The 62,702-nt window shown below is 43.9% G+C and overlaps 1 protein-coding gene across 2 annotated transcripts; it reads left to right on the plus strand.

Annotated features, from left to right (window-relative positions):
* The first annotated feature begins 440 nt into the window (after positions 1 to 440).
* TRAF3IP2 (TRAF3 interacting protein 2) lies at positions 441 to 41,652 on the plus strand. Of its 2 annotated transcripts, none has more exons than XM_068551237.1 (9): positions 441 to 918; positions 12,891 to 13,727; positions 23,647 to 23,833; positions 27,488 to 27,666; positions 29,717 to 29,805; positions 33,507 to 33,575; positions 34,659 to 34,775; positions 38,541 to 38,615; positions 41,052 to 41,652. In XM_068551237.1, exons 2-9 carry the CDS (start codon positions 12,899 to 12,901, stop codon positions 41,196 to 41,198), a joined length of 1,692 nt encoding a protein of 563 aa, XP_068407338.1. In that variant the 5' UTR covers positions 441 to 918; positions 12,891 to 12,898; the 3' UTR covers positions 41,199 to 41,652. The 2 variants fall into 2 exon arrangements, with proteins under 2 accessions (XP_068407338.1, XP_068407337.1); XM_068551236.1 differs by having other exon boundaries at positions 443 to 918; positions 23,647 to 23,839.
* Positions 41,653 to 62,702: the final 21,050 nt, after the last annotated feature.

The following is a 62,702-nucleotide window of genomic DNA, read 5'->3' on the forward strand; positions in this document are numbered from 1 at the left end:
AGGAGCACGGTGCACCTGCCCAGCACCCAGCTGGCCAGTGGGTAACTGAGTTCACACCCGGGTCCCTCTGACTCCAGAGCTGCGGCCAACACAGCTCCCATTACAATCTGCCGTCCTGGTCGTCCTGTTTCTAGCATCTCCTTTGGCCATAAACTCCGTAGGCACTGATTAAGCAAGGAGAAGGAAAGGCGAGGAAATAAACTTGAGGACATGAAAAATGCAGCCAGAGGAGGACTGTGTGTGTGTGTGCGGGGGGTGGGGTGGTTCTCAAAACTAGCCACTTTTTCATGCCTGTGGATGGGGCAGGGGGTGTGTGTGTGTGCGTGTGTGTGTGCGCGCGCGCGTGTGTGTAGGGGGATGGGCAGTGAGTCCTCCCTTTGTGATTAAGAGCAGCAAATGCAGTTAGAGACGGTAAGAAGTTTTTGCTTCATACTCCTCCCCATGATCTGCCCCCAGTTTCCTCCTCTGGAGCTGCTAATGAATAACCGATCTTAACACCCAGGTTCAATCCGGTCCCCAGGCACCATCTCAGGCCAGGGTACTACGACGACAACGCTGAGGTCCGGGGCAGTGGGAACATTCCTCAGCAGTTACTTAGCTGGGTGGTGAAAAAAAAAAATGCAGCCTAATTGGCCAGTGGCCTTTTCTAGTGAATGAAGGAGGTTTCTGTTTTAAGAAATAAAGTGACTTCTCCGCGGCTGTTGATTCACTGCCCACAGGGAGATTTTTGAGCCGAGGCTTCCTAGGCTCGGTAGAAATTTGCATACAACTTCCACTTCCTGCTTCGGAGCCTGTTCCTGCTTACCTGGGCTGGGAGAGGGTGGAGGGAGGCCCGGAGCGACCCAAGGTGGAGTGACCCAAGAAGGAGAGAGCGTGATCACCCCGTGGCCCGGTCTGTCTGTCCGTGGTGTCTCTAAGGTAAGTTGTTCAGAGTTGTCACCTGCCTCGCCTTACTTCTTAACTTTTGACCCGTTTCCCAAAACAGTTTTCTCCTTTACTGAAATGTGCTGCCTTACTTTCCTCCACCCGCCTCTCCCCACCTTTCGTTTGTTTGTGTACAGAGAGGCCAGCTTGGGCTGAGAAAATGACAGCTACATTTCTGCTGTGAGAAAATGCTGGTGGTTTAGTATTTCAGACGGGCGAGCGAAGATTAACTCTTTGAGGAGTGGAGACACACACACGCCTGTGTTTGAGTACTTAGTGTCCCCACAAGTTTCGATTAAGAAGACAAGCGCCATTCTCCGGGGAGGGAGCCGGGGATGGCACAGATTAAGGAATTGGCTTCCAGCCTCAGACACATCAGTGGCAGAGATGGAAGGAGAACTCCCAAGTTTTCTTGATCCCTGTTACACTCGGGGGGAAAAAAAATCAACACCACGTTCTTGGGCCAGTAAGTTCATCTCCGCTCTGTGCTGGCTGTGGTGACTTCTCAGCTCCTCTCCCACAGCCCTCCACCCTCCCAAATGACCCAGACATTGCTGGCACGGACAGTAGGCCTGAGCCTTTAGGGAAAACCCGGGGAGAAGTGCTATTATTTGATCTTAGAAGCTAATCGAGCTTCCTGTGACTTTCAAGTTCAAGATGATTTCTTAGCATAGGGGGATATTTTTCAATGAACGGGGAGAAAAAGAGACCAAATAAATAATAAAAGCAGAGGACAAGAAACTTGGTTTCAAGTTCTCACTCCACTCCTTGCTGGCCCTGTGACTTATGCAATATTACTTTGGTTTCCCTAGGCCTGGATTTCTTCATCAATAAAATATGTGTGGGGTGGTGAACTAACAAGATTATGTCGAAATTCCCTTCTAACGAAATAAGGCTGGGGTGATGGGAATCCCAGAGGGGTAGCCATAATGGGTGGTCTTAGAAGAGTGCGTTTTGTTTACTGATTACTCAAATACATTCATCTTACCTCTCGCTACTAAGAGATAGTTAGTCCCTGGAGGAAAAGGACTCCTTTCTTAATCCTTCTCTACCCTCGAGCACTCAGTATACTATCAAACACCTTGTAGGCACTCAAGTTTCTTCCATATAAGCTGCTCTGATTTGTTTCACTCATCTGCTCTGGAGGCAAAAGGTGAAGCCGTAGTCTGGGTAAAAGGCTGAGAGTGGCGGCGTGGTGTGCTGGGCTGCCTCGTGGCTCTGCAGGAGACTGCCTGGAATTTAGGTGGTATTATTGGCTCTAGTTAAATAGGAGAAAGCAGGGGGTTTCTTGAATTAGTTTATGTCCCATTTGGGTTACCCAGGAAAAACCAGTCCGTGCACTTGCCCACAAAGTCAAGGCAGGCCCGAGAGCTGGCAGACGAGCCTGGCTCCAGAAGGCTACGTTACTGACTTAGCAGGAGCTGGAAACCACTCCTTGGCTAGACCAGTCACTGTGTGGGGGGCCTTTAATGGGGGGTGAAGGGAAGCTGTGAAGCACATCCTGATACCATGTAAGGGTGATGACTAGGATCAGACGCATTATTAGATGACCGACACACAGAATCCTTAACCTTTTCCAAACCACTACTTTTTAAAAGATCCTGATTGTTTCTTTTGAGCTGTTACTCTCCCTCCATACAGTTCAAACAGGCCCTGACTGTGTGGGATGGACTGACTCACGGCTTTTGGTATTGCTCAGCTGTTTCTGTGGAATATCAAGGCCCTGGTATGGTCCTTGTCATGTTTTTAGATGGCCCTCTCTATCACCCTGGGATGGGAGGACAGGAATTTCAAGATGTTTCACCTGTGATGAGTTACTGATTTTTTTTTTTTTATTTTCAAATAACATGCACCACTATCTGAAATCAGGCTGTTATTTGCTGCCAGCCTAGCTTTGATCTAGAAAGGCCACCCACAGTCATTCTTCATCTGGTGTCATTTGTGATGGGGTGGCACTAGACAGAAGCCCCCTGCTCTGCTTCGTGCCTGGGGTGGGCTGACTAGGAGTGAAAGCGTGTTGGGGAGAAGACTTTTAACTTGGGGGTACTCACTTTGGGAGGGTGCAAAGATGGAAAATATTTAAGACTGCTTCTCTCAAGATTAAGGTGTTAGTGATTTTCAAATGCTCTGAGAATAAGAAGAGAAGAAGGCAGACATAGTTGCACGAATTCAGAATCATAGTTGCAGGCACTCAGAAAGATCGATTATGCGGGTAGTTTGTCTAAATGAAATCTATGTTTCGAAGAATCGAAATCTCGGAAATATCCTGAATTCTAATCATTTTTCTGCTACAGGAAAATTTAGATTAGCCTTTCAAAACACATATGAATAGCAGGCAACTGCTGCAGGGAAAACAAAAAAGAGCACACAGATGAGCCAAATTAAACTTTAAATTCCTTTCAGATCCAACGAAATGACCCCTAATGTTTGATCACAGTTCCTTATCAAAACAACCCTGCAGGCCTTCCGTGAGAAAGCATCTGAGGATTAGAATCAAGAAGCTCTCCCCCTGGGCCTCTCCTGTTTCTTCCTAGTGCATTGTCACCGAGATATTTTTAGTTCCTGAAGCCCAGGCTGTTCTTCTCCCTCCGACATTTGACATTCTTTGCCATTCTTTGCGTCTCTTGCCCAGCAGGCCTCCTACTCGCCCACATGTGCTTCGATGCCTGAGTGTTAAGCTCGCTCTGTGCCTCTGTGTGTGTGTGTGTGTGTGCATGTGTATAGATGTGTACACAGACCTTCCTGGGGACCAGAAGTTGTAAATTGGCTGAGGGAGGGAGGTGGGCTTTCATCCCCTCGTGATTCGCAGAGCTGAGCCAGTTTGGCGTGGTTCCCTGATAAAGCAGCTGAGATCAAGCTATTCAGGACTGACTGGAGCCCCCAGCCTGCTTGACCCCCTTCCTTCATCCTGAAGACGCAGGCTGGCTGGGGTCTGGGCAGCTCCCTGAGTGATGATGGAAACTTGGCTCTTCCCCACCTCACTGTTTTCCTGCACTCATGGTTCCAGTGTTTTTCCTTCTTCCTCTCCCAGGCGGGATCCCCAGGTCTCCCTCCCAGCTCCGATTTCCCTTCCTCCTCCTCTGTGCTGTCTGCCCAGACTCCTCCCAGCTCAGCAGCTTACCTCTAACACTCTTGCCTTTTGCCTGCATTCATTCTTTCCCTTCCCTTCCAACTGTAATACGTAAAAATCACAGTTTAAGCAATATGTAAAAATCACAGTTTAAGCAAGCCTCTCTCCTCCACCAATAAAGGACAAGTTTTTTAAACTTTTCCTTCAAGGTTTCCCACACTCCTTGCTTCTCTTCCATTTTCCTTTCTTCCTTTCTATCCCTTCTCCTCCCTCTGCCGATTTTTTCCTTTCTGCCCCTTCTTTTCCTCACTCGGGGGTCTGGACTGAATTAAGAATCACGAACGTGTGTTTAGAGAAACCTTATCTGAAACAAAACAAACAAACAAGAGAACCCATGGGCTGGTTTGAGGTTGTTCTCTAAACGGTTTTTACCAGCTTCCAGCGTGGTGGAGTCCGTCCTTTCCCATTAGCCCCGTCACTGAGTTCAGCAGCTCAGAGGAGTTGCAGAGCGAACTTCTGCACATCAGGTCGGGTCACGCTGCACCGCCTTCAGCCTGCTGTGAGCTGTACTGTGCAGGGTATGAACAAGGGCCAGTAAATGTTCCCTTGTTTCCAGGGCTCACCACTGCTTCCAATCCTCTGGCAAACCAAATGGAAGAACTTCTCTGTCTGGGAAATTCTGCAAGTAAACTTGGAAATATTTCTTCACTGGAATTTGAACCTGAGCCACACGGTTCACTCAAAACCACTTCCACTAAGCAAACCGATGTTGGGAGAGTTTGCATGCGTTGGGGCAGTAAACAAAGAACATTAATGAGTTTAAAGATCTTTTTAAAATCCGAAATTTTTGGACAGTTCTGAAAAAAAATTACTCTCTGGAGAATGAAGTGAGACCTTGAGAATCTGTGGCTGCAAGGATCTGGTCCAAATTGCATCTGAGGATCTTCCTAGCTGTAAATTTATATATTTATTAATATGTCCACCTGAAATATTCATGCTGTGTGTCTCTAGTACCCTTCAACCCTATTGTTGACCCAAAGAATGCTTTTTAAAAAAAATCCAAGCAGTTGGTAACAGCAAGCTTTGATCATTTAGGAGCTGGTAATGTGGTTTATTAATTACTCAGGCTGCTCACTCCTGCCCTTCCTCTTCTGTTTCTTGCTCTGCTATTTGTCTTCTTCCAGGGACATAACACCTTCATTAAATCCCATCCATCCTTGCCTCCGAGGCGTCCCCTGGAAGATATCCCCTCTCTAGATGCATCGCCATTTATCGTCACCCTTTGTTTGTGCTCTGTCAACAAGTTTTCAATTTACTTTGAATTCAGTTTATGATTAAAATTTAATGAGATCCAATCAAGTGCTTTTCTCAAATCAAGATGCCTCTGCAGTCTCATCCATATCCTCTATTGTAGTGGCATGAAGGAGAGCCATCACAGGTTTCCAGCCTGGCCATTCTTCATAAAACACAGGTGGCATGTATCCACGCCTCCTTAGCTTCAGGGTGAATGGTTCTGAAACCTATCTATTCCAGGAGCTTCTAGGGTTTACTCAGCTCCTGCCACTCCCTTTCTCCCCTCGCCCTACATTGCTGTACAAGTCAGTGCTCCCAGCCGAGAATCAAGTGGGTTCAGTGCCCAGGCTCTGGTGCTGAGCTGCTTGGATTTGAACCCTAGCTCGGCTACTTACTAGCCCTGTGATGTTGCAAAAGTTACTTACCCTCACTGTGTTCAGTTTCCCCATTCCTAAAATGGGGCTGACAACAGTACCTACAAATAGGGTGGCTGAGAGGATAAGTTAATACATGTAAAACACTTGGAACAGTATTTGACACATAGTAAACATTTAACAAATATTAACAATTATTGTTAACAAAGGGTAAGGTTTCTTAAGTATATCCATTTCATTAGGTTTATATTGACTTATCAGCATAATCTATATCAGAGCTTGATAAACTACAACTCGAGCCAAAGGTGGCCTATGGTCTGTTTCTGTACCTGCCTATTGCTAAGAATTTATATTTTTAAAGGGTTGTTTAAGAACAAACAAACTAACTGAAAAGCAGAGTATGAGACAGAGACGGTATGTGGTCCACAAATGTGAACTATTTACTACTATCTGGTTCTTTACAGAAAAGTTTTGCCAGTGCCTGATCTATGTGGTTTAATGGAAAGAGGTAGGAGATCTATAGGCTAGAATTGGCGGTGACTTTGGAAAAGCTACTTAATGTGCCCAAGGCTCTGTGCAATAGGAATGGTGAAGTGAAACCACATACCCCGCCTGTGACCCAGCTGTTTTAAGGACCAGATGAGATGATGTATATCAAATCTGCCAGAAATACACATGTTGGTTAAAAAGATATGGTCTCCATACATTAGGTTCATATAATAGGTTTAGCGTCCAGGTATAAAACAAGTGAACATTGTCTAGAAAACAGTTCTAAAGCCAAATCACTTGTTGTTGTAAAAATAACAAAATAGCCATTGTTTTTGGAGAGCTTAATATGGGCCAGGCCCTACAGCCAGCACTTTATTTACACCTTCTTCTTTTACTCTCACAGTACCCTCCTATGGGGCAAATGCTGTTATTTTCCCCACTTTACAGATGAGAAAAATGAGGCCCAGAGAAGTTAAGTAGTTTTCTCAAGGTCACACATCTAATCGTGCAGCTAGCAGAGAAAGAATTTAATCATGGGGAGCTTGAATCTAGAGCCTGTGCATTTAAGTCCTGCATATTTTCCACATCCTAGAAATATGTATTGATTCAGGGTAAGCCCGTCTGGATGGCAGAAGCCACAGTTAACTGTGAACGTGGACATCATATCTGTGAATATGTGCCCTAAGAGAGACTTGTGTCCTATGCACACCAGGCTGGGGTCTAAGAGACCTGCAGAAAGCGAGGCGGGCATGATGGGAGGAAAAGAAGCTTTTGGATGAACCATGAGATAAGAAAGGTAGTGCTGCGAAGACTGATAGGCTCTGTTTCGAGAAACTAATAATTGAAGGCAGAATGTGCTGGAGGAGAGAAAGGTTGCTGGGAACAGACATGAGCAAAGACTTGGAGGCAGCAAAAGAGAGAGAAAGAATGAATGGGAAATTCTGTGAATGGGACACCAGGGAGCATTGTCACAGGGGATGTCAAAACTGCTGATGTCTGGATAAGGTCTTATCTGCAAAACCAGGCTACGCAGGAAGGGTAGGGGGCAGAAAGGAAGCAAGAGCGGCTGGGACAGAAAAACTAACAGAGGGATTTGAAGAAAGATGCTGGTCAGAATCTAAGAGCTGGAACCACAGCTCACCGTCCAAAGGGCAGTGAGATTCCAGAGAAGGAAAACTGCTGTCTCTTGGGTCAGATCAGAGTAAGAACCAGGCTCACATACACCATGGTTTCACCTGGTTGTGTGGCCCTGGGACTAGCCCTCCATTCCTAGCTTGTGCCACCCCAGTCCCACCCCGGTCCCACCCACTCCCACCATGGACAAATGTCCCCACCCTCTGCTGAACGGTCTTTTGTATTTTTTTTTTTTTTTTGAGATCAACTGAGTTGTTGGTTTTTTTTTTAAATTATTTATTTATTTATTTATTTATGGCTGTGTTGGCTCTTCGTTTCTGTGCGAGGGCTTTCTCTTTTGTATTTTATTTTATTTGTATTTTATGGGTTCACTCTCTCCTGGGTGGTCTCAGCAGTGCCTCTCTCACATTGGTTCTTTTTTTTTTTTTTTTTTTTTAATTTTTTATTTATTACTTATTTATTATTTTTATTTTTGGCTGTGTTGGGTCTTCGTTTCTGTGTGAGGGCTTTCTCCAGTTGCGGCGAGTGGGGGCCACTCTTCATCGCGGTGCGTGGGCCTCTCACTATCGCGGCCTCTCTTGTTGTGGAGCACAGGCTCCAGACGCTCAGGCTCAGTAGTTGTGGCTCACGGGCCCAGTTGCTCCGCGGCATGTGGGATCTTCCCAGACCAGGGCTCGAACCCGTGTCCCCTGCATTGGCAGGCAGATTCTCAACCACTGCGCCACCAGGGAAGCCCCCTCACATTTGTTCTTAATCTTTGTGAACATCAGAATCACTGGTGGAGTTTCTCCTTTTCCTTTTTTTGTCTTTTAAGTAGATATACAGGCACTTGGTACAAAACTTAAAAGGTAAAAAATGCTCTGAAAAGCAAGTCCCTCTCCTGCCCCTGTTCCCAGTCACCCAGTTCCCTTCCCAGAGGCATCCTGTGTTGCAGCTTTCGGACGTGATGGTGTGGGCATATACAATCTCAGATCGTACAAAGGGTAGTGTACTCTACACACTGTTCTGCTCTTTCCTTTTTTAACTTCACAGTAAATCTTGGAGATGGTTCCACATCAGTTCACACAGCACTTCCTCAGTCTTTTCAAAAAGATGCAGAGTGTTCATTGTAAGGCTGGACTATAGTTTTAAAAAGCAGAACCTTTCTGGACGCGTGGGTTGTTTGTAGTCTTTGCTGTTACAAACATTGCTGCATTGCCTATCCTCATAGCCTCTTCGTTTTACATGATACTTGCATATCTCTGTAGAGGAAATTCTTGGAAATGAAATTACTAAGTCAAAGGACATAAGATTTTAAAATTCTGATAGTTATGGCCAAATTGTACAGATTACACTCCCCTTGGCAAAATATGAGAGAACCTATTTACCTGTGGGACTTAAACAGAAGAAAAAGGGAACCCTGGCCCCGCCTCAGAATCTCTAGGTGTGAGGCCTGGACATCTGTATTGTGAGCCTCAGAAAGCGCTTCTGAAACAGAAACTCTCCTGGGGTCCCTGGCCAGCCAGCCTCTCCCTTCCCCCAGGGGCTTGAAGCAATGAGCTAGACATGGCTGTCTGCTCCAGCCTCTCCCTGGCTTCCGGCTTCCAAGTTCAGCATCATGCTGATAAGCTGAGACTGTCTAGAGCACCGCCAGCCCTGGGGCTCACCAGGGCCTGGCTGGCAGGTCTTCTGTCCCCCTCAGGGGTCATAGACTTCTCCTCTAGGTCATGGCTAGAAAACAGGGCTTTTCCACTTAAAACCAATTGCCACCCGCTGTTAAGGATGGGAGCACAGGCTGTGCCAGGGTTACAACTGCCTGGACATCATATAGAGAAGGGTCTGGAATAAAACAGGGAAATTAGAAATGGTTAGGAGCGATGAGACACTGAGTTAATTTTTTTCAATGTGCATTATTTATTTATTTTTTTTTTTACAATATTGACATTAAAGACCAAAAAGTAAAACTGTCATTTCCGACCCAACCCACTGATCTGCCCAAGGCCTTCTGATGTGGTGTCGGCGTGTAGTTTTTCTCTGTGACACCCTCAGGAGGGTGGCAGGGTTTTTCTGTCAGTTCTGGCCGGGGTCTAGGGCTGGAGGGGCCCTCGTGGTGACTGCAGGCCTGCCCCACCCTCTGCTGTTCTTCGAGAGGCTCTGAGGATGCAAGAGGAGACCAGCTGCCTTCCTGTCTGGAGCAGAAGAGCAGATGTCCCAGCACGCTGGGTGGTGGACTCACTGTTATTCTGCCAGCGAGGGTTCAGGTCAACCCTGCTGTGGGTGGGTGGGACCTCTTCAGGCACGGCCCAGGCCCGCCTCGGGGCCTGACACTTAGGGGAACTTAATACATAGTTGAGAGAAAGAGAGGAAGAGGGAAGGGTATAATTTCAAGAACTCTGAAATCCTCCCTGCCACCTTTCATGAGCCTGACATCCTCACTGTCCGGGATCCTTCCAGCTACATGGATCTGTCTCCTCTCTGAAACAGGCATCAATCATTCATTCATTCAACAAATATTTATTGAGCACCTACTATGTACCAGGTATAGTTCTAGATGCTGGGAATACAGCTGTGAACAGAAGAGTCAAAAATCACGCCCTCATGAAATTTACATTCTGGGGAAGGGGGGAGACAATAAACAAGGAATGTACTAGGTATTTGTATTTATAACATATGTTTTATAGTATATACAGTGGTGATAACTGCTAGAGAGAATGATAAAGCAGGGAAGGGAGACAGAGAGTGCAAGGAGCATGTAAAAATTTTAGAGGGTGACCAGGGAGCCCTCACTGAGAAAGCGAGAGCTGAGTAAACACCTAAAAGAGAAAGGGATCAAGCCATGCAGATATGTAGGGGAAGAGTGTTCCAAGAAGAAGGCACAAGTGCAAAGGCCCTGAGGTAGGACCTTTGATTTCCTCTATTGTCTTCCTTTAGCTGGATCGCAAGCAACTTGAAGGTAGGAATAATGTTTTATGACTTCAGAAATAATTTTGTTTACCTTTCACAATATACCCTCTTGTACCTTTTGAGTTTTGTGTCACTTGTAGGTATTACCATTTGTAAAAAAATTTTAACTGAGCTTATGCCTCAGAAGAGGGGGTACACAGCACAGAGCTGGACACATAGTAAGGTTCAGTAATCATTTGCTGTTTGAATATTTGTAATGACAAATTTAAAACATCAGAGTTCATTTTGTTTTTTAAAGATTACTAATCCCATAGCTTTCCTGAAAGGTTGTTTATTGCCATACCAGGTTTATTCACTATCATCCGAGGAACCATCTGTTCATTTTCAGACCAGTTTCAACTCTAGAATTCCCACCCTAGGATGGACCTCAGATTCCCAGGCAGTGACCGCACTCCAGAGATGACCCCATTTGTCACCCTTTTTATTAGCTTCCTCCAAGTCCTTGAAGGTTCCTCAGCTAGAAGAGAATTTGCAACTTTTTAAATTTAATTTAATTTTTTTAGGGAAGCACTTCTAAGGTATTCACATTTGAAGACCCAGGGAGAATATAAACAATTGTACCTGAAGTGTAGAAAATGAAAATGAATTGCATACCAAGAAATAGCTGACAGCATTTAGTTCTCTTGCGGGCTGGCTTGCTGGCTGCCTCTCTTACCCCGACATCCCCCCCCGACACCCCCCCCCCTTTCAGCTGTGGGCCCACAGATGCTTGCAGGAGATTACGCAACACTCAGCCAGCCCTTCGGAAAATACTTCTGTTTCCTGACCAGCTGAAGAGCATGTTGTATGGCATATCCAATTTCATAGCTGTAGAAAAATTGTAAGAAAGAAAGGAAAACGATGGTGAACATTTTAAAATACTCAGTAGTTGAAATATGTGTGTTTTGGGTAGGTCTCATCAACTGAAATCAGTTGAAATTTGTGTGTTTTTACAGGGTCTAAGCAATTTAGGTGATGAGGTCTATCCTCTGCAGAGTCAAGGGGCAGGAAGTACACCCAGCCTAGACAGCAGCCTAGAAAAGAGCCAGCCCGGGGCAGGGGACACCAAGGCAAGGAGGGAGGGCTGGCAGGGACTTGGAGCCTGAGGGAATTCTCTGTTGTGCCAGAAAATGGTACAAAGGTTGTTTGCAGCAGATGGGTAAGTCTGATACCAAGTGAGAGTCAGAGAAGTGTTAGAGGGCATTCATTTGGCAGGGAGTGCAGGGCAGATTGAGGTCTCTTTCTACAGGCCAGGAAGATACATTTGGTGGGAAACTACTGATCCCACTTCTCCTCTTTGGGGCAGCATTTTAAAATGCGTGCTGTCTTGTTGCCATTGGGTTGGGTACCGGGCACAAGAGAAGGGGAATTCATAATTTTCCAACTTGTCTTAGCACAATAACTGATGGGCATTGTGCCTTTGGGCTCAGTAAGCCCTCAGTGAGTGTTTGTGTTTGAAATTCTACATGGATAAAATAGGAATTTAAAAATCCACCACCTCCGGCACCACCCCTTCTCCCTGCATGGCACTTGAGGTATGCTATGTACGAGGCCTGCACGGAACAGACGGCCAGGATTTTTTCTTTTCACTTCCTCGCTCCCACTATCCCTGCTCCGGAGACTTCTGCAGGCCTCCCGTCATCACCCTGTGACATCTTTTTCCGTGACCTGCCTCCTTCCTTCCCCTGGAGCCTAAGCATCCTGGGACATCATCTCAACCAATCTTCTGATAAGGGGAGGCGAATTTTCTTTCTCATTCTGTTATGTTGATTGAGAGTTCTATTTTTATAGGTAAAGCCAATATTACCTGGACTGTGGGCTAACTGCTCTGTGGGCTAAAGGCTAGTTTAGCGAGTTTTGTCCGTGCAGCTACTACATCACAGACCAGATGGTCATGCAGGCATCGTGCAAGAGGGAATTAAGCCCTCCAAATAACCTATAGTTGTAAGTGGAAAATGTCACTATGACCTTTTTTCCAGTGCTTTTTAAACTCAGGCTTTAAAAATCTTTTTTTTTTAATTGGGCAATAGTCACAGGGGGCAAAAGTTTAAAACTTCAGAAGGTAAAAACTCTCCCCCTCCCCCGTCTCCCTCAGCTTAGCTACCTTCTCAAAGGCACCCAATGCACCAATGTCTTGTGTGTCCTCCATACACGTTTTATACGTGTGCAAGCAGTTGTGCTCACACACACACACACATTCCCCTCTCTCTATTTTTTCACACAAAATAGTAGCATCATATACACATTGGTCTGCACCTTGCTTTTTTTTAATCACTTAACAGTATATTTTAGAGATCATTACACATTCGTTACTGAGATTTCTTTCATCATGGATTCCAAATACACATGAAACAACCAACATGCTGATTACTTCTCCTTCCTCAAAACTTGGCTGTTGATTTTCATCCATGTCTTTCCCTTGCTGGTGTATGACTTCTACCACATAATGGTCCAGTCACATTCTTTGAATCGCCTTCCAGATAAAAATATCTTAATAAGCCTTAGTGCCTTTGCCTGGAGGATAAGTGAACAATTTTACGTGATCAGGGTTCTGCCAGTGCATTGGTGTCACTCTACTGTTAATTTAAACCACATCTTGAATGAGGTCCCTTAAGGTCATAAGGCGGGGGACTCCAAGAAATGATCTGACTTCTGAGGCTGTGGCATGTTTTCTCTTGTTCCAGAAACTAGGATGAGCCGAAGCATTCCTGTGGAGGTTGATGAATCAGAACCATACCCAAGTCAGTTGCTGAAACCTCTCTCAGAATATTCCCTGGAAGAAGAATCCGAACTACCTGCTCTAGATACAAGGAACATGGCACCCAACAGCTTATCTGCACCTCAAACCCCTCACTCTTCCTCAGGAGACTTTTCTCACGCTCACCCAACCCTGAAGCTTTCAAATCACCAGCAGCCTGTGTCCCAGCAGGTCACCTGCCTGCGCACTAAAGTCCTGGCAGAGAGTGAAGACAGCTTCTGGAGGAGACACCCAGACCTGGGCAAAGATTTTCCCTTGGGCTGCTCTGCAGCCAGCGAGCCTGAGGCTGAGTCTGTGGCTGGAGCCCTCCCCGCAGAGCATCAGTTTTCACTTATGGAAAAACGTAATCAATGGCTGGGATCTCAGCTTTCAGCAGCTTCTCCTGACCCTGGCCATGACTCAGACAAATCAGACCAAAGTTTACCTAATGCCTCAGCAGACCCCCTGGGCAGTAGCCAAGAGATGGTGCCACGGGCCCGGACCCACAGGAACCGAGCAGCCCCAGACCTGCGTACGATAGACACGGGATATGATTCACAGCCCCAGGACGTCCTGGGCATCAGGCAACTGGAAAGGCCCCTGCCCCTCACCTCCGTGTGTTACCCCCAGGACCTCCCCAGGCCTCTCAGATCCAGGGAGTTCCATCAGTTTGAACCTCAGAGATATCCAGCATGTGCACAGATGCTGCCTCCCAGCTCTTCCCCACAGGCTCAGTGGAACTATCACTACTATTGTCCTGGAGGCCCCGATCACCTGGTGCCATGTAAGTGAGTTTTACTTCCTCTGGACATTCTGGGCTGGGTAACTGAGTAAACGGGAATCTCACGTCAATGTCTTGCATGGTTAGACCAGCACAGACAGGTCAGAAGGCAGGGAGGACATTTTGCTTCCTATGGGGCCTTCCGCACGTGATTGGATTTGCAAGGGGCTTTAGAATAACGCTTTATCTTGGCCCAAAGCCCGTTTGTTCCGCTTGGAACCTGCTTCTCTAGGAAACTGTAAGTCTAAAACAGATTCCTCTCCAGGGTAGTGTTAAGTGAAACTTGCCGAGAGGCAGGGAGACGACGCAAATAACTTCTAGAAAACTTGTTTGTTATCCAAATTCTTGGGCATCTGGGGTTTTCCTTCTTTACATGCTTCTTCTCCACCTTAGAGTTTTCAGAGAAAGGGGCCTTCTGTCAAAAAAATCAGAAGGTGCCCAGAATGTCATGGAGACTCTGAATTCATGCATTACATGAAGATCCAGTTGCTCCTGTGATTATATTGCTTAAAGGCCTTTGGAGATGGAACCACCAACATCTACCCTACCATCTAGCCACACTTGAGGAGTGGCAGTCCCCCTAACTTGTCGAGCTGTTTCACATCCCCCTGCATGTGCCCACACTCTTCTCTCTACCCAGGATGTTTTTCCCCTTCTTGTACATTTGAACCAGTTCTATACCTTTTTTTCTTTAACTGCTTTTTTGAGATCTAATTTATATACTATGAAGTTCACCCTGCCCCCATTTAGGTGTACAATGCAATTTAGAGCTATACAACCATCACTATATACCTCTTTTAAGACTTAGCTCAAGTGTCCCTCTGGCAGTCTCCCCAGATCAGTCCCTCCTTTGGGCTCTCTGTTTCCTTATACTCTGCCTGTTGGGGCACCTAATGCCAATGGCATTTACTTACGGAATTGTTTACTTCTCCTTCCAGACTGTAAGTTTTTGCACATTCAGCAAAGGTGTATTTTCAATCCATAATTCCCCAGCATTTAGCACAGTGACCAGCATATACTAGATTCTCAATAAATTATTTCTGAATGAATGAATGAATGAATGAATGAATAATATGCATCAGTGCAGTAAGCATCTCTGAAAGTGATAAAGTCTTAGACTGAGATAAAAGGTTCATCACAATTCTTGATGGCAGCTCTCTAAGAGGCTGCTGGAAAATAACAATAGGGCTTTACAGATGAAACATGGGGCTGGGAGATGCAATATTTTTCTTAGCAAAAAAACACCGTATCGAAAGCAGTTCAAGTGATCTGACCAAAGAGTCTGACCAAATCTGGTGCCTAGCTTTAAAATAAATTATAGAAATAATTACACATCCTATAATCAATCACAATTTATGTATTTATACATGTGCATTTAATATAAAGCTTCCTAAAGCGAATGGAGCAACAGAGTAATTCATAATATTAAAAAAAAAAAAAAGTGAGGTAAAGGAATTTAACTTAGAAGATGCTTGGAAGAAAACAGGCAAGAATGAATGTGAGTTAAGAGTGAGGCTAAGAGATAAGGAAGCAGCGGAGCTTCGGGAGAAAGAGCCCCTGAGGTCTACAAGTGGGACTCTGGTGTTGGTGTGGGATGTTGGGAAGTTAGCTGATTGGGAAGCAAGGACGTCCCTTGTACTTTGAGCACCCAGGGATAGGATGGGTGTGGTGGCAGAGTTCCTTGAGCATGAATCACTTACTGAAAACTGAACCTTGGCAGGGTCAGGATTTGCATTTTTTTCTCAAAGATTTCTAGGTTAAAAAGGAATAATTTTGTGGAAATAATACCACAAAATACTTTTTTTTAACATTCTACTATCTGCATTTAAAGATAATTTTTCTGATCATAATACTAATGTTTGTTCACTCTCAAAGTTGAAATATGCCCAAAAGTCATGTTTCCATCACCCAAAAATAATTCCTTATTGGGGTTTGACATATTTACTGGGTTTTTGCATATATATTTAATATAAAACTAAAATAATTTCAGTGTAATTCTTCCAACATCACCTACAAATGCTGCATATTATTTCATCAGATGGATCTATCAAGTTGTTTTTAAGCTATTCTCTGTTGTTGGACATTTTAAATAGTTTCCAATTTCTGATCCAATAAGCAATGATATGATACATCATGTACATAAGTTTTTACCTGCATTTCTGATTAGTTTCTTAGATTAATATGTAGAAGTGTGAATACTTCATCAAGGGCTGTGTGATACTAAGTCCCAAGCAGTTGCCTTTAACCACTAACAGGAGAAAGGCCCATTGTGATAGACAGAGAAAGCATGGACTCATAATTTGAGGGTTCCAGGAAGATCTTCTCACTTGAAAATATTTTTCCTGTTGAACCCTGAAATGGCATCGTTAGCAATCTAGTCTTTGGAGGTAAGCATTGCCCTCTTTGGGCAGGCTCTGTTAAAATGCAAACACTCCCACTGGGAATACTTTTAGTCTCTAACACTTGCTTTCTCTCATCAGATCCCCTCCCCTTGCTCTCTATATTATTTCCTTCTATTGAAGTTGGGGAGGAAGGGGAGGCCTAGGATCCTGGGAGTGAAGATAAGTGGTGAAAGGCAGAGAGGAGAGAACTTGGACAGGAGAAGGGAATAATTCAGAGAAGACTTATAAGCAGCCAATAAGCATATGAAACCAAGCTTACTATTACTGAATTTGAGAAATGCAAAATTTTTAAAGATGTATTTTTCCCAATCAGGTGCACAAAAAGAAAAAAACCCTGGGACAACATCTAGTGTTAGTGGGTTTATGGGGAAATGAACTTTCCCATCTACCCTTGATAGGAATATAAACTGGTACAGTCTTCCAAGAGACAATTTCACTATCAAAATTTTAAATGTGTCCTCTTTGGTCCAGCAGTCTCACTTGTAGGAATCTGTCCTATAGACACATTAAATGAACATATAGAAATACCTGAATGAGGATGCTTGTATCAGAGTAAGAATAAAAACACTAAAATGCCTATCAATAAGGGGACAGATTATCGTAAATAATTATAAATTAGTAAATTATAAATAATTATCAAATTATGTTATAAAGAATATACATTATTGTAAATAAGTTGTGATTTACTTATACCATAGACTACTAGGCCCCTGTTACGTAGACTAAAATACACACTCTGACATAAAAAAGATTAAGGGAGAAGCATGAAGTGTTGATCCCATACATGTTATTTTTTTTTATTATATATGTTAAAAACTCCATTAAAAAGTGTGTAAGATGGCCCCAACTGTTAACTGCGATCATGGGGGAAGGGGAACAAGGAATTAGGAAGAGACAGGGAGATTTTTCTTCTAACTCTACATAATTTTGTTGAATTTGTTAGAGCAAACAGGCATTACTTTTATAATTTAAAAAATAAGTAAAGGGACTTCCCTGGTGGTGCAGTGGTTAAGAATCTGCCTGCCTAGGCAGGGGACACGGGTTTGAGCCCTGGTCTGGGAAGATCCCACATGCCACGGAGCAGCTAAGCCCATGTGCCACAACTACTGAACCTGCGCTCTAGAGCCCGCGAGCCACAACTACTGAAGCCTGCATGCCTAGAGCCCGTGCTCTGCAACAAGAGAAGCCACAGCAATGAGAAGCCCACACACCGCAACGAAGAGTAGCCCCGCTAGCTGCAACTAGAGAAAGCCAGTGCGTGGCAATGAAGACCCAACACAGCCAAAAATAAATAAATAAATAATTTTTAAAAATAAATAAAAGTTAAAAAGGAAAAAGAAAAGTAAGGGGACATGAGAGTGTACAGGTGGGCTCAGCCTAATCCACCTTGCATGTGCCTTGGTCCTGGTTCCCAGGGGCATCTAATCACAGGGAAGAGGGTCAGGGTCGGGCTGGGTTTGTCAGGGAAATTCAGTGCTTACAGTTTTTCTTCAGGGCACTGCAAGCCCAAAATATTTATGAAGCCTCCGATAGCAATGCCTCCCAGGAAGGTTGCTCTGAGGATTAAATGAGATAATGTATTAAAGACACTAGGAAAGTGGCTGGCTTGTAGTAAGCTCTCAATAACTAGCAGCTCTTAGTTATTATTGCTATTATCTAAATGGATCCTGTAGCCAGCCCTGTAAAGTACCCCTCTACTTCTAGATCCCCCTCGCTGGCACAGATTTTAAGCATTCAAAGCAGGTGTATAAATCCTTAGTTTCATGTCAGGGCTGTAACTGCATTTAATTGCCAACAAAACCACTTCAAAAGAGCTGTTCACCTAAGTGATGCTTGTGCACTTGGAAACCATGGCTACGTGGTTCTACTCGGCTTTAGAAGAGTATTACTTCCTCATCCATTAATGAAAATATAAATAAATAATGATCACCATGCAAATGGCATACCTTAGCCTTTGCAAGTTAAAGCAAAAATGGTTACAGGTCACCCCTTTCATGTCAAAAAAAAAAAAAAGTTATCAAAGCAGGTGAAAACAAGAAGTGGGAAAAGACTGTTTCTTTCCTCCCCCCCACCCCCGGGAGAAGTCAACCTCTTACTGCCTCAAAATCCTTCCACTGAAGGTCACCAGACTGGAGATCATAGCTATGCAATCAAATAAAACCCATGACGCAAATAAATTGGGAGAAAAGAATGTATTAAGTCTAAAAGACTCTTATTTTACTGTAAAATTCTTGCTTTCTCTACCAAGGAGACTGAATAAAATAAACCTGTGGACACATGCCTACTATTGCTCATATGGACCCCAAAGAGTGATTATTTGTATGCTAGAATGCATGCAGAATTAAAAGTAAGGAAAAAACAAACCAGATGGAAGAGATGATAAAGAAAGGCGTTGCCTTTCAGGAACTACAGCTGTTTACAGCTGTGGGAGTTCCTGTAATAGTTTATGCTGGCCATTTTGTTTTCCTGGCTAAAGTGATTGCGTTATATCATCATGTCTTTTGACAACTTGAAAATCAGATTTTATTTTCTCTCTCATAAATTCTTTTAATACCATTCTTAATAAGGAAGAAAAATGTTGAATGTTTTGACTGATAAGTGGAAAACCTCGTTTAGGATTTGGTTTACAAATTCCAAGTGGTCAAAGCCCAGTAACACGAAGACCGTGTGTACCCAGGCCAAGAGGATCATAAGATTGACAAGTAACATACAGTTCTGGGCACCTATTCATGATTGTGCAAGATTTGTATTTTTATTTTGTGATTAACACTGCATCAGAATCTAGGAGTTACTGTGCTAACAAATCACTTGTCTATCACATTCTACAGAATGCACTCTCTTTATGGAATTTTAAGCATGAGGACAAGTCATTGGGGGAGATATTTTAGGCAGTGATTCTTAAGTCTACCATGTAGGTGGCTGCTGGCTTGCACACCTCTCTTACGCACTGAGTGTGGGTTTGTGTTTCCAAACACATCCATAGACACACAGATTTCCTCTTTCTCTCTCCATTTGTTTTGAGCTACTCAGGAGAACTATAACCTATTTATTTCTATTCACCGCCTGCCTAGCCATAGAGGTTCAATAATAGTTGTTGAATGAACAAAAAGAAATCTGTTCCCTACTTCCTGGGAAAAGGAGTGATTCCCTAATCGTGAGTAGAGACTTTGTGATATCAAGCCTTGGAAAGGCCACCTTTACTTGTCAAATGGGAGAGCAGAGGAAAGAAAGGAGGTCAATGGGATTTGGAAACAGACCTTGTTCATTCATTTATCAACTTATTCAACAAATATTTGCCCAGTTCTCTGCTAGGCACTGGGTGTGCAGGGGTGAATACAACACACATGGTCCTGTCTTTGCGGAGTTCACAGTCTACTGGAGATAAGTCTATAGATAAGAAGAAATCGGCAAACAAAATAACAAAGTGTACATGTTATAAAGGAAATAGCCAGGTGTTAGAACAGACATTAATAGACAGGATGGTGAGAGGAGACCTCTTTGAGTAGGACACGTGTGAGCTGAAATCTAAAGGAAAAGAAGGTCCGGGAAGCAAGGAGTTTGGTGTAGTTAATGTACCAAAAGCAAGCGAGTGGGGCTGGAGCAGGGTGAGCAGGGAGAGAATGATATGCTAGAAAATGAAGGAGGCAAGGACTGTAGTAAGGAATTTGGATTTTTTTTCTAAGTTAAACTTCTTCTTTAGGAAAACAAAAAATTGAACTCTATAATCCTGAATAAGGAACTTAGTACTTGGCATGTAACAAGTACTCGATAAATGTTAGCCATTATATATATAGTACCCAGCTAAACTAGCAAGCCTTGGTCAAAATAGTGGAACAAAACTATCAAAATTTGAGCGATGAAAAGACATTCATTTACCCGACAAATACAGATTTTATTTCACAACTTTTCCACACAACAAACCAAATTCCAGACAAAACCAGTCAAGTTCCACTTACAAAAAGGAAATCTTGGGCTTCCCTGGTGGCACAGTGGTTAAGAATCTGCCTGCCAATGCAGGGGACACGGGTTCAAGCCCTGGTCCAGGAAGATCCCACATCCCGCGGAGCAACTAAGCCCATGCACCACAACTACTGAGCCCACGTGCCACAACCAGAGAAGCCCGCAAGCCTAGAGCCCGTGCTCCACAATAAGAGAAGCCACCGCAATGAGAAGCCCACACACCACATTGAAGAGTAGTCCCACTCGCTGCAACTAGAGAAAGCCCGCGCGCAGCAACGAAGATCCAATGCAGCCAAAAATAAATAAATAAAATAAATGTATTTTTTAAAAAAGGAGATCTTATTTTTGATTGACTCTCTGATATTCAATATTTCTTTGCTTTAACAATCAAAGGATAGCATAGAGAACTATATTGTCAGTACCCTAATTTCAAAAATAGATGAGGTGGATCATTTTCATCTGCTCACACAAACCAGTGTAAGTTTTTATCACAGGTGGCCATTTCAGAAATGAGAGTTACAGCTAATCAAACACTTAGCTCACATGCCTTAGTGATTTTAATGATATGATTGGTTGCTATGAGACAAAAACCTGTTGTGTGAGGAATAATCTGTTAGAAGTCATATGTCCTTGATTCAAAGGCTTTTGATTAACAGCACTAACATCCGCCTTCTGGAAAAGAAACAAACCCTATGATTAGAGCTTGGTAGTCCTTTTAAAGCAAATAAAACCTTATTAGCCACTTTTTAATAGATATGGGAAACAAGAATGGCTCTAAGCATTAAAAACTTTCAAGGCCACTGGCAACGTTGCTCCTCTTCTCCTTGTCTTCCTTCTTCCTACTTCCAGAGGAGTAGGAAGAGGAGGAACACTGAAAATACCGCAAATGGATAGCAGATGAGATATAGACAGTCTAGAAGACCCAAGACCTACCAGGCAGATTGTGCAGTGCTCCATGGCTTCGCTTGTGTGCGTGTGTGAAGTTGGCTTTGTAACTCTTCAGTCTTCATTCATTCATTTATTGAGCATCCCCTGGGTGTCGGCACTGTGCCTGGAGATGTGGTGGCAAACAGACACAGTTCATGCTTTCACAGAGCTTAGAGTCTCGTACGGAAGGCAGGTAAGAAGGTGACAAGTAAGAGTCATGCTTACTTACACAAACATGATAAGCGTTAGGAAGAAAATAAAATAGGGAGATGGGATTTGAACAGGTGAATCCACTGGTGAACAGGTGGTATCTGAGCTGAGCCCTGAATGTCGAGATGTTGATCTGTAAAGACACAGGGCAAAACATTCTGAGCAGAGGGGGTGGCAGACTCAGGGTCCCAGAGGTGGGGACTAGCTTGGGGCGTTCAAGAAGAAGAAAGACAGCCAGGATAGCTGGGGCTTGATGAGCAGAGTATAGTAGGAGATAAAATCAAGAAGGGCAGAGACCCGATCATGCAAGGTGGATTTTAAATGCAATGGGAAATCTCTGGAGGGTTGTATCTATAGCTGGTTTTGTAAATGGTCCACTCATACAAGACACCTAAAAACATGGCTGGCCTAGTGACCTGATAGCAGTGGCACTTTGTACCCTGTTCTAGCTGCGGAAAAGAGCAGCAGGAGAGACCAACCCTGTAGCCCTGAAACTCCAACTGGTGAGCTGGACCCCTTGGAATGTGTCTGACCTGCCCCAGGAAGGCTGTAAAAACAAAACCTCGGTGGTCTATCTTGTTCTAGACCATAGGGGGCTCTGTGGTCCTGTCTCCCCATTCTTAGAGATGCCTTCCATGTCCTGGTCTTTATCAGCCAAGGGGCTGGGATAGACCCAGTCAGATCCTTTTATCCTCCTCCCTTTCCTTAAGCCCCTAATATCATGACCAGGCTTAAGCAATAGCAGGGCTAGGGTCACGGTCAGGGCCAGGAGACAACCTGGGTTAAGAGGGGTGTGGTCAGTTTTGCCCAAGGAAGCAGGACAGGAAGGACCTAGCTGGTGTCACAGGTCAGAGCAGACAATAGACTAAATCCAGGGATTCTGACCATGCTTGAGAGACTGGCTTGTGCACATTTCCAGGGTCACCCAGCCAAGTTTCCTGAGTCCAGACAGTGGGGCCACACTAGTGAATACACATATTATTTGTCTTCTGTACTTGAGGCCATAGTCCCCTAGATATTCCTATGAAAACTTCAGTGGTTGCTGACTACTTACCAAACTAGAATAAAGTTCTTAACCACATTCTCACTCTCCGCATTCTGGTTCGAACCTTCTCTATCTGTTACTTTCTTGCTCACTTCCTAGTTTTATTTTACTTTACATCCCGGCATGTATCCTACCTACACAGCAGGCAAATTGGTTATTATTTATATAATCAGAAAAAGAATAAAGACCAATAAATATCTTTTGAAAACCAAGGTTCTTTCTTGCCCTAACTAGCTATGCCTCCTCGATCATCCAAGTTCTTACTTGGGCAGAGGTGGCAATGCTTGGATTACCAGGACGTGCTCATGGTTCATTTTGCGGGGTTATCCACTTGGCTCTCTCCAGTCCCTCTCCAAGCTAGGCCTACCCCTAAGATATATCCAAGCTCTCAGATTTCCCACACCTGAGCCCCTTTGGGCCTGGACAGTTCCCCCAGAGCCTTCCTCTCCCACCCTTCCTGGGTTCCCTTGAATGCCTCCTCTGACCTTCACTTCTCTTCTCTCACCTGGTCAGGCAGGTTGCCCTTCTTCCTTTGGGACTCTGCTACTCCTGGGCCTGGCTGGCACCAACTTTCTCCTAGGTTACATATTCATATAAATCACTGCCAGGCCTGGCTTTGCTCTGAGACTGCCCTCTTCTAACTGCCCTGGCCCCAGGTGCACATAGCCTTTAGCAACAGAGGACTGAGAAAGTTGGGAGGTGTTGCCAACTGGTTGGCTACTTCCCAGGGGTATGAGCCAAGTTTTCATTCATTGACTTCTTCTTGAGGGATTGGTGTGTGTGTGTGTGTGTCCAGGGAAGGAAAAGAGCAAGTAGTGATTCTGTGTCTACCCTTAGGATAATTTCTCCTAGCCTTGGGTTCTAAAAACTTCAGGAATTATGGTAGGAATAGTGGTGATCTGGACCCCTTGGGATGTATCTCACCTGCCCCAGGAAGGCTGTAACAGCAAAACCTGGGCAGTATATCTTGTCCTAGACCAAAGGGGTCTCTGTGGTCCTACCTCCCCATTCTTAGAGATGCCCTCCAAGTCCTGGTCTTTATCAGCCAGGCAGCTGGAATAGGCTCAGTTTGGATTATTTTAAGCATCTTATTTAAATAGGGGCCTATGTGGAGCTTTGTGCTTTCCAATTAGAACACCAAACTCATGATTTCACAGACGTTTTTATTTAGGAAAAAAATAAAAACAATGACTCAATTTCATGAAAGCAATCAAGTAAATAATAGTACAGAAATATGGCAAACATCTTAGAGGTGGTAAACGTTATCTGGAACCCTCAGTTGGTATCAAGACAAAAATTTGCACTGAGCTTACCTCTCCTTTCACACAAAGGAGCTAGGGTCAGCCTTTCCTGTTTTCTTTGCTGTCTTTACCTGCAGATGGCCACGACTACCCTCGAGCAGCCTACCAGCAAGTGATCCAGCCGGCTCTACCTGGGCAGTCCCCACCTGGAGCCAGTGTGAGAGGCCTGCACCCTGTGCAGAAGGTCGTCCTGAACTATCCCAGCCCCTGGGACCAAGAGGAGAGGCCTCCACAAAGAGACTACTCCTCCCTAGGGCTCCTGAGGTATCAGTAAGTACGATGGGGCCAAATTTCAAACAGTTCTAACATGAAAAAGAATGATGCCAATGCAATCAAAATGTATCTAAGCTCTCTGTTGGTTTGCTACCCAGGCTGCTGACCAAGTCACACACTGGAACGCCCCACATAGACTTTTCAGGTCAGGAGGAAAGGGAAGCTGGTTGATAAGAATCTCTTTACCAGACACATAAAGCCACTGGTGACTAGTCAAAATGCTCTTGAAGGAAAGGCTCTTAAGATGCTAAGTCATACCTGCTTCTTTTACTTTCAGATCCCCTGGCCTTTTAGCCCACGAAATAGGTTTTTAGTTTTACTATGACTGACTTCCAAAGCTATGAAGTTCTTTTTTATATCCCTAGTTTCTACACCTGTTTAAGCCCATTTCTTACTTTGAAATTTTAAATCAATTCGCTCTTAATAGAAATTTAAAATAACCTCTTATTTTCTTTTGTAATAAAAGAATTCACACATGTTGAACACCATTATTAGGTCTTTCCGATACTTCTTCCAGAAAAACAATTTTGGTTTTTCTTGACTTTAATTGTTTAATTGTCTAATTTAATTGTCTAATCCTTTAATCATATTTCTCTTCATGGTTCTCTCCTTTTTTAAAAATTTATTTATTTATTTTTGGTTGTGTTGGGTCTTCGTTGCTGCATGCGGGCTTTCTCTAGTTGCGGCGAGCGGGGGCTACTCTTCCTTGCGGTGTGTGGGCTTCTCATTGCGGTGGCTTCTCTTGTTGCGGAGCACGGGCTCTAGGCACGCGGGCTTCAGTAGTTGTGACTCGCGGGCTCTAGAGCGCAGGCTCAGTAGTTGTGGCACATGGACCCAGCTGCTCCGCAGCATGTGGGATCTTCCCAACCAGGGCTCGAACCCGTGTCCCCTGCATAGGCAGGCAGATTCTTAACCACTGTACCACCAGGGAAGCCCCATTGTTTTCTTTTGACTTTTCAAGTTTTCTTTTTCTCTTAATTTATAGATCTAAAATATACAGGAACAACTCATGTAAATGGAGCTTCCTAATTTATGACAAAATTGGAAAGAGAGTAGATAAAATGTTTGCTCTTGCTCAAGCACGACTTTTATATACCACTCAGAGTAAATCTATATTCTGTTTTGAGAACGAAATGAGATATGAAGGTCCTATTAAAGCAGTTTTTTTCAGAAATAGAGAAATCGGTAATCAGCTCAAAAAGTTTATTGAAAGAAAAAAGCCCACTCTATTTACAATGGCAGATAAGGCACATCCGCCTTTCCTCTTCACTCAAAAGCCGACAAGCCCTCAGATTTTCTTTGCAGACAGATGCCTTATTTTTTTAAAAACAAAATTGCATGGAATTTATATAATGGAATTAAGTAATGATTCACAGCCAGATAAGCACTCTTGCAGAAAAAATATCTAAAATTCCAAGAAAACAAACAAAATTTAAGCATCTTTATGTTTAGTGTTGAATAGGAGAGGCAATAGTAATTTTTAAAATAAATTTTTATTTTGAAATAATTTTAGATATACAGAAGAATAGCAAATGTAGTACAGAGTAATTGCTTTTGTAACATCAATTTAAGCCTGCTATGGTCTCCTTGGATTTATTTTATCATTTTAAGATAATGAAAAATAAGTACAGGTAATGAAGCTAATTCTCCTCTTACTGGTCTTTTGAAAGAGAACCTTAATACAGAAAATTTACTCTGTCATTACTCTCCATGATATTGTTTTATATGAAAGTTTTTGAATATTATCAAGGCCTTAACATTGCTTTGTCAAATAAGCAACCGTCTTTTATAACAACTAAGCAACTTTGGGTACAAAGGCATTTAATCCAAAAAGATTATGGAACTGGATCCCCATTAGATGAAGGCATATGTCGTAAAATTTTTTTTCTATATTAATATAAAATAAAAATAACTTCCTCAAGCATTCACAATTAGAAATATAATACAGTTGATGGGCTTCCCTGGTGGCACAGTGGTTGAGAATCTGCCTGCCAATGCAGGGGACACGGGTTCGAGCCCTGGTCTGGGAAGATCCCACATGCCGCGGAGCAACTAGGCCCGTGAGCCACAACTACTGAGCCTGCGCGTCTGGAGCCTGTGCTCCGCAACAAGAGAGGCCGCGATAGTGAGAGGCCCGCGCACCGCGATGAAGAGTGGCCCCTGCTCACTGCAACTAGAGAAAGCCCTCGCACAGAAAGCGAAGACCCAACACAGCCAAAAATAAATAAACTAATTAATTAATTTAAAAAAAAAAGAAATATAATATAGTTAAGATTCTGTATAATTTTATTTTAAATCTTTTTACATAGGACTTTCAGAATTTTTTTTATACTCTTTTGGGTAAAAATATGAAATCATAAGCAACAATCTAGGCATATACACACAGATTTTTATATTCAAAACTTTTGTAAAATTTAGAATATAAAACAATTTCAAACATAACAAATAACAAACATTCCTGTTCCCACTACCTAGGTTTTTTAAAATGTTAACAATGCCACATTTACTTTGTATTTTTTTGAAGAAATAAAACATTACAGACACAGCTTTAGTCTCCGTATCAGTTAGAATTCAGTTACAGAAAACAGAAACAACTCTAGCTATTGTAAACAGAAGGGATTTAATATAGGGAATTGGGTACTTACGACATTGTTGGAAGTTGGAGGAACGAGTTTTAGGCTGGGCTTCCAGGAATGATCCCAGAGCAACGTCACAGAACAGGAGACCAAAGAGGCTGCTTCCTCTGGCATGGTCAGAGAGGCGGAGGGTCAGAAAGCCACCACGGAGCTCTCCATTCTAGGCCATGCTGCCACAGCACAATCCAGAGTCTGGAAGCTGCCACCACCTCAGCTACTGGAAACATTTTGTTCCTGCTAGGTCTGCACTGGCAAAAAACGGATGCCCATGCCCTGCCCTTGACACTGTGAAGCTGTAACGGGACACTGGGATGCCTCCTGATGAACTCGGCACCTCATGACAGACGGCCCTTAACAACAGAAACCACAGAAGTGGCAGAAGCATGGCCTCCATTTCCGTCTACCTTCCAAATCTCACACGAGTGCATCTGGTTGTTCCTCTCAGCAGACTGTTCATGGGAATATTTTGATGACCAAAATAATAATAAAGATGCCATATAATAATATGGTACAAACCTCTTTAAAGGGTCTTCAAAATCAGATTTTCATTCGTATATTAACATAGATACTTTTAAACCTACATGGTCTTTTCTATCTTTTGAGATATAGTTAAATGTTATGTATCGTGAGCTAAAAGTTGTCTTTTTATCAGAATGCCTAAACGCCAAACCTTGTATGTCACCCATTGTATTACTTTGTTTTGTTGGTGATCTTGTCTGATCTGTACGAGAGACTTATCTTCCCCATTAGACAGTCCTTAAATCGAGAAGTCAAATCCTTCTTCCGTCTTTGACCCCTAGCACAGGCCCTTACAAATGGCAGCCAGCCAAATTGCTCATTGACCAAAATCTCTGCAGAAAAAAACCTTGTCCTTCTGGGTCAGGAAAGAAATGGAGGCAGAGGAGAGAGATAGCTCACTGGTATTTCCCATAGTCATTAAAGGCTTTCTGTCCCCCTAGGTTTGTGTTTATAAAACATGAACATTTACTGTGAATGTATTCCTTTCCAGGGACCGGCTTTATAACCAGCCACCTCACAGAGCTGGTGTTCCTGAGGAGTCCTTGGAGTGTCCTGCAGAGTTGAGACCGCAGGGTCCCCAGACTCCATCCCCAGCTGCTATCCCTAGACCCCCAAGTAACCCTCCAGCCAGAGGAACTCTGAAAACAAGCAATTTGCCAGAAGAACTGCGTAAGTTGTTTGCGATGTTGTTTTTTCCTTCTTCTTGTCAGGTCTTATACTTTAAGAGTACTTGATGATTATTCATCCATAATCTTGGATATCTCTCACATACTACACAGTGAAATGAAATTTCCTTTTTTGCTTTTTGTTAGAAAAGTAACCAGCATTTTGTAGGACTGTTTGTAGTGATTCTGACACTACCTGCAATACTCACAAAGTGCTTAACAACTAGATTTTCTTCAACATGTACTCCAACAACAAATGACCCCCACGCTTTTTCCTTCTTCTAAATGATGCTCTTGAGTGGATTTGTCCCTGGATAGATTGATTAGATGTCCATGTGGTATTGGCCAGGGATCTAGCATCTCACCATAAATTAGCAGCAGCCTTCAAGAACGAGGTCATTTCCTGTAGGAATAAGCAATCTTGTTTGGAAAAAGCAGTCTCACATTCTCCATACTGTTTTACAACCAAATGCAAACTAAGCCTTTTATTTAAAGAAACATTCGACTAAGTGTCAGGTGATGATGCTTTTTCCACGTTTTGCAGCCAGAACCAGAAATGTTGAAATATCACCAAAATGTTCTCATATTAAGGTCTGTCAGGACAGTAAGTTCCAGAAATCTTAAGAAAACAGTCACTACTTGTGAAATTGTTACATTCTGCTGTGCTTGCTGGAATTCTAATAAGCCCTTTCCAAATCTAGGCACTGCTTTGAACCAAACTTAAAATTAAGCCCTTTGCATTTGTTAATTCCAACTGGGGGAATCCATGCTCTTTGGTCGTTTAAGGCTCTGAAAGATTTCTATGACAATGATCCATTGTTGTTTTTTATTAAAAATTTTTGTTTTAATCTTCTTAAAATCTTAGACATTTAAATTTCAAGCATTTCTGGAGAATGGAAGATGTTAGGATATAGTCTGGGTGTCAGTTTATAGACCATATTTATCCTACCATAACCTATAAAGGGAGTCCTAAAATTCTTGCAGAGGAATTGGTTGAATACTAGGTGTCGAGAAGAAAATAGAGTGCCATCAATATGCCTGGCTGCTTAAATGAGTCAATATGACCATTGAACATACTTCCATTTGAGAGGTGTGCTTCAAAAAACAAGAGCCTAAGCGTAGATAAGTAGGTTATCTCCAGCCCCTGCTTTCTTCCCCACCCTCTGCCCCAGGGCTTCCTGAGATGTAGCCAGTTGATTCCAGACTAAAAGCCAACACAGAGAGATTATTCATCTACCACATTAACACCCTAGCCAGATAATTTACCCAAGACTTTAGCCTGGGAAAACACTGGTTCCCACCCTGACTGGGTTAGGCTCATGGGCACAATCCCATCTGCTGCTCTAGGCTGACTCAGGGAGAAACAAGGGAGTTAATGATGCTGGACCTGCCAGAGGCGGGCTCTCTCCTTCAAGCTGCTGAAGTTCTTAGTAACGTTTCTGAGCTGCGCTTTAGTCTACTCCACCTTCCTGGCCTTTCCCCCACCAGTGAGGGGATGGGGGGAGGAGGGGGAGGAGGGGGAGGAGAACCACTTTCTCCCTCTCCTCACTTGCTCTTGTCAAGTTCAGGGCAGTGGAGAGCATCATGAGATCAAAGGAGGACGCTGCTGGGTGGCCCCTTAGCAGGGCTCAACTTCCTGGCCTGCTGTGAGAGTATTTTGTGGGCACAGAGCCAAGTGTCTCTAATATACCCGGGGTGGCCTGATCTTAAGGCCCTGCAGGTTCTGGGTGATGGATTTTTTTGTTAACGCATCATGTGGTTTTTCAGAAGACCTCCTCTGCTTGTCTCAGCCTGCCAGAACTCTCTCTCCTTTCCATGCACCCTGAGCAGTCTGCATTCCCTTGGACAGACCCCCCTGCCCCTTTGGGCCTGCAGATCTATGTCCTGAGGACAGCAATTCACCCTGCTGTAGCCATAAGCCCTTAGACCACTCCCATCCTGAGGCTTCCCTTCATTATTCTAGAAGGACAAAAGACATTGCATACACTTTTCAAGTGTGGTTTAGAATAGAATAATTTGACTAGTTTCTAATAAATGTGAAAAATCTCTCTTAGGGAAAGTCTTTATCACTTATTCTATGGACACGGCCATGGAGGTGGTGAAATTTGTGAACTTTTTGTTGGTAAATGGCTTCCAAACTGCAGTAAGTATTTTATCCAAAGAGAAGACTGAACAGTTAAAGTGAGTATAATGAAAAGAAAAACAAGAAAAATTGTAAAGAGCTGTTGATGTTTTAAGCTATGTTATTTGATTTACGTGATTATGAACTAAATGCTTATGGATTTAGGTAATTATTTTCTAGAGTTTAAACTACCCAAAGTCTCCAGCATGTTTTTCCTGCATGCCTTTTGAGCGACCCCAAGTGCCTCCGAACAGCCAGAATGGCGTAAATGCTGAGCATGTATGCAGCTGGTGCCCGGCCTGAAGAAAACGCCAGGCTCTCGCTGCACTTGACATCTTTGCCCATGCTCACCAATCATGCCCGCTTTGGTTATGCTTCCTGTGGTACAGGAGGCTGCAGGCTTCACCAGGTCACCTACTCATCTTACAAGGTCCTTTCGTCCTGCACTGGGTTGTGAGGTTTGCAGTGGAGGCCCCTGCAGCCTGGGGCCCCGCTGTGCAAAGCTGCTGGACCACACTTTGCTGCAGCAGCAATGCTTCTGGACAGGGAGGCACCTGGCCAGGTTCTCGGCTGGTCTAGGCTAGTTCAGGAAGGTAGACACCCCAGCCCTGCAGTTCACTGTGATCTTAGCCTAAGAAATCTCAGGAAGCACATGCTCCTCAAGTCCCCTGCAGTGCTTTGAAAAAGCTCAGCTTAAACCCATGTAAGTTTTCCTTAGGATAAATAGAGAACCACAGGAGGTTGCTTGGAGGACTGGCTTTCCTCGAACGCTGAGATCGCTTCTCTTCCTTCCCGGAGACCTCCTCTGGGTATTTAGGGACAGTCAATTCTAAAGAGTGGTGAAAAATTAAGGGAAATATCTACAAATAGGAATGTTGAAGGATAAAGGATAAATGTTGACATTTAGTAGCTAAATGTCAATTTTAAAGATTATTTAGCATTTCTAACAAGAGTTTTATTCAAATTTTTTCTTCAGTCTATAATTCTTCTTAAATGGAAGTACATGAAAGTTGTTAAAAGTATACACTTTATACACTTCATGACTTTATACACTTCATGACTTCATGACTATATAACTATATGACTACATAGAGACCAACATTTCAATTTCTCATTTCTGGGATAAGAAACACTGTGGCAACCATGATATAAAATCAAATTACAAGACGTAAGGTCAACATTTCAGAAAAGATCTTACTTTTGGTCCTTTCCAAATAAGCATACTGCTTGTCTCTGGAGAAGAGGACAGGTTTTTGTGACCTTAACAATCAGGGGCTGCTTAGGCCGAGTTTAAATTTGTCCTTGATCCTCATCACTATGAAGCCTATGGTAGAATCCCATAGCCCCATCCTGCACAGCTAAGTTACTATATTGATACATCAAGATCCCCTTAGTGGAGAAAAATAAACTTAATGGGTAATTTAATAAAGGGACAATTTTCCAAAGTTCTAGGTGAGTTTTAGGGAATCCACAGGGAATAAATAGTTCAATATCCCAGGACTAGCAAAAGCAGGAGTTCCTACCACCCTGAGGTCTAAAGAGGCAAGGGAACAGTGACGCCTGCAACCTAAAGGGGGTGCTGTATTGGCTTGCCAGGGCCGCCACAGAGTACCACAGGTGGGGGAGCTTAAACAACAGACATTTATTTCCTCACAGTTGTGGAGGCTAGTAGTGTAAGATCAAGGTGTCAGCAGGGTTGCTTTCATTCTGAGGTGTTTTCCTTGGCTTGTAGATGGCCATCTTCTCCCTGTGTCTTCACCTGGTCTTTCCTCTGGTCTTTCTTTATAATCTCCTCTTATAAGGACACCAGTCATATTGGATCAGGGCCCACCCATAAGACCCCATTTTACTTTAATCACCTTTTTAAAGGCCCTATCTCCAAATACAGTCACAGTCTGAGGCACTGGGCGTTAAGACATATGTTGAGACATACGAATTTGGAGGGAGGCGATTCAGCTCATAATAGTGGCTGGGTGGAAAAGTTGGCCTGACAGGAGCTGTGGATTTTAGTAGAGATCTGGAGAGACTCATGGAAGATCTCCAGCACATTGTGCCGCCCAGAATGTCCACCTCCATAGCAAGGAAGGAATTAGGTGCTGGGGTAATAATGAGAATGACCATTTATTGAGTACTTACTTCATGTCTGGCATTTTGATGCGCCTTTTCCACGCTAACTCATTTTAATCCTCACAACCACCCTAGGAAGTAGGTTTATTAACCACATATTACAAATGAAAATATTAAGACTTAGAGAGTTTCGGGAACGTTTCCAAAGTCATGCAAGTGGGAAGGGCAGGAGCCAAGAGGAAAGCCAAGCTGCCTGTCTCTTCTCAGCCCTGACATCACATTGCTTCTCTCTCGTAGAACAGAAATGGATAATTGGCACAACCTCGGAGAGCTGCAGAAGCTCTCTCCAAATTACCTAATGTAGCCACTGGCCATCGGACATTTTAAAGCAGGAATCATCCAAACCAAAAGGAAAGCCATTCCATTTTTGATGTTCCATCAGTTAAAAAGAAAAACATTCTGAACTCATATTTGTACTATATGTATCTGAGTTTGGTGTACACAAGGCAGGATCTTGTTCCATAGGAAGCTTAGAACTAGGTTGAAGAGATAAGACAGACATCAATGAGACATTCAGTAAATGAAAGAATGCTATAATAATGTGTTCAGTGTCCAGTACCACCAGTGGTCACAAAGGGGTAGAGTTCATTAAGGTGAGGAGAAGGAAGTCAGTGTGTGAGAAGGATTCACAGAGCAGGGGGGCTTGCACTGTGCTTTTAGGGTGCAGGGGACACCAATGTGGGGAGTAAAGTAGACAGGACATGTGTGGAAAAGAGAGGTAAGCCTGGATCACGGGTGGCACAGAAGCTTGCTGCATGGCTGAGACTTGACTTGATTGGCCCTAAATGGCGGCATAACATTTAGGACAATTGATCTGGGAGCAGTGTGGCTGAATCAAATAACCCCTCTTCAAGGACACTCTCCTTGTATTACCCATTCCCGTATATAATCCCTCTTCCAATCAAGAGCGCCTTGTGCACAAACACACTGCTCTCTGGCTGCAGAACAAGGCTGAGCTCAAGAAAGGCCTTCTTATTTGGTCTTCTGTAAAACAGAAAGTAACTGGTTTTTCTCCCCTTCGAAGGCTTCATATTTAATACCAGTCTTTTCAAGGCCCAGGAGTTCTACTTCTTGACTTTCATCATAAACCTTTTCCCCGCCATCTCAGTAATTGTTTCTGTGACTGTTTCTTGGACTTGTTTCAAGTTTCATGCAATCCTTTCTAAATATATAGATCGAAACTGGACATAATACCATAATAATGACCTGGCTAATGCAAGCAAAGTACCATGTCGTATCTCAGTACGCACATACTACACATCCATTAAAATGCTCCAGAATCATGTTTGCCTTCCAAATTACAGACATATATATATGCATATGTTGCTGGCTTACATGCAACTGGTGGTCTACTATGTCTCTCAGATTTTTAAAACATAATTACAAATACTAAATACTCAAATGCCTACTAATCTTGAAATAGGAAACATTTTAAGAAAATTGTATCTTGATTTTTAAATTTACAGGCTCCTCCTTGCAAAAAGCATTAGTGACTTTTTCAGTCTTAAATGTATATAGCCTCCTGTGCTTTCTCTTGCTTTGCATCTAGACAGAGCTTCTCATTAAGAGTCACTTTCCACATCTTTTTCTTGTAGATTGACATATTTGAGGATAGAATCCGAGGCATTGATATCATTAAGTGGATGGAACGCTACCTTAGGGATGTAAGTACTTTCCAAAATTCTGAACTTGTTTTCTGGTGAGAAAGACAATTAGCTTGTGGAGTTATTTTATGAAAGAAGCACTGGCATACCCACCAAGGCCAAAGCTGACAAAGTCCCAACAAAGCTTCCCTTGTTGGCAGCCGTGCAAAGACTTGGAAAGGAAGGATGGGGTCACCCTCCTGAACATGCACAGGCAGGAAATAACTGTCGAACCAGACACAGGTGGTTGATAACAATCACAGCAAACAATTTTTTGACCAGAATAGGAAAGGAGGAAATGAAGGCAGGGAGTGGGGTGGGAGTGGCAGAATTCAATTGAATCTGAGGCCACCCCAAATGTTTTGTGGGATCAGGCTGAAGAGGTTTCCAGGGCAGCCTCACAGGCCGCGCAGCACATTGCCCACACACCGCCAGCCCCCGACGCCCTCTCACAGCCCTGTGATTTGTTTTCCACTGACAGAATCTATACCGACCACTGGGACACTTTGTGCTTTAACAAGATAGAAATTGATTGCTGCCAGCCTGTCTGTGTCGGCCGCCTCTTTCGGAGGGAGCGGTGGGGGACAGAGTCTCGGCAGGCTGGGGTTTTGAGGCTTTTCCTTTTGTCTGCAGCCTGATGTTTGCTTTGTGCTGCAGGGTCTGCTCCTCGGCAAGCAGGGCAGTCAAGGGTGCAGTAACTGACAGCTTAGATCCTGCTGCCCGAGGGAGGGGGTTTACATCGTTGCCATTGCAGAGCCATTTTGCCACAATGCAGAGTCACTTAGTGATTCTGGTTTTCATTAGACATTTACTAGCGATGGTTGTAGAAATCGGTGTGCAGAACCGCATCCATTTAGGAGAGCCTGAGCCATTCGCTCTTGGTGTTTGAAGGGAGCTGGGGAGGGAGACAGAGGGGAGGAGGGGAGGCGGGAGTCTGCCTGGGCTGGGGCCGTGCCTTTCACTTTCTGCGGATGGAGGCCGGCCCCCCATCCCGCAGTGTATCAGAGAATGCTCACAATCCTGCTGGCCGGTCTCCAGCCTGCCGTCACCGAATGGACCACACTCCACACTTCCATAAACATGCTTTCTCCCTCTCATTAACAGAAGACAGTGATGATAATTGTAGCAATCAGCCCCAAATACAAACAGGATGTGGAAGGTGCTGAGTCGCAGCTGGACGAGGATGAGCATGGCTTACATACTAAGTACATTCATCGAATGGTGAGTGAGGAAACCACAGCACCTCGGCGGCCCTGGGCCCTCGGAGTCGGGCTCTTTCTTCTGTGAAGGCCTGTCCTTCACCAGAGGCCAACTGAGGAAGGCCGGCTGATGGGTGAAGAACCCCCGCAGGAGAGGCGGGTGTTGGTTCTCGCTCCGCTTACCTTCGGGACCTGGGACAAGTCCCCACATCTCTGGGACTCAGTGTACGTCTCAGTAACAGGGAGATTAATCTGTGATCTCTAAGTTCCAAGATTCTGGAAAGCAGTGCTTCGCTGGCTTGGTTGTTTATCAACAAATGTGAAGTCTGGGGGGTGTGGTGGGGTGGCGGGAGACAGGGCTGTGAGGGGAGTGGGCTCCTGCATCTGTGTCCTGCTCTGTCTCCTGCCTTTTCAGAGAGCCAGAGTAGCACAGCCAAAAGGACACCGCCTGTTGTGTCAAAGAGACTGTTCAAATCCAGCTTCCTCCTGTACAGGCTGTGTGACCACCGGCCAAAGGCTTAAACCTCTTTGTGCCTCCATGTCCCTATTCAAAAAATGGGTCACTAACACTGCGTTGTTGTGAAGATTGGATGAACTAATGTCTGTGGAGCGTATGGCACAGATCAGATGCTCGGTCAAGGGAAGGGATGGTTCTAGCTCATGATATATGAGCAACACCTGAACTATGGGGGCCTGGTCAAACTAAAACCAGGGGGAGACATTTATAGGAAGTTTGACTTACGCAGCATCTGACAGAACATTCTGGCTGAAGGTATCACCAGCTTTGGAACTGGCTGTGTTATGGGCAAGCAACCTCCCTGCTCTCCGTGACCGTATAGACCCTGTGGAGACGGTGCCTGCTTGACTAGGACGCTGGACTAGACTTGTGACTGTCACACTCTCCTGTAGAGTCCCTCCAGGTGCCCATATGTGCCGGGGGCTCTGGGCCTCCCACCCCACCCAGAGCTGTCTGCCTTTCTCAGGCTGGTTTACCAAGGATTCTGAGACTTAAAAAGGCTTGAAACTCACTGGACTAGAACTTGTAAGCTCCATTTCAGCTCGAACATTCCACAAGGGGGGAAGGCACCTGGAATGGGCATAAAAGGTCACTGATTAAGACAGGAAGATGGGGCAGGAAGCAGACATGACCCAGACGGAATAAGTAAGCAGCACCAGGCAGGAGGCAGTCAGGCGGTCAAGGACATGCAGCTTCACCTCAGGGGAGGCGGACTGAAATCCAGGTCTGTCCTGTGGGTCGGGAGCACCGGAAAAAGGCAGGCTGGCTGGGTGGGTATTCCCCATCTGGGTCTTCAGGGTCTCTGGCTCCTCTTCTACCAAGTGCCGACCACTTACTTGAGCTCAGAACCAACCCAAAGCAAAAGCCGAGGCAAGGTAGGGAGGTCAGAGAGTGAGGCCAGGGAGTCAGGAGATAAGCATCCCTCCTATTCCATTCTTACCCAGCCTGACAGACCCCGGTGGGGCCCAGATGAGCCACCCTTTCTGCCCTAAAAGGTCATGGCTGGCTCTGGGTGCTGCTACCCCTTGGCTGTCTGCGTGGCCCCGAAGCTCTCATCTCTAGGAACTGCCCGTCCCGGGGCCGACAGCTCTTGTGTGTGAAGGGCTCCAGGTCCTGTCAAGCTCTGCTGGTGTGTGGTGACGCCAGGCAGTAATAGGCAGCTGAACCTCAGGGCTTTTCTGACGGTGCCCAGCCATGAACCAGATTGTCCCAAAACTTGGTCTCTTTGGGCAACGATGTCTCGGGCCCTTCCTCATCACTGGAGGGGTCGAAGAGGCCAGCTGCCGAAGTGCCTTCCTGCCCACCTGGCTGACTTCCTGGTCCCCTCCAGGCAGCAGGAAACTCCAGGACAGAGGGAGCGAAGAGGTACCCATAAGTAACTGCATCATAGAGCCAACGGCTCCCAGAAGGCCCATCTCTGGAAACATAAGAGATAATAAAAACGCACCGCGCCAGGGTAGCCTAATGGACAAGCAAAATTGTACAGTATGCAGTGTCCTGGAAGTCAGGGACTAAATCCAGTTCTTCACTTTTAACTTACAAGCCCTACACCCTTCCTCTCACTTGTTTGTACTCATGTGGTTGGTGCTTTTAGTTGCACCTCACTCGGGCCATTTTAAAATATGCCTTTGGTGTCGTCTTCTGATTTTTAATGTGAGATGGCTCTGAGAAAACACCTCATGGATGGTTTGTGTGTGTTGTGACTCTGTGTGTGTGTGTGTGTGTGTGTGTGAGAGTGTAAGAGTGAGTGTTTATGAGGCTGTTTCTATGGTGATTTCAGTCATCACCACTGTCACTTTCTTCTCTGTTCTGTCTTTATTCCCATGCATGGTGAAGACTTCTCAGTTATAAAAATCAGTTGGAAGATGAGATAGTTGGGAACACATAATTCCTCATCTCCTTTGTCATCAGATGACTGAAAGCTTTGTTCTGGTTACAGGATTTGGAAGACTCTTAACTCCTCTCACATTGAAAATTCTGGTTTTGATAGAGTTCTTGGCAGCTAAATCTTGTGGGGCCACCACTGTGTCAGAGCAAATTGGAAGTAGTGTGGGAAACCTAAAGTTTGGCAGATGGAGCTTTTCTCATTGACCTCCTAGCCTTGCCTCCCTCGGCCTCCCTCGGCCTCCCTCGGCCTCCCTTGCCCTCCTGTGCTCCAGCCTCAACGCATTACTAGCTGGTCCCAACCCCACAAACATTCCTTCACACCTCCAGACATTTGCTCATGCTGTTTCCTCTGCTGAGAATGTTCTTCCCCTCCCCCCATTTTCCCTGCCTGACCAAATTCTTATTTTCTTTTAGTATCCAAATGACAACTCCCTTGTAACTCCTTCAAGCCACTGGTGTAGAAAAGGATGGCCCCCACTGGGCTTCCACAGCGATTTGTTCATACCTTTCACACTGCACTGTGGTCGGTAGTTTTCCTTTCTGCCTGCTTATTAAACTGCTGGCTTTGTGAGGATAGGAATTATATCCATGGTGTCTGGTAAACTGGTTCTCAAAAAAAAAAAAGGATCCTGATTTGTAGCGTTTGCCCATTTCCGTGGTACAAATACTCTCACATGGCCGATTTCAAGCTACCAATGTGAAGTCACTGAACACAGAATTGGGAAGAGATGCACGTGAGTGGCTTCTGTGAACTGCTATGAGGCAGCTCAGCACACCCCGTAAAGTATCCTAGTCCTTGAAACCCCAAGTCCAGCACAGAGCATGACTTTTTTTTTTTTAATCTCAAATAGGTTTTTTACATATTTTAAAAATATTTGACAAGTGGTTTTCAATAACAGTAACAGTATTTCCTTTATTTTCTTAGATATTCTATTCTTTCTTGTTCTCTTAGGTGTTTTATTTTCTTACGTATTTTATTTGGAGAAGGGGTCCTTACCAGACTATCAAAGGGACCCATGGCATGAGAAGATAAAGAGAGAGTCTTTAGAAGATTGGGGAGAGACAGAAGCTGTTGTTAAAGATATGCACAAGATGGAGAGTCCAGTGAGAGCACGACCAGGGCACTGGGGTGCGGGGCCTGCCTTCACAGCATGGCGGGGAAGGTGGTGGTGCCGGCCGGGACCCCTGACCACAGAGCATGACTTTCAATAGGCCTTCGATACATGACGGATGAATGTGCAAATGGCATACACGTGAGATTATGAGTGTGCGGCACTGAAGGAAATCAGAATAAAAATCCTGTGTGGGCTTGCATGATCGTAGGTACCATTAACTCCTCATCCTCATTCCTGAAATTAATCCTTCAGGTGTGTTCTCTTCCAGATGCAGATTGAGTTCATAAAACAAGGAAGTATGAACTTCAGATTCATCCCTGTGCTCTTCCCAAATGCTAAGAAGGTAAACAAACAAAGGGTTTGTTTGTTATCTGGGATTTTAAGTGGAAAAGCTTGTCAGCTCTTTATCCATCCTTCGAGATAGCAGTGTTGCCAGAAAGATCAACAGGTTGTAGCACTCAGTTGACCAGCATGAGTCAGGAAGGTTTCAGAGCTTTACCTGATAGACCCTCCTAATTGTTCAAGCAGCCATCACACACAAAGAAGTAGTTTGTGTTTTAACTCATGAGACGAAAAGAGACTGTTCATCTGATACTTCTTATCTCTTGCACATAAAAGTCAAGATGTGTGCATTTTTTGCAGGCTGTTCCAAGGAAATGTTTTGTTGCACATAGTTCAGCTCTCAAAGCTGTAGAATGCGGGAATTAAACCCATACAGTTACCGAAGGGAACTTTGCTGTGGGTCATATGAGGGTTTTTTCACTGGAAGGGCAGGCCAGCAGATTTGGAGAACGGGGGCAAAACCATCTGAGGCCCCAAGCCAGGCTTGGAGAAGCAAAGGCAGCAGTGTAGTAAACATCTTGGGAGCCAGACCACAGCACCCTGAGCTCAGGCCCAGCCCCACCCTGGAGGATCCCTAGATGTCAGGACTGCACTGAGACTTCTGCCCTGGGTGAGGGAGGGTTCCATTTATGCGAACGGGACCCCTGGGGTTGCGCAGTTCACAGCCTGCCAACAGTGTGCTTTCCATCCCTCGCCCAGGCGGCTCTGACTGCTTTCACTGCAACATGTCCTTCCTGGTCTCCCTGTGTCCGCTTTGACCCGGTACAAGCCATCCTCTGTCCTGCCATCAAACAAGAACATCCGAAATGTAGATCTGATCTGTCTCTGTCCAGCTTAGAAATTTTGTGGTGGTTTCCTACTGACTACAAGATCACATCGGTCTTCCTTAGTATGGCGTGCTTGGCCCTTCAGAAGAGGGCTGTGCCGCTTGCCTGGCCTTCCCTCGTGCCACCGTGTGCACAGATGACACTACGCTCTGGGCACAGTGGCCTGTGTCAGCTTGCCCTCACACACGCCCCACTCTTTCATGTTTCTGTGCCTTTGTACTTGTGCTCTCACTGCTCTGCAGTGCCCTTCCTTGGTTGTCTGTCCGGGGAACTCTCGCTTATCCCCATAGCACCCAATCCCTCTAGCCTCTCCTGACGGCTCCTCCCCCGTGCGGAGGTACTGAATAGTCCCTCTCTTGAGAGCTCTTAATTATAGTACCTTGAGTCAGTGGTGCGTGGCTGGGGCTGGGGCTGTGGCTGTTGGGAGTAATTGTTTAGAATTACTGGAGCGTTATGGTGATAGAAAAAAGCAGACCAGCTTTTAGTTGGGTTTGTTAATGTTTTTTAAACTTCTTCAAACAGTCCCCTTGTTACTGGCTCTCAGGGCAGACTGCTCCACTTGGCATGCTATGGCCTAGAAAATAGTTACATTTTGACTCCATCATAAGACTATGAACTCCTCAAGGCGGTAATTGTGTCTTTTTCATTTGGGCATCGTCAATACCCAGCACGGTGCCTGACCTACAGCAGGTGCTGTGTGTAAGCTCATCCTGCAATCCCCAAAGGAGTCCTATCTACTCAGTGAAAAATCTATGAGGCCCTATCTGATACAGCCCCCTCTACTTCCAAAACCCCTCCCCTACTCTCTTTCATTCACTCTTCTCTGGCCGCACTGGCAAGCATGCTTCCACCACAGGGCCTTTGCACTGGCTCTCCTATCCGCCTGGAACCAGACATCCACAAAGCTTGCTCCCTCTACTCTGTCATGTCTTTGCTTGTTTTCTCAGTGAGACCTCTCCCTCACACCCTATTTAAAACTGCAGATCTTTCATCCATGCCCAGCACTCCCTACCCCTTCTCTCTGTTTTATTTTTCTCCACAGCCTGTATTACCATTGAACCCACTATATATTTTACCTATTCATTGTCTTTCTTTCCCCAACAGAATGTCCACTCCCCGAGGGCACTCTGAAACTGCACCCTCACGATCCCTGGCTTACAGGTTCTGCTTTTGCCTGATAACTGGGATCTGGTGGGCTTCTTCTGTGAGCCAGCCCTGTCGCTGGAGTGAAAGGATAATGAATTAGATTAAGCCCAAAGCCTTGGCACCCTTCTGCAGAAGCCACAGGGGAATTCACATCCCTCTGCATGACTTCTGTCCTACCCCTTTTATGGGAGAGTGGTGAAAAGCACACTGAGATGCAAAGGGCAGGTAGCCTGGGAGACTGAAGGAAGATGCTGGACACCTGTGCTTTCCATAACAAGCTACACAGCTTGTACCCGGAGCCAGGAACATTTCACACTCGAACCCCTTCCGAAAGCAAAACAGTACAACTCCCGGAAGAATTTAGTAGGAGACGCCCATGAAGGAAAAATTGGGAACTGAATCTGGGATCTAGAGTCCAGGTTTTTCTCTAATGGCTTTTGCTTCTGTCACTCTCTCTCCCCAAGGAGCATGTGCCCACCTGGCTTCAGAACACTCACATCTACAGCTGGCCGAAGAATAAAAAAAATATCCTGCTGCGGCTGCTCAGAGAGGAAGAGTATGTGGCTCCCCCCCGAGGGCCTCTGCCCACACTTCAGGTGGTTCCCTTGTGACTCCCTCCATCCCCAGATCTCGGGGCCGTGCCACGTTTGGGCCCCTGTTCTGAGGGGCACTCTTCTGGCTGAGGCTGTGTGGCAGCGTTCAGGGCTGTTGTTTTCAGTCCCTCCCTGAGGGGCCCTCCCACCCCAGAAAACCTGTTCTGCAGGGTCCTCTTCCTCCCGGCCACCCCAGACCTCAAAGGACCTTGTCTTTGAAACAGAGGCCATGGATGCTCTGCATTCCCTGCTTCTTAAGCCCACTGCAGGTTCCTCCTAAGAGTCTGACGTGTCCAGAATGGGCTCTCAGCACTTAGCAAGTAGACAATACAAGTGACGTTGCAATAAATGTCAACGACCACAAACACTCTCCCATCGCTTTGGGCTACTTTTCTGAGTTAGCCAGATGCTGTGTGTCTTCAGACCAAACTGATTCATGTACAAATAATAAAATATTTACTCTTTTGTAAAATTGTGTTTCACTTATCTCAAAGGACATAGATAGATATTAATTTATCTGGGCAGGTGCTTCCAAGGACATCAATAAAGCTGCTTAAATAGAATATTAGACAAATGTAACAGACTACTTTGTATTAAAGGATTGAGGCCAGAGAGTTAAACAATCCCTTTTAACTTAATCTTGAAAGCTTTACTCCTGCAGTAGAATTTTTTGAACAAAACAACTTTGTACCACACACAACCATGATTCTAAATAAAATCATAGTTCTTAGGAAGACGAGTACTTATCAACTATAAATAAGAAACTTTGCTGATGAATTGCAAAGAACACTAGTTTTCTTTACATTATAACCTAGATATCTACTGGGTACAGTGAATGTCTTTGTTTTTAAAACTAGGAAAAGAAAAGAAAAGCTAGTATACCCGAAGTCCTCATTTGTAAGACTCTATGACGAGTACCTTTAGTGTCATAGCATTTGGGACCTGGTAAAACCGATGTGCTTGTTCAGTTAACTCAAAGCGCCTGGAAAACACCCCAGACACAAACATCAAGGCTTCCTCCTCTCTTTTTATTGTTTTTTTTTGGAGGTGACACCATCATTAAAGATTCTACACACAGTTGTACAAAAATGGCATCAGCAATGATTACTCTGAAATGTTTCTAGTGTGTGGAGGTTTAATAATGTGATGTTATTACCCCTTCCTCACTTCGGAGGCCTGTCCTGAGCCCTCAGCCACTATTCCTCCCAGAGGTGAACGATGAGGGAAGTTACCCTGGTCCTCTTGCATTCATCTGCAGGTATGCAGGGGATGGAAGTGGGCTAGGGCTGACTCAGTAAAAATAACCTCTTAGCCTCAAAGCTTTATTCAGACCTAAACTGATGTTAAGGGTGACGTGTGCGGAGTGCAAGGCTAGAGTCTTGTCTGACATTTAGTGACTAACTGAAAACTTAAAATGTGATTTTTAATTTCAGTGACTGGTTTCAGAATATCTGCCTGGTTAGTTCAATTTCTGTATTCAAAGGCATCTCAGTTCATGGCTACAATCAAAGTATTAGACTAGCTCTTTCTCGGCTCAGTGACCCCCAGAATTGTTGTTGATACCCTTTTTCTTTGCTTCCTATTAAACAAATCACCTGTTTAAAGACTGAGCTCTTCTCGGAGCCATGTCTGCGAGGGAGGCAGGTCCTCCGTTTAGAACGTTCCGGACCTTGTTTCACAGGAGCCTTCTTAACCTCAGTCACTTCATCTGCCACCTCAGCCACTTTGCCAAATGCCCCATTGTCACCATCACCTTTGCCAAATGAATTGCAAAGTCCTGTGACCACTGGGAAATGATCCAGAAAGAGTCTCTCAAAACACACGATCTTTCTGTTTCTTCTTAATGAACCAAGAAGAATCAGTGAGTCCCACCTCCTAGTGGCAAATGAAAGAGAAGGAAGGTTAGACTGTGGGAAAATGCCACAAAGAAGAAATGCCTCTCCCCCTGAAGAATTATGCAATATTTTTCAAGCTACATCGTTCTATAAGGGCCCACCAACCAAATAAACCACCACCAGAACGAGAAAGGATGAATGAAATCACCAACAAAAATTTAATTCCCATATCATTTATTTCTGCCGGGGAATCTTCAGTCTGGAAAGGACCCTAGAAATCATGCACCTCTCCAGTTTTGCTTTAGGCATGAGAAAAGTGAGGTGCAGAGGCACCGTGGCTCTGCTAAGCTCACCCTTGGGCTAGAACACCCTGGCTTCCAGTCTACAGACATTTATTCGGTGAACCTAGAAAACTTTCTAGGTTTTGATGGTAGATTTATTCAAAAAATGACCCAGTGTCTCCTGGAGGTAAACTGAGCCTCATGAACATAGGAGAAGGCTGAGGGAAGATGCACCTCTGTCCTCTGGCGACTGGAGGATTAAACGATCACGTTGCAACTTGTTCTGTGGGAAATTCTTTGGGGGGTTAATTATTGCTGTACAGAGGGTGACTTTTCTTGAAGTAGTTTGGCATGTTTATTTTATCCTGCTATTCTATGAAACCAAGGCACAATTGAAAAGATCTTGACACCTTCCAGAAGCTTACAGACAAAACCCGCCAGTAGATTGATTTCTTTTCGTTGTATCTGGCCAATCTCCAAAACAACAACAATGAAAAAGCTTTTATTTTTTAACACTGTGATAGTCATCTTTCCCTCTCTCTTCTTCTTTTCTGTTTTTTCTCCCCCCCCCCCCTCCTAATTCTACACGAGTGGTACTCCTTGGAGTAATACTTAGCTGTTTGGAACACCTGCATTACCCTTCATGAGAAATGTGTGGGTCTGGCTAACTCTCCTTTGGGTGGAGGGAGGCTGCAAGAAGGGAGACACATCAACAATACAAAGGAGCCTCGCTCATTCAATACAGCTGGCACTGGGGAGGCCTGGTGCCCAGGCAGGACAGCATGTTCCTAACTTCATACTGATTTGTTCCATTTTCTATTGCAAAAGGCTTTTCAGATAGAATCGCTGGTGGGAGGCTTTCGCAGACCCTGGGCAGTCACGTGCTGCCCACCCACCCACGTGAGCCACAGCCCCACCATCTGTGATGGTGCATTTGCTCCCAAATCTTTAGCCTCAAGCCAAGCAGGTGGGACCTGTGAGAGGAACGCTATAGTGTAGTTCAGTTCTCTATTTAACTGCCCAAGTAACTTCTGAGTTTGGGGCTAGGTCACACTTACTGCAGTGTGTAGGAAGTGATAGTTGAGCCTTTGCTAAACAATGAAAGTCTTGGAGGAGCGAAGTGTACCTGGGCAAAGGTGACCATGTTCTGGACCTGCCTGCTCTTTTCTAGAAACGCTTGTACGGAAGGAGTAATTGCAGCCCCCAGATCTCCCAGGACTCGTAAACTAAGACCAGGAGGGCACACGCTTCTTGTCCCTGGCCTGACCTCCTTTGCTCCCTTCACCAGGAAAGTGCTGACGATGGTAGATGGCAGGTGGGGGGGGGGAGGGAGAGGGAGTGGGAGAGGGAGGGCGGCGAGAGTGAGAGAACTCATGCCTGATGGATCCCATTAGGCTTAGTGTGCAAAGCAAGTTGAGATGAAGTAGCTGCTCTGGTATGCGTCCAAAACTGCTGTTCTATTTTTAGTCTTTCCCGCGTGCTTCTTAGCCCCGCATTGTGCGCCTGGGCACCTGGATCTGCAGCGAAACATGGAACTGAGCCACTCATTTGTAAAGCTGGAAGGAAGGAGGCCGTTGATGCGGGGCTTGTTTATCGCTGACAGGGAAGGGAGACCTGGAATGTTAATGAGGACGGCTCTCTGAAGCATGCCTTCATGGTTAGCCAGGAGTTCAAAGGAAGAGGCAGGCTCAGTCCTGTGCCGAACAAATGTGAACCGTTGATAGAGGGAAGGAGAAATCAATTATGCTGTCGCAGGCCTCCATGTCATTGTGTTGCAGTTGTTAGAAAAGGTAGGACAAGGACCAGCTCTCAAAAGGAAACAAAGCCACATGGCCTTGAAGTATAACGAGTTTGCCATGGCAACTGATGGAAATGAGGCTCCCGGGCACTGAGCAGGTGTGTTATCTTACAGAATAAATATACTTCTCTCACTCCCAGGTTTTTATAATAAAACCTGTGTTTGGATTACTTTCCCCTCCTCTGTTACCCAGAGAAGCTGGCTGTTGCTCAATCAGCCCAAGGCTCTAGTGAGGGAAATGGAATCGGTGTTATCAAAAGGGCTGCTTTCGAAAAGCTGGCGCTCGGCTTGGCTGCCAGCCTTGTAGCTGAGCAGCAGCTGGGCCACAGGTACCTGTCTGGCTTTTGCCACCTTCCAGGCGACGCCCGGCACAGAAGTCCACCTGGTCACGCATTCATTGAGGCGTGACAGGGAGGCCCAGCTCTCATGCTGGCACGGTGGTCAAAAGCTGCATTCTTCCAGGGGGAGGAGAAATGTGAGAAGGTGAGTCAGGGACCCGACCAATTTTCAGCATCCTGTGTTATCCGGGATAGGGGTCAAGGGTTCCTTGAGTTTAGAGATTAACAGATTCTATCTTCCAATCTGTTGTTATAACAAAGTTCAGTTACTCAGAAACTTGCAGAGAGCTGCTGTTTCCCTGAGCTTTAAATCATCCCTCTCAAATGGGGTCTGGGGTGGCAGATTCTCGTGTCTGAAATGTACACAAAATGTGGAGATTTTATAAAACGCTCCTGAGTCAGAAAAGTTGACTTTGTACTGTTACAAGGCCAAAAATAATACAGCAGGATAGTCCTATTTTCATTGCTCTCACTTTGTGACTAAAAGAAAACTTCCACTCTGGCTTCAAATTGATTTTCAAAGCAAGATACTCATTCATAAGAGGTTCCTAGAACACGGACAATTCTAAACTAGGTTTGGGCAAAACAGCCAGCCGGAGGAGAACTGTGCAGTCAGGGCCAGCCGGCTGAGTGCAGAACTCTCAGGCAGCAGTTAATGCTCCACAGCACCTGAACCCCATCCCCTGCTTCTGTATGGGCTCCTTCTTTCCTCCAACGAGATGCCCAGCATCAGCTCCTGCCCCTCTTGTAGAGTCCTGTCCCCCCAGACTGCCCCGGCTGCCCTTCCACACATCACCTTATCTTTGACCCTAATAAGAAAAAATAATGGCTGCCTGAAGAATGAATTTAAGCTGTGGTGTCAGTGTGGAAAGGGTCTCATGCACTAGCCCTCCCAGGCAAAGTGGTGTCACCAAGTCCAGGCACTAACCCATGCTGTGTAGTATGCTTAAGGCGGGGGGGGGCATTCCAAAGTGAGTGGGCAGGGCCTTCCCACAGTCAACTTTTTAAAATTCAAGATTCTAAGCTAGGTCTTTGGATACCAGCCTATACTTATTCTTTGAAAAGACACGTGAAGCAGAAGTCTCTGATACCCCAGTGTGAGCATGAAAGTTCTGGTTCCATCCTGCTACCATTTCTTTTTTTTTTTTTAACTTATTTATTTATTTATTTATTTATGGCTGTGTTGGGTCTTCGTTTCTGTGCGAGGGCTTTCTCTAGTTGTGGCAAGCGGGGGCCACTGTTCATCGCGGTGCGCGGGCCTCTCACTGTCGCAGCCTGTTGCGGAGCACAGGCTCCAGACGCGCAGGCTCAGTAGTTGTGGCTCACAGGCCCAGTTGCTCCGCGGCATGTGGGATCTTCCCAGACCAGGGCTCGAACCCGTGTCCCCTGCATCGGCAGGCAGATTCTCAACCACTGCGCCACCAGGGAAGCTCCTGCTACCATTTCTAATGAAACTGTCATGTAAAAGCTAAACCAGAAAGGTCAGGGGTGTGGTGGGGAATGGGGAGGTTTAAGCAGCAGTGAGTCACAGATCAGCAACCAACATCCAGTTATTTACTAAATGCCTACTATGTGCAAGGGGCTTATGCTTGGCACAACGATCAGTGATACATGCTCTTGCCCTCCAATTATTTAAAATCTAACTGGGGAGTGAGGCCATCATGTGAAAAGAGATTACCCAAGGCAGCGTACAGTAGATGCTAAGCAAATGGGCCAGCTGGTCCCTTTTCCCTGCTCCTCACTATGATCGGGGACTGAGCTCTCATTTATGCAGTTTCAAGGTCAGATTTTCAAAGAAGCAGATGATTGGAGACTTTTCCTAATAAATAGAAGATGTGCTCACTCCTCTCCACATACACCTTTTAGATTATAATATTCAGGCCCTATAAATCACCATGTAAATGAGATCTGAGTTAGGAGATGGAATTTAAGAAATGGGGAAGTATAAAAATGCATCACAGAGTGTGCACATTAAACCAGTAAATGACAGTGCAGCCCACAGAGCATACATCAGGCCTCTCTAAAGAGCAGCTTAGACCTGTGCCTCAAGAAGTGCCAGACAATACTGCAGACTATACTGTAGTGGCAAGGTGAGGAAGTGCTTTTTACACTGCAGCCTCCACATCTGGGGGAGCAGAAACCTAGCCGGTGCTGGGATCAGCTGCGAGAGAGCAAAGGGATTTCTGCACTCTTTTGGGTAAGGTCTGGGGAGTGTTCGAAGTTGAGTCTGTCAGCTAAATACACAAGTAACTGAGCGAGAGAGCAGAGAATGATAATGTGCTGGAATGGGCAGAGAGACTTTCTCCATGAATGAGTATCGGCATGGTCCAGTTTCCCCAGACAAAATCTGTGGCAGAAAACTGACCAAGCTGATCTGTGATGTGTCTTGACATGTTTCGTACTTGAGTGAGTGGTAATCAGACAAACCTGAGTCTGAATCCCTGTTCGCTAACAAGCTGTGTGATCTTTGGCAAGTTACTTTACCTCTCAGAGTCTCAGCCATTGAAATGGGGACAACAGAACCAACTCCTAGGGGGGTTGTCAGGATAAGGTAAGATGGGTGATATAAAGCTTCTAGAATAGTGCCTGGCACATAGTAAATAATAAATTTTCCTTCCTTTCTTGCCCTTTCCTTCTTGCTTTCCACCTCATAATTAATGATTATTTATGGGAACTTCGGATATTTTCTTATTTCTAAAAAGTCAAATAGCAAATCCTAACAACAACAAAAAACTTTCATTTTAAAAATGAAGCCTTAGGAGAGGTCAGCATATGAGTTTTTAAGCTGAAAACTTCCATCTAGTTTTTCAGAGAAACTAATCAGCACGGTTTGTTTTCTTAATAAGGCCTGCAAGAGGCCATAGCAGACTCAGAACAATCACAGCACCTGGAGACAGCCTTCTTCCCTCCAGCGGCTTGCTAAGGAGCAAAACTCCAGCAGCACTGGCTTGGATGATTAGAGTTATAACATATCAAACTTGGCAATGAGGTTTGACTTTAAAGGAAACTAACTTTAGAGATTTACAATGGGGCCTCAAAAATAGGATAATGGATTTGAAACTATTTTGAAAAGTAATTTGAAAGGCAGTATTGTGTTCATATTATGCCTATTACTTAAAAGGAAGTTTTGAATTCAGGTTGGGAAAACTGCTATGCTCGCCCCTGGCTCTGCTTTTCCAAGAAATGAGGTATCACTGCCTTCTCCTCACAGCCCACTGTGAACTATCCAGCCAGGGAGAAAAGTGGGGGTGGGCCTAAACAAACATTTAAATTGGAAATTAATTACCATATTGATTAGTGTTTCTTAAACCTCTTCCTTTTTTCCCAAAAGGAAAAAGTTCTCTTGAGACCACCTTCCATGCTGACTTAAATAATTTTCATCATCTTTTTCCTTAAATATGTGCCAATGTATAATTAGGTATAAATGCTTTATACTTATAGCTCATTAAAAACTATAAGTACACAAAATGAAAAAGTTCTAGACATCTGTTGCACACAGTGTGAATATTCTCAATACTACCAAGCTGTACACTTAAAAATGGTTAAGACAGTAAGTTTTAGGTTATGTGTTTTTTTTACCACAATTAAAACAAACCATAAGAAGAAATCAAATTTAACAAGCTAGATAAAAACAAGATCACCAGATAAATTCAAATAAGAAACATTAATTTAGTGTAAAAGTGGTAAAATTTTGCTGAAACTAAGTAGCCAATTTGGATTTAATTACAATTTATACATGTAATTATAAAAGCATAAGATGCTTTTATGCATTTTATGTCTCAATTGTTGACCTAAATATTTGATTTTGAGCATGATGGACAGTCCTTTGAGTCACAATCATTATCATTACCATAATTTTTCCTTCCATCAGGTTACTCAGTTGAAACCATCAGTTGATTATTTTAATTGGTCCAACTCATCTAAAAATGGTTTTCTCCAAAATATAATATTGATAATTATTTTTTAAAAAACTCCTAACAAAAGTCCTTCATGGAGAATATTTGCAAGCTGATATGTCATATAAACACACACACACAAACACATCTGTCAATAATCTGAAAAAAGTGACTGCTTTGCCTAGCTTCTTTTGAGTTCAACCTATGATACCAAGAGACCTGTAATGACTCAGTTTTCTCTCTACTTTCCTCTATTTGAACTATTGTAAAGCTTCATTTATACCGGTGCCATGATTCATTTGGCTTTCACTTTGCATGAGTGCATCATTTGTGTATTAAGTCAGCCAGCTCAGTTCTTTTTTCATCAGCCTGTGACAATTAAAGTAGCATGGTTATTTTTATGATGGAAAGTCAAAATTAATTTATTAAATAAAGACATAAATCTCATCACTGAGCAGTTTTAGATTTATAGTTGGTAAGAAAACGCAATATAATTTTTACTGAGCAGAAATCAAGATGGTTTTTGTATCTTGATGCCAGGAATGCCAATCTAAAACTACCACCAATTTAAAAGTTAAATATTGACACATTAACAATCACGCGGTACCAACCCAATTTTAAACACAAAGCACCAACACTAAAAGTATGTGGTTATGAAACGAACATCCCAGATATGCTTATATTTTATAATGTAAGTTTTTTTTAGATCATCGTTGAAATGACAACACATTATTACTGATGCATCATCAATAATACATACACAGACCTCTAGTTTGAGGAAAAACTGATACTATATACATAGATAATAGAAATCTTTAAAGAATTAGAACACCGCAAAAGTGGGGTGAGGAGGGCATCCCACGAGTGGGACACCTGGTGCCACTGTTGGGCCCAAGCGGCTCAAGAGAGCCACCCCTGCGGAGGGTCGGCTTAGCTCAGTGTCAGAGCCAAAGCAGGCTGAGAGGATGGCTCAGTGCAGGGTGGCCCAGGTGGGCTGAGGATTGAGGGTGGGAGGGGCAGCCTGGCAGGAGGTTTCAGAGCCCACGTGGGGTAAGAGGAGTGTTCTTGCAAAGGCATCGCCTAGTGTGAGATGTTGGCGTCGAGGCAGTGTGAAGAGGATATTTCAGAACCCAGGTGGGGTGAGAGGAGTATCCGTGTAGGAAGGTGGTCCAGCACAGGTTGTTAGAGCCAAAACAGGTATGTTACCTAATAAGATACAATAAGAACACGGTATCACTTCTGTGGTACTCCTGACAAAGACATAGGCATAACTTAATCATGAGAAAACATCATATGAGGGACATTCTACAAAATGACTGGCCCATATTCCTTCAAAGTGTCAAGAATATTAAAGTCAAGGAAAGACGGAGGAACTATTCCAGATTGAAGAAGACTGGAGAGACATGGGGAATAATTGCATGGTGTGGTTTGGAACTGGAATCCTTTTGTTATAAGGTATGTATGGAGAAATTTGACTGGAGTCTGAGGATTAGACCCCAGTGTACCAATGTTAATTTCTCAATTTTGCTGTTTGCACTGGAGTTGTAGGGGAATGTCTGTTTGAGCTATGTCTCTGTTTGAGTTGTAGAATGTGAGCTATGATATTCAGGGGTGATGGAGGAATCGGACTGACAACTTCCTTTCAAATATTTCAGGGGAGAAAAGATCTTTGTACTTTGCTTGCAACTTTTCTGAAAATTTGAGATAGTCTCAGAATTTTAAATTTAATGAGATTGAGGAATGTTGTTTCTTTCTTTAAAAAAAAGAGGACAAAAAATTCACGTATAAAGTCCGACCAACTATGTAGAAATGTCTTGCAAAGTGGTAAGAGTTCCCATATTAAGCACTTATAATGGGTCAGTCAGATGTTAAACTAAACAGTTTGTGTATCTTATCTCATTTAAATTTCACACCAATCTTACAAAGTGGGTACTACTAGTATCATTTTACAGATGAAGAATCTGAGGCTCAGAGAGGCTGAGTAACTTGCCCAGGCTCTTAACTAACCTACTGTACTGCTCAAAAAAAAAGATTGGAAAAAAATTTCCAAGAAGATTGGAGAATATTAATAGCAGTAGTCTCAGCGCAGTGGGACTACAAATAACTTTTGGTTTTTCCTTTTGTAGTTTTCAGTATTTTCCAAAATATCTACAATGGCATGTTGCTTTTGTAATTAGGAAAAAAGAGAAAGTTGTCATTTACAAAATAATCACTGTGGAGCGATGTTATAAAAATATGTTGATTATTCAAAACCATGCTGAACAACCCAAACTATTAGTAGTGATGCTATCTCTTAGTAGTGATATTATTGATGACTTTCATTTTTAATTTTTTGCTTCTCTGTAGTTTACTGTTTCTATAATTAATTCTTTCATTCAACAAATACTTACTGAGCATCTGCTATGATTTATTTTTATAAGAAGAAAGAATTTTTAAAGAAAAAAATGTACTATATAAGTCCAAAGTTGTAAATTTTATTCAAAAGAGCAGGGAGGAACAATATGTATGCTTGGAAAAAGACAGGGCACCAAGATGTTACTAGCAGTTATGTTTCAGTGGTGAGTTAGTGGAAAGTTTATCTTTTCTTAATACTTTTCTATGCTCTCCCAGTTTTCAACAATATGTATTACTTCCACATTCTATTCATGGCTGTGTCTCCAGTGCTTAGAAGAGGAAATGGCACATGGTAGGAGTTCAAGAAGATGTTTTGAATGAACGAATGCTTTTGATTACAAATACCAAAAATATACAGTTTTTAAAAACAGCAATAAGGAGTTCCCCAGTGGCCTGGTGGTTAGGATTCTGGGCTTTCAGTGCAGTGGGCCGGGTTCAATCCCTGATGGGGGAACTGAGAACCCGCAAGCTGCACAGTGCGGCCAAGGAAAAAAAACAACAAAACAGCAATGACCTTTACTTATTCATTCCATTACGGTAGTTGGCAAACTGTGCATTCAACCTGTGCTCTCTTAAGCTGGAGAAGACATAAGAGAAGGCCCAGGTGTAGTAGGAAGCTCTAGTGGCCATTTGATGGGTGGTGGCGAATGGGGAGAACCATGTGATGGGAAGACAGGGTGAGGAGAAAGAGGGGAAACTATTCAGAAGAACACCATAATGTTATTTTACTGTATTTATTAAGATTTCTATTCAACCTATTTTTAGGAGAATTGGTGACACATCACTATACCAGCATATATTGAGGACAGATCTTGTGTTGTATAGCTGAGTTTCTTGGTAGTGATACCTGAGGTTCACAGAGGAGTGGAGAAGTGGGATGAGGTTGGGATGACTCAGTCATAAGCTCCTGTTTTGCTTGTAATTATGAAGCTCATTTTTCTGGTTTTATAAAGTAACATGGATCAAAACCCTAAGAGAGAATGGATATTAGGCCAGTGTGGGAGAGATGTCCCTTAGATGGTCCATGAAAGGACCACCCTTCAACCACCCAGTAACCATCTCTCCACTTGGCTCTTCAACTCTCAACTCATTTTGGAGGGAGGTTATGTGCTATATGATTTTGCCAAATTTGAAGATTCTCAAAAGTCACATGAAGTAGTCCTTATGTGTATCCAGGGATTACTAGAAGAAACAAACCTTTCTGGTCATCCTTGAATCCTTTCTTTCTCTTACAGCAATACATTGGTAAATTCTGTTTGTTCTACCTTCAAACTCTCTCCAGAGTCTGACTACTACCCACTCTCTTATCTTACTTGGATTATTGCAAGAGCCTCTCAACTATTCCCTGCTTCAGCCCTTGGCCCTCTGGTATATTTTCCTCACAGCAGCTACAGGATTATTTTAAAACCTAACTCAGATCATGTCTTCACCCAAAAATCTGCAATGGCCATAGCCCTTATAATAAGGTGCCCACTTGGGTCCCACAACTCTCTCTTATGTCTCTGACCTACTTTTCTACAGCTCTCCCCTTGCTCGCTCCCCTCTAGCCATCTTGACTTCCTTGCTGTTCCTCAAACATGCCAGGCACACTATGCCCTTGCTGTAACCTCTGCAGGATGCTGTCCCCACCCCATCCAAATGGCCCTCTCTCTCTCCCTTGGGATCTCTCGTCAAATGTCACCATATCAGAGAGAACTTTCCTGACCATCTCTGTAAGTGGAAACCACCTCCCCAGACACCATCTCCTTTACCTTGCTTTTTTTCTTCATAGCAATCATCATCATTGGGACAGTTCTGCCCACCAAGTGTGTCTGATTTTCCTAAACATATGATATGATTGCACTTCCTCACCTTTTGAAGTTGGGTGCAGCCACCTGACTTACTTTGTCCAGTGCCACGTGAGGAGAAGGGTCGTGTGTCACTTTCGGGCATAAGCCAGTGCGCAGTTCACCACTCTATCTTCTCCCTCTCCCACAGAGACTGGCCATGCTCCAGATGGGGATTCTCCAGGCAGCCTGGGTCCCAGAGTGTAGCTGCACAGAGCTGAGCCCCCAGCTGACCTGCAATGAACACCCAGTGTAAGTCAGAGATAAACTTGGTTGTTTTAAGCACTGAGATTGGGTTGTTTATTACCACAAAATAACTAGCCTATCCTGACTGACACACTCTGACATATTCCATATTTGTTTGCTGTCTCCCCCTTCCCCCGTCTAGAATGTAATCTTTTTGATGGTAGGGCTCTATTCACTGTTATATCTCCAATGCCTGGAACAGTGCCTGGCACGTGGCAGGTATTCAATAAATATGTGTTGGCTGACTGACTGAATGATAAATTGATCACCCCAACTGAAACAGGAAGATTTAACAATGGCAGGTGTTACTATTCCTGGATGCATCTACAAAAGCATTCCTTCGATCTTATCTGAATGGGAACAAAATGGTTCCCGATTCAAGATTAGAAGTGTGGCCGCTCATCTCACCAGACACAGTCTGAAAGCACAAATCACCTATGGGTACATAACATAGCGAGTTGTGAAAGCGCATAAAGTAGTTAAAGCTACAACACAAATAGAGATCTGGCATACTGCTGAGGGGACTCAGCGACAACCATAAATAAAAAGCATTAGCGACATTTGTGTCGATGCTGACTTCTGATGTGGTTTCCTTTCCCCTGTGTGGACATTAGCATTTATAATGAACTGAGCTTCAGAGGCCTGGGATTTTATCTGCCGTTATCACAAATTGGTGTGGGAGCCCCTCTCAGGACTTTTGCAAAAGCCATGTGTGCTTTTCTGAGCTGCTTTCTTTTCATGGGCTTCCTCCTGGTATGCCTGAATTTGGATGGGGATAATGCATTTCCTGTATCATGTGGCACCGTACAAGGAAACGCATTGTATCCCCTCAGAGGAAGAGTACATCTGTAAGTAGTTTTTAAGAGTGTACTGAGGATCTTGTTAGGGTGGCTTATTCTCCCAGTTCCATTTGGTTGATTAAGTGGATCACGTGACAGATGTGCATAATAAACTGCTTCAGTTGCTGCCAGTGGGAAGCTCAACCTATAAAATGCAGAATCTCACGGACTCATTGAGGGCCGCGCAGGCTGATCACTGAAGAGAGAAGTCTGCCTCATTCTGAACTGTCATTTCTCACTGCCTCATACAATGCACCAGTGTTACTAGGCTTTGCTTTTACTTCCTCCCAAAGTAACTGCCTTTCCACTTTATCCCTAATTCAAACTGGAAAGGCAGTTGTTTCTGTATATGATTCCCCAGAGAGCAAACATTATTAAGATGTGCAAGTAATCATCCATTAAATATACTTGCGAGGAGTCTTCATGTTTTGTCATTTAAAAAGGAAACGTATGTACATCAGAGAGTAGGATTGCGGGAGCTTTTTTTTTTTTTTGCCTCTTCCCCATCTCTTTTCCCCTCATCCTTTTCTATATTTTCTTTCTCTGTTCCATTAGCTTATTTTTTCTCCTTATATTCACTGGTAATTCCCTAATGACTACAGTCATAAGGGATGTAACTTGTCTCCCATTTCCATGGGTGGTACAGACAGTGACATCCAAGCCAAAAACCACAGGTGACCAACCTATTCCAGGAGTGGTCTAACTTGCAGCTCATTCTAGATGCTCCTGGGTCACTAAGGAACAGTGACTGGAGAAATAAAAAGCAATAATGCAAATTTTAGCCCTAGATATGATCATAGGGAAAATGATGAAAAAGGCTGTAAGTCCATTTGATTCACTTCCACCTCGGAGCATCCACATGTCCTCAGCACCAGACTGGGCACTATGGGGAGCCAAAGAGAAAGTGCACAGCCCTTGAAAGTCAGTGAATAAAATACGGTGTACAATGACATATCCAAATGCCATAGTAGCAGCACAGGTAATAGGGCCTTAAGGTGGTGCCAGGGGGAAGATCTCAGTGAGAACTTAAATGGTCAGGCAAGGATTTGGGCTGGAGGCAGGAACTGAGCTAGACCTTGAAGGACAAGTAGATTTTGAATGCTGTCAAAAGAGCAAAATATTCTATTAAAGAGGTCAAGAGTGCATGACATCTTGATCAAATTCAGCTGTTTGGGACACCTCACAGCCCCAATTTCCCAACTAATCACATGTCAGCTGCACAGGTTATCTAAAGAACATTATATATATATATATATATATATATATATTTTTTTTTTTTTTTTTCATCAGATGTTAGTATAAGGCAATTAACCACAACATGAAGTACTGAGACGTCACATCTGTAAGCTTTAAATCGATTGTGAAGACAGCAGAATTGTTTTTCTTGTCTACCAGCGAGTGTCACGGATTAAAAATGCTGCTGAATTTAAGGAAATTATATTTTAAAAATGTAATCTGGGAAATGAGAGCTTAATCTTCTAGCAGCAAAACAGCTTATGAAACTTCTTTTGGAGACTTTTCAAAATGTGAGATTTGGCTTTAGTGAGTTTAGGGAATTTTCCTTTGGCGACAGAAAGCTGGCCCTGGGACACTATAGAAAGCCCCCGGCACCTTAGCTACCTCCTTCTGACTCTGATTTCTGGCCAGAGCCAAAAAATCCCTGGCTCTTTTCTGCAGAGGAATGGCAGGACTTGACAGCAACTGTTGAGTTCACGCAGAGATGGGGGGTGCCTTGTTCCCAGGGTCAGCTGGGGTGGGGCTGAGAAGCAGCTCAAGGCCAAGAGTTTGGCTTCCTGACCCTTACAGAAAAGTGTAGTGCTCTTTAATTTATTCCTAATCGGAATACTTTGCTGTGGTTTTCCTTTTAGAAAAGGAAAGACGTGCCCTTTTAACCATTTCCTCTCAAAAACCTTTGTTAGATTTGATTTAGTTGTTTCAATACCAAAATAGCTACCACATAAAAAGTATTACTAAAAATGTCTCCTATTCCTGTTTCACATAACTCAATAATATGTTTCTGAGGTCTTGAGCCTGGGACTATTAGTCCTTTTGGTTGTGAGGGACTGGAAGGAAAAATTAAATAGAGTTAATGAAAAATAGAAAGAAATCCTTTTGGACCATCTTCCTTATTCTGAACGCTATGAAACCTTGAATGTAGGGGTACACGCACATGGTTTGCCCACGTGCTTGCATACACACACATACTCTGACACATCACCTATTTTACTAAAAATATTATGATAGAAAACTTCATTATTTTTGTTTGTCCTGGTTGTAGTCCTTCAATGATGGGCACCTGAGAGGCAAATGTTTGCAGGTAGCTGAAGGTACAGCTATGTGTTCTGCCCGAAACCTAAAATTAGATTGAGTTGACAGTTCTATCTGGAGAGATTTTTCCCTCAGTGTTTTCACTCCCAAACTCTGCTACCTCCCACTTCCTGCAGAGAGTGGAGTCATCGTGGATAGTACTCAAAAGTAATAACTCCTGAGAGACTCTCTCTGCAAAATCAGCATGCAAAAGGCTGTTGGCCCCAGAAACTAAGGACTCTTGGCTATAGCAGTAAAATGTTAGTCACACAACAGTAAAAGGAAGCTGGGTTTCCTATATTTTAAATTGTCTATTGTTTCATGCTTCGCTTTAGTGAAATCCAGAGAAATGAATTAAAGAGTTTGCTTTTAGAGTCTTTATAAAAGTAACATATTTTTGTTGTTATTCCTTGAAAGATGATGAAAATTAAGTGCTGAAATTTAGAGGCCTTCTGAAAATGACTTGGAATAATTATATTTGTTAAACTGGGCAGCCCTGATATCATATGCTATATAAATCAACTTTCATTATTCTTTAATGATTCTTTGCAATTCTTTTTTCTAGAACTTTGCAAGCTTGACTTGTGTTCACCTTGCTGTGGAATGTTTTAAAGGGCATTTCATCTACTAACAGAGGAAAATGATAAATTATAGATGTCAAATCTTATAGTAGTGATTTAGGTAGCTAGGGTAAGATTGTAAGCAATAAAATAAAAAATTTCCAGATCAACCTCTACATTAGAAGCAAAAAAGAAATCGCTGTCTGCATAATTAAAGCGAAACATGTCAAGATGCTTGTTAATATGCTAATCTGAGGGCTTTTTTTTTTTTTTCTTTTTGGCTGCTTGGGTCTTCACTGCTGCTTGAGGGCTTTTCTTTAGTTGTGGCGAGCAGGGGCACTCTTCGTTGCAGTGCATGGGCTTCTCATTGCAGTGGCTTCTCTTGTTGCAGAGCACCAGCTCTAGGCACATGGGCTTCAGTAGTTGCAGCACATGGGCTCAGTAGTTGTGGCGCACAGGCTTGGTTGCTCCGCGGCATGTGGCATCTTCCTGGAACAGGGATCGAACCCGTGTCCCCTGCATTGGCAGGCGGATTCTTAACCACTGCACCACCAGGGAAGTCCCTGAGGGCTTTTTTTTTTTTTTTTTAAACTTGAAATCATAAAGCAGAATACTTGGAATATTTATCAGTTTAAGCAAAGAAGTTCTGTATTTATGAATGAGTATGAAGTGATTTCATTGTAAGTGTACTCTGGAAATACAGATATCAAGAAAGGAAATACACCCCTCAGTCTCAATCTCTTAAGCATTTGGGGTCAGGACAACGAGGTGGTTAAGTGTTGGCCTGGGTCTAAATTTTCACCACGTCCCTATCAGCTGTGTGACCTCATGCAAGTTATTACTTAACCTCTCTGGGCCTCTGTTTCCTCGGCTGTAAAATGGAGAAGATAGTGGGTCCTCATAAGATAATTGTGAGGATTACAAATAAAGCATTTAAAATAGAATCTAACAGAGCAAGCACTCAATAAAAATGGTTGTATAATATCTTTCCTCTGCCCAAACTCCCTGGAGCTTTTCCTCTTACTACCAGTGAAAGCCGACATCCTTATCATGTCCTCTAAGGCCCCATACAACTGGCCTGTTTTCTTTCTGACCAGATCTCAGACTGCTTTCCCTCCATGCTCAGCTCACACGCTGGCCTCCAGGCTGTTCCTCAGACACACCAGGCACCCTCTCATCTCAGGACCCCTTGTCTTGAAAGCTGTCCCTCAGACATCCTCAAGGCTGGCTTGTCACTTCCATCAGTTCTTTACTTCAAAAGCTCCTTATCAATGAGACCTTCCCTGGATCACCATCTAACATACCTCTTGATATTTTATAGTCCTCTTTTCTACCTTATTTTTCCTCTGAGCACTAACTACTTCCTAACATACTATATATCTTACTAATTTATCTTTTTTACTTTCTACATCTTCCACTAGAATAGAAATTGCAAACGGCAGGGATTTTTGTTTTAGTTGCTGTTGTATCCTCAGTGCCCAGAATGGTGTTTGTTACAATAGTAGCTGTCAATAAATATTTGAAGGCTGAATGAGTGGATGATTTTCCTTAATTTCTAAAAAATAATAATTATATCCTATACATTTACTTCCTCAATCCAAAGTTTAATGAAATGTAGTTTTTTTTGTCACATACATTTTCCTTGGTTGCAGTGATGACTGTCAACAGCAACAACAGCTGCTTGAAGGCCGGATAAGCATATAATGAAAGTGAAAGGACAAGGTTAGGCCACCCTGGCCATGATGCAGCTGTTTCTTCTAAGCCTTCATTAGTTCACCTGGAGGAAGAAATAATGCTGCTCACTGCACCTCCCTAGTTCCTTCTTCAGCCACAGATAAATCAGGGACAACTTCTGATTTTCCCTTGCTACCCTGTTCTTTTAATAGCTACAAAGGGGTAGGGAAGCTTCTTAAGTAAATATGGCACATGATTTCCAATACCTGAATGTATGCAAGGGCAGAATATATAGAATACTATTGAGTTACCAATGTGGGAGGATCTCTCTCTCTCTCTCTCTCTTCTCTCCTCTCTCTCTCTCTCTCTCTCTGCCCCTAGGGGTTATTTAAAGGGCGTTTCTCAACACGGACACGTTACAGGGGCAGGAGGTAACATGGAGGATAAAAGTTCCTGAACATCTACTGTGTTCCCAGTGTGGCTTCACATACTACATCTCCTCACAGCCATCCTGCATGGTCGATATTATCATCCCCAATCTCTAGATGGGGAACCGAGGTGAGACCAAGGCTCGGAGAGGATAAGTGGCCTGTCCAAGGCCTCCTGACTATTAAGCGTCAGAGCAAGACACGGAGCGTTTATCAGGAACATGTCAACCACTTTTGTTTTCTCTTTCCTTTTTGCCCCATAAGCACTTTCCTAAGCGTTAGACCAATTTGTGTGTCTTGAGCCAACAGCTTCTGAATTAGAGATTTAGTGCTCATGATGGATTTCTGCCACAGCTTAAAGCTTAAAACTGTTGGGATCTCAGCAGCTTCTCCTCTTCTCATCAGTGAGGTAAGGACCTGCACGCTAGGGATGGGCTGACATGACAGGAAGAGCAGCATCTGTGCCCCATCCATACTCCCCGTTAGTAACCAGATGTGATCTCTCCCTTCCCCAACAGCTATAGCTCCTAACTTTACTTCTTTGAGGGCACTTACACTGCTCTGCCTTGTTTGATGAAAATGTATGTATTCATCTCATTCTAAACCCCTTGGAGGCACAAGGTAGGATTCCAGGTAGGATTCTACAGGCAGGGTGCATCTAACCACCAGACAATGCTGGGGTGGGAAGAGATCACCCAGTCCAACTTCCTAATGTTATTAATGGGCCACTGAAGCCTAAGAAGGACACACAACTTGTCCAAGGTCACAGAATTGAGACCAGAACCCTGGTTTTCTTATCCTTAGTTCCTTAATATTTCATTATACCACATGACTTCCCTTGTCTTTGAGGAGAGGTATGATGCGTATTGAATGTGCTTTGTGAAAAACCATCTGGTAAAAGTCGTGCAGTTAACACAGGGGTCTGCAAAGACTGCATGTTGGGAAAAAATAGCAATAGTTCAGGAAATAAATAGCAAACACTTTAAGTAGGTTGGTGGCAACAGAAATGGTGGGGGGGAAGGGCCAAATTCAAGAAATATCATGATAATGGGCTTGCTAGGCCTCATAACTGATTTGGGGGAATGAGTTTATGGGATTACAAAAGGAGAGCCAAAGCTGAAGCAAGAGCAAGTGTGGCGTAGTGGTTAACACAGGTCTGGTTTCAAATCCCAGTTTCCACATATTTGTTGTATGACCCTCCTCCCTTCATTCAGTGAATATATATTGAACACCAGTATGGGCCAGACATTGTTCTAGGCACTTGGGCTATATCAGAGAATAAAACTGACAAAGATTCCGGGTTCTAGCTATGTCTTAACCTTGCTAAGACTCAGTTTCCTCATGCATAAAATGGAAAGAATAACATCCATTCATACTGTTGTGAGGATTAAGTACTCAACAAATATTAGGGATCATTATGCCTAAGTTTTGAGTCTGGGTAGCTATGATAAAAGTGATGTTAACAGAAACTGTGAAGTTGGAAGGATAAGATGATCTTCAAGCAAGATTCAGTGTGGGTGTATTGAGTGATAGTCCTTTATCATCCCAAGTTTCTAATAACATATGTGACCCAGGATTGTTACAGAGTTTGGTCTTGGATTTGGGGAATGGTAGTCTGGATTTGCCTATGTGCCCTGATGTCCTTTAAACAAAGAGGTTGAGACTGTACCAAAAATCCCAGGTTCTTGAGTTTGAACTATGCTAGGTAGGAGGAAGAGGCCTCTGTAGAAAGACACTGTTGGATCTGGGCTCTGTCTTGATATGCAACAACCTTGGCGGAATTGGGAATAAGGTGGTGTATGGTTGGTCAGTGGGCAAAAATGAATACCCAACCATTCTCTGGAATGAACTATGAAACTCTACTGTTGGAACTTAAGACTGTACAATAAGGAAACTTCAAGTGCAGTTTGAGACTCCAGGCTGAGAAAAAACCAATGAATAAAAACCAACACTGTTCGATGGCAGTACCTAAGTCATCAGAAGAGAGAGAGATTTTGGGGGTGCCTACCAACTCTCTATGGGCACAGATGGGAAAGCAACCTGAACAGCCAACAGGGTCTAAGAACATCCAGATTACCAAGTGCTCCATGTCTAGCCACTAGTGGTTCTCAAAGTGTGGTTCCTAAAGCAGCAGTACCAGCATCACCTGGGAACTTGTCAGAAATGCAAATTCTTAGGTCCCATTCCAGACCGACTCCCAGAATCTCCAGGGGCACAGCCCAACAATCTGTGTTTTCACAAGCACCCAGATGATTCTCTGATGTTTATTAAAGTTTGAGAACTACTGAGATGCACTGTTGAACTAAGAAATATCTTCCTACCTAGAGGCCTCCAGCCTCTATTTCCCTCCTTCCAAAAAGTATCCCCTTGATTCCCTCTGTGTTTACCTATTTTCAGGTTTTTAAAAATGGGACCATGAGGTGGAGAAATGATAAAATGAAGTTCCCATGGGTGCTTGAGTCAGTGCAGACTCCTTTCACTCAACTTTACCCTTTCACTCAAAATCTAACAAGAAGGTTGCACACAAATATTTATCCATATAAAAATTTTCCACTTATTTTCATGTTCATTAGTAAGCTATCTTTCATTTTTCAGTGTTCTCTGCAGGACTGTGAACAGGATCTAACTGGGCTTTACACCCAATGTGAATTAAAGGAATTATGGATAATAAAAATTACAATAGCAGCTATGATTGAATACTTACTATGTTGTAAGCACTGTGCTTACAACACACGCTTTTTTTTTTTAATTAATTAATTAATTTATTTATTTATTTATTTTTGGCTGTGTTGGGTCTTCGTTTCTGTGTGTAGGCTTTCTCTAGTTGTGGCAAGCAGGGGCCACTCTTCATCGCGGTGCGCGGGCCTCTCACTATCGCGGCCTCTCTTGTTGCGGAGCACAGGCTCCAGATGCGCAGGCTCAGTAGTTGTGGCTCACGGGCCTAGTTGCTCCGCGGCATGTGGGATCTTCCCAGACCAGGGCTCAAACCCGTGTCCCCTGCATTGGCAGGCAGATTCTCAACCACTGCGCCACTAGGGAAGCCCCACAACACATGCTTTTACACAAGCACAACACTGTGCTTTTACATGACTTACTTAAC

The sequence above is a fragment of the Eschrichtius robustus genome, chromosome 9, assembly GCF_028021215.1.
Source record: "Eschrichtius robustus isolate mEscRob2 chromosome 9, mEscRob2.pri, whole genome shotgun sequence".
Taxonomy (NCBI): Eukaryota; Metazoa; Chordata; class Mammalia; order Artiodactyla; family Eschrichtiidae; genus Eschrichtius; species Eschrichtius robustus.

Coding starts and splice junctions, on each gene's coding strand:
- TRAF3IP2 (XM_068551236.1), top strand. CDS start 12,899: ATGAGCCGAAGCATTCCTGTGGAGGTTGATGAATCAGAACCATACCCA. Junction 33,576..34,658: donor TGGAACGCTACCTTAGGGAT/GTAAGTACTTTC, acceptor TCTCATTAACAG/AAGACAGTGATGATAATTGT. Junction 38,616..41,051: donor TCTTCCCAAATGCTAAGAAG/GTAAACAAACAA, acceptor TCTCTCCCCAAG/GAGCATGTGCCCACCTGGCT.